The sequence below is a fragment of the Nyctibius grandis genome, chromosome 2 (assembly GCF_013368605.1).
Source record: "Nyctibius grandis isolate bNycGra1 chromosome 2, bNycGra1.pri, whole genome shotgun sequence".
Classification (NCBI taxonomy): Eukaryota; Metazoa; Chordata; class Aves; order Nyctibiiformes; family Nyctibiidae; genus Nyctibius; species Nyctibius grandis.
Genome location: NC_090659.1, coordinates 115,094,975 through 115,159,960, shown reverse-complemented (window position 1 = coordinate 115,159,960; position 64,986 = coordinate 115,094,975). Strand labels below are relative to the sequence as shown.

The following is a 64,986-nucleotide window of genomic DNA, read 5'->3' as shown; positions in this document are numbered from 1 at the left end:
GGGTAAAACCGACAGATTTCAAGTTTACAAAATTCCTATTTTTTTAAGCTACAGTTTATATCCAGTTCCGGTCACAGTCGTGAAAAGATTTCTGACTGCGTGGCCTTGCACAGTCCAAGGGCTGTAGCCTAATTATTATTATTTTTCCCCTAAAAGTGGCTGCATCTCCCACTGCCCCGAGCGGGCTGCTCCTGCAACCACCCGGGCACGTGGCAGCCGGGCTGGAGGCAAGAGGTTTGGGTCTGGTGGCACGACATGAGCGTGAAGTGGGGAATGAGGAAGTCTCAGACCGTGAGTGTTTGGACCTGCTGCTGTCGCTGCCCCCCAGACCACTCAGCTGGAGACACAACGCTTGCTGATTCACGCATTTTGTCTGAAAACTCCCTTCACAGGGCTGATGGGGGTAAGAAAATGTAATTCAACAGTGACATGGTTTTTGGGCAGAAGCAAAAGGTTCCCTTCCCCTGCTCCATCCGTGGAGTAAGGAAAGGGTCCCGGCTCTTGTCCTACAGAAGCCCTCGGGACACCTCGGAGGGAGGCATCTCCCACCATCTCCCCTACGCACAGACATATGCAAGGACCTCTCGGACACATCAGTGAAGTTTCTTCAACGGACCAACATGTCAAAACTCCTCCTGTGCTGGTTGTGTGCCTTGAGAGCGCCTGTGGTGTGTACCTTCTGACGCCAACAGTGTGACTTGCTCCCCACAATTAATATATTAATTGGCATTTTCCACCTCTAACTACTGTCGAGAACAAGAACAGAATTCAGATTTCTATTTCCCACAAGCCCTTATGATGCTCAGCACCCGTAGGAAAACCCAACCAACCCTGCCTACGTCTCCAGCAGCCACTTCATGGCGCGCATTTAGATTTATCCCATAGATAAGCAAAAAACCCAAAACCACTTGCTCCAGAGGCCGGCCGTGGTCTGCCCGGCTGCAAGGCACCTGAGGAGCTGCTGACCCAACGGCCCTGTAAGCCTGCCTGGCACAAGGGGACCTCAAATCGCCCATTACATGTCCCTCGAAGAAACCTGCACAGCTGAACAGCTCAAGCACAGGCAGTTTTGCCAAAGACAGCGTTTCCTTAGTGGATCCACTCGATTATTACTGTAACTCCAGAGATGGGATCTGACACGCTACTGGCAAATGCTACCTAAACATTGTAAGCAAGTACTGAGTGTCATTCTTTCGAACAAGATTTAGAATTTTCCTGTCCAGAAGTAACCTAATATGGCAATTAAGTGTTTCTGAACATGAAAAAGACCCTCTGAACTCAATAGCAAATAGTGATGTGGGAACCTAGCGTTGTTTTACGAGGTTAAGGCTGGGAGGTTGTCCCTGCATGACTGCTAGCGGTTGTGAGTTGGGAGGATAGGAAGCACTTGATGCAGGGAGGTGGTGATGGTAGGTTGGAAAATGACAATTTTTGCCCCTGGTTGAGCAGCAGAAGGATTAATGTCTGCAAGAGAGACCTCATGTGTGTTGGGGGAGCAGCAGCATGACTGTATGCCAGGAAATGTGCTCTAAGGGATAAATCCACACTGCTCAGGATGCTCCTAAAGCTTCCTCCTGTTACTGTGCTCTCTCCATCTCCCACACCTGTGATCTATGCAGTAGGTATGAAATGCTAAATTTATTTTCATTTGGAGATAAAAATTTTCATTTACAATTCCCAAATGTGGAAAAGCTGGTGCATGCATCTCTTCAGACAAACACAGTGCTGGGGGACATGAGGGAAAATAAATCTGAAGTTCATATAGTGAAAACTGACATTTTTGTCCAGCTCTTGGAATGACCACTAACGGCAAAACACCTCTTAGAGCTTTATATTCAGATCAGCTCTGGGAAAGTTCACTTACAATGAATCCACTCCCCTCCCTCTCTACTTTGTGCAACATCACCCCTTATTTATGGGAGAAGGATTCAAACCTCTACGGAAAGTAACTGAAAGAACGTCACTTGAAATCAAGAAGATTTGGAGTATTTCCTTCTGGCCAAAACTTTTTAGTCCGGGCACAAGCTATCCACTTGCTACCGCCAATAAATCTTTTCTGCAAGCAGAGGTTAAATAATCCAGGTCTTCTAAAAGGGGAGTCCAAACTCTGGAACATGAGCCTGAAATGCATGCCTATGTTCATGGAAAACACACATGCATGAGAAACATCGAGAACCTGTTCCGCAAGAGCAGCAGCTTACAGTTTAACTGCTTTGGGAAAGACTTCTCTATGCCTATAGTAAGTTCCCAAAACAACCCACTTCGGTAACAATCGGTGCAAATCACATGGATCTGCTACACATTATTCCTTCAATCTCTATGGAAACTGATTTTATGCTATTGAATTTGGGTGACTAAGTATCTTACAAAAATCTGACTCAAAAATGCAAGGGGGCACCTTGTAGGATTTTGTGAAGAGCCCAGGTGCTTAAATTCCCATTGAAATTGAGGCAACCAGCTGCTTTTTCCAAATCCCGTGGAAACATCTCTCAGCATCACTACAAACAAAAATACTTTTGAAGAATCTGGTGCTTTGACCTTCCGCATCCAAGTAACAGAGAAGCAAAATGTTTCCCTTTTTGTTCTGTTCTGATCTGTTCTAAATTTATAGAGACCTACATTTGTAATTGTTTACAATCACTGATTTCCCTGTCCTTAAAGTTTTTTTAACACATAGGAAGAACTGATAGTGGCACTTCTTTAACTCTCAAAGCTGAAAGTACATCCTTTTCATTTTAATGAAGTCTTTAGGACAAAGAATATATGTTTCAGTTCAGTCTTGATGAAAATAAATCCATCTACAGCTCACCCAAATTCTCACAGGATGCCACAACACTAGCTTTAGTAGCTATCTGCACAGGCTGTACCCCAGTTTAAAATGGTTTCTGTTCCTGTATGATGGCACTCTTGTGATGTTCGGCCACAGGCAGTGTTCTGGGAAATGCAAATACTTTCTCCAATTGGCACCTTTTTCACTTCTCTTCATTGCAAAAAAAAAAATGGAGCAATTTCAGCAAGAATGTGCTCTATCACAACAACACATTTTGAAGCGATTCTGCAATGATTAGCAGCTGTCCATTCTCAAAAGCTCTGTTCCCTACTTACAGCATTCCCTGTGCTAGCTGGTTAATTTGTACCTACCAAGCTTTCTCTTCAGCAGACAGGAGACTGTACACTTTGTTTTTATGTTGGTCGTGGCTGGGATTTTGTGGACTAACATTAATGCTGGTAAATATCAATTCCAATAAAGGAACACAGAGGGAGAGTATCTACCCTTCCAACGATTATGGTACTCTTAAGAATAATATTAATGAACAGATTCACATTCATGAGTGCTTTAAAAATGCAAAAAAATCCAAGAACACTTGCACATTAAAATTTGGCACAGTGTGAGCCTAAAGCGTGCGTAAAGTGTATGGTAGAATTGTCTGACTTTAAACACCTATTCTGAACAAACTTCTATTAAAAATCATAAATTTGAGTATAAAAACTAGGCTATAAATTGTTACACTGTAAATGCAATACTTTTTGAAAAAAAATGCCATGTGGAAAACATCTCCAGAAGTTTCAAGTTTGCATTTAATATTAAAAAAAAAAAAGAGAAATAGCAAACTAGTTGTACAATGACATTTCCTGCGGTGGAATGTCTTGCAGGCCATATGTGACTTGATATGGCACCTTAAAAAAAAAAAAGAAATCACTGGTTTACTACAAATTTCATGAAGCAATCCATTTATGGTTTCTATATTTCAAATCTGCTCATGTACTTTGCTCAGAAGGCATTTGAGCTGGGAAGTATACTTCATAAGGAAAGAAGTAAAGGCACTCATGTTTCCAAACATAAAACTCAACCTACTTTAAGAGCCTTTGCGTTTCTGAAGGGAAACTAAGCCATCACATTAGTTACCCAATCTAGCTTCACCTCCTTTCCAGAGCTCAACTGTGCTTCTTGAGAACTACTTGACTTTTCAAAGCAAAGGAATTTAAAGTAGAACTGTATAGTTCCCATCACTTGAAGAAAGCAAAAGTACTCCATGAAAACTTCTCTCAGCAGAACTGTTTTATGCACAAAAGCCATTAAGTATGGCTACTACAGTCACAAGAGGGAGGAAAAAGGATCGTAACAACTTAGAAAAGTAATCTAGGTTCATACATATGAGCATCTCAACACTTTTGAGAAATCTTTGCAGTTAGCTATACAAGATAAATAAATCTGGTGTTTTACCCAATGCTCTCTCTAGAAGAGAGACTGATGCTGTCTATTGGGTAGTTTTCTAAATAGCCAACATTACATTAAAAAAAAATACTGATTTCTTCCTCAAAAGGTTTTCACATGCAGAGTCTGCAGTCTGAAAGTGCAGAAAAGTGTACAATCATTTAGCTTTCCAATCTGGAACAGACAGATAAAGCGAAAAAAACAACATGCGAAGTCACAGCAAGGTATCAGGAAAAAGGAAGAAAAGAGAAAACTAACTTTAGTAGCGTACTGGTCCATGATTTTGTCAATGCAAAGTGTTAAAATATGACTGATAATTTTTTTTAAAAACTATTCTGCAATCACCAATGGAAAAAAAATCCTGTATTAACTTCTACAATCCAATGGAACATTAAAAATAAACCTATCCGTTTAGTTTTGAATGTATGCAACAGAAATAAAGGTCACCCTCCTCAAAGAAATATGAAAAGTCCAAACCAACAGACAAAAGTTGAAGCAGTGACAACTTGCATCCTACCGGGTAAGTTTAAGCATCTCTTTAGGCACTTCACTGGTTCATTAAATGCAATACAAAATAAAGCTATAAATATCAACATTTTGTGCTCTTAAAAATTAGTCAAAAGCAACAGAAAACAGCACAAAAGTGTGACATTTTTGGCAGCTTATTTCTTCCCTTCCCCAGTATTACCGGTTGTCCAAGAATGCTTTGTTTTGGGGATGCTTTGGCATCTCAGTATCAGGTTGTCTTAAGCCATAAAAGCTAGAAGAAAACTGCTAGGCCTTAGACAATAAAGAAATTTGGTTTTAAAATTTCTTTATGGCTATATAAGAAGGACACTTCAGCAGTGGCATGACAGGGAAAAAAGCTTGCTTTCTTTTTAAATATTGCACTTTTCTTTTGTTCACTCACACTAATGCATAGAAACTTTTTAAACTTTGAATATTAAAATTTCATGCTATGAAAAAGTTATGGGAAATAGATTTCTATACATCCAATACGAAAGAACAGATATGCTCGCCTTCCTTTACTTTCCTTAATTAAAACATTGAGAAAGAAGAGAGTGCAAAAAAACCCACAACCCTATTTTTGGTCAGCCTGTGTATTAACTTCGTAGGTGCCAACTAAACAAATCGCAACGTGTGATGAGCATGGATCTTGTAAGGACAACTGAGGGTGACTGTCAGTAAAACACGATGATGCATGATTGAAACACAGTAAGTGTGGCTGAAATGGCAAATCGTGAGGCCTCTTCTCTTGGGAAGGGGCACGACAGAGCAGATGAATCTCGCACTTCAGTAGCATGCTGTAGGATTTATCATGATTAATTTCACATTAAAGTGTGCTCAATGTTTGCATCCACATCTCGCATCACCTTCAACTGCTGTAGTAAGACAGTGACTGGCAAGCAGTCTCCAGGAGACACAGAAGAATCCAGTGGGTGATTCAATGCAACGCTGCCCGCGCGTCTCTGTCACAAGTCACGACATGGTGGTACGTTCTCAGGACAGGCAGAACCGATCTTCTGCTGGACTCCACTAATCTGAAAAATGATTGCTTGGAAAAAGAAGTCTCTAAGCACTTCACTCCGGTGCTTAAAGAACAAAGCGCTAGGATTGGATATAATAAAAACAGTTTCAGGATCCTGACCACTGCGCAGAAATCCAGCCGGAAACAATGCAGAGTAGTGCTCCTCAGTGTTACTTTTGTTATCATTAGTAATGTTAAGCATCAAGAAAATAAAACACGTCATTGCACATTACAGCCGTCAAGAAGCACGGCTAAACTTTGACACTAGAGAATTGAATAACCTGATGCTACATCACAAACAGCTTCTGGTGTGTATCTATTTCGAAAGGTCTTTACGTACTCAGTAGAAGCTCTACTCCTGCCCAGCGAATGCTTCAGGTTAAGTGACGAGTTATGGCACGAAGGGCGTACAGAAGTTCAGCTTGCATACGAGCTTCCATTAGAAGTAGATTGACATGAACCTGTTAAAAATTAAATCAGCCATTTAGTTCACCTCTGAATGCAGCATCGTTTATTCATTTAGGCTAAAATTTCTAACCTTTCGTAATGTATCGCTGCAAGAAACTATGTCCTTTCTGCCTGTATCCTGCTCCAGGACTCCAGCTCCTCTTGAGACAGCTGTGTATGCCAACACTAGACGACATCCTAGGACTGCAAGGAACTAGCCTCAACTGCTGCTCTAAGCAAACTTCCATCTGAGAAGTCCAATAAAACCATTTTTGTATCCTAATGGTATTAGTTCTTCATGAATTATATTTTGTTTTCTTTACTACCACCTGTGACCACTATATAGGAGCACAGAAAAAGGAATAATTCACATGCCAGATGGGCTACCAGGCAGCCAGGCACTGAAGCATTTAACTTGGATATCTGAAGACAGTTGACGTTTTTATTGATTAAAAACACCATGAAGATTTTTTTTTTTACATATATGAGTTAAGGTCTTTTTTGATCCCCAAATCCCAAGTATTGGCATAGCTGACCACTTGTGCATTCCCAAGTTTATCCACTTTTCTTTTAGAGTTGTCAGTTCAATTTTATGGAGAAGTCACTCAAAATAATAATAATAAAAAAAGAATCAGTATTGCCAGTACACTAAGAAGTATTTTTGTAAAATTGATATCTAACACTCAATGAATTAATCTCATTTGTTTTTCTCTGGTTAAAAACAGTTCATTTGACAGATACTGCCATTTTTAGGTGTCGCTATATTTTAATTTTTAAACAGCATGGGGGTCCCTGTGAAACCAGTTTGTCTTTGAAATACATACCTTCTCCGAGTGCTTGAACTGACGCCAGTAACTATCGTACATGCGCTTGGTAGTTCTCTCTGGGTAGCAGGTCACTGTCTTTATGTAAACCTTCAGGCTGCGTTCAAGTAACTGATTAACTTCTCCATAATCATAGTCATCATACCTAAATAACACAGGCAATCACTCTGTTGGATATAAGTTTTTAAAAGCATCGTCTTTTGCAGCATTACGTTCTTAAGTTTGGGAAGTGAAGGATTTATTATACATGCTAGAAAACCACCTGCTAACAGAGGATCTGAAAGGCTTAGCACTAGGATGTTGTCTTTTCTGAACAAAGGATGCAGGCTGGCTTCAGAGAAGACATTTCTGTAATAATTTCCATCCTGATTCATAGTAATTTTCTCCGCTGGAAGCAAAAGTTATACTGATATGCCGGCAAAACCACTCTAACTTCCAGACTGAGGTATCATCTCCACTTTAACACCCAGAGTCTAAAATCATGCTTTTCACATGGCTCATTTTTCATTCTGTTTACACAGTTTAAAATGCACTCCTGAGCCAGGGATTTTCGACCATACCTGATTCCATACATACAGTGGACATAGTTAAATAAAGCTCTTCTTAGCGTAGTTGTATCAACATCTTCATGTGTTGCCATAGTGTTATACGTGAGGTTATATACCATCCGAAACTTCTCATCGAGGAGATGCCCAATATCAGAATAAAGCCTGTTTACAAGGGAAAAGCCATGATTTTCCCAGGTATAGTCCTGCAGGAAGAGAAGGAAATATACAAATGCACAAATGAAGTGAAATCCCTCTCTGATCCCCTCTATAGCTCATTAGTTTTTGTTGTCTGCTAGTTATAACTTTATTCTCTTCAAAAAAATGTGCATTTTGAATCCTTCATCCGTACCACCTGGTCCATTCCCCCAGGCTTCCTGGCAATGAATATCATGTCGTAACACCCCACCTCCAGCTGCATTTCATTAGCCTACAGGAGAAAAAAGCCCCAAACTTCTCTTAAAAGTGTTGAGGCAATTTTCCACTGTCTGCTGTGCCACTCCGACCAGTGTCATTCTATGTGGGATGGGCCTGCAAGTTTAAAGACTTGTTCCTCTTGGAGGCTTTGATGCTTAGCTCTGAGCAGAGATGGAGTACTTACTTCCACCCAGGATGTACACTCATTGGGTGAAGTGCTGAACTGTCCTTGAACAAACTAATAAAATCGAGGCTGCTTTGGTCTTAGCCAAGCACCTGGATTGCAAGGATAAAAGCTTGCCTGCTCATATCAGGAATGGGAAATCTTCACAGAGTGGTTGCACGCATCAGCAGCGGAGAACAACCCTGCTTCACAGCAGCATGCAACCACTCTTCATGCTGTGGTTATACAGAACATGTTAGTTTGCCCACACCCTTGGCAACGGTTCAATCATTCAATCACTGATGTCATCTTTACAATCGAGGGCATCATCTCCATGTCCTTCCTGTGTCTGGCTGTTTTCAAAAGGTACTGCTGGGCAAGGGTCCTCACCCAGGCACTTCAGAGCACATCTACTGGACTGGCCCCCTGATTAGGATAGTGGGGAAGAGTATACAAGACAATATTCAGCTGCCTAACAGAGGCATTCAGTGACATCTGAAATGCAACACAACATCACATTTGGCCTCCAGCTGCCAGTCTAAAAGACTGCAAAGCTTGTGAGAAATGCGCCGTACCTACCAGTGCTGTAAAGGTGTCCAGGACACCTGGGGCATTACAAAAGCCTCTGAAAACCAGAAGCCTCAGGAGGGGGAAAGCACTGTTTACTAACAGCAGTTAATCCATACTAACAATGAAAAAGGGGAAAGAAATTTAAAGACATTCTGCTGTGTATGGGATACCTTTTTGTATGACTACATTTAAACTCACAGAGATAAAGGCAGTCTTGTTTTACCAGAATAAGGATTGGATTTATTGCAGGGTCTTGGGATGCTACTGCAATTTAAATAGCATTAGTAGCAGAGCATTTGGGAGGCTGTGGGTATACACATCTAACTGCTTATGAGTAAGACATACTAATAAAGTTAAATTATCAAGGTGACTCCTTTGAATGTGCGCCAGAAGCTGTCCTGTTTATTTAAGAGCAGAGATGGTTTAGTTCCAATTTCAACTTCTGCAGAGCTTTTTGCCATTGGAGCCTGCTGCTCCTGAAGTAGTTAAGCAGAATGTTTGATTTACAGGCACTGACTCTGTCTCACTCTTTTTGGCAGGATCTGCCTACTTTAGGCTCATATAAAGACCGCAGAGTAAATTATTCAGATCAGCAAAGACTGCTATATAGCTAAATACATTTCCTGAGAGTGATCATGGATTCTTTATTTTAGTGTCTTAGATACATCTCTGACCATGAAGTTTTCCTGCACCCACTGTTTTTTTTAATTGAAGTTCTCTGATTTGGTTTCAGATTTCTTCTATTGCTTACAATTTATTACTAGACTGCTGATTCATCTACTCTATAAGCTGGAACAGAACCACCTAGAATATCCCTCCTGTTATATATATCATGAAGAAGTTCATGAGCCTGGTCATGGAAAAAGATGCCAATATGTAAGACAATGTATAGGTAAAATGTACATGCTGATTTTTCAACAGCACTAAAAAAATATATTCAAATATAGCCAGAAACTTCAGTAATCATATTTAAGAACTCCTTTTGTTTTCCAGCATTCAAAGTCCAGGCATTTGGTGCATATATGAGAACGATACTCACCAAATTGCTCTCATAGACATAAATACATCTATGTATTGATAACCACTGGACAGAGAATACTTGATAAAACGACAGAAATAAAGAGTTCTTCCAGTGGATTTTTTCTACAACAGCTGGAGGGACGGAAAAGAAATTCTTTATTTTCTACCTTTCACTTTTATCCCAGAATATAGGATATGCTTTACAGTTGTCAAACATTAATTCTGGTAATAACTGGAATAAGACTGAAAGCTAAGTATTCTCTTGTCTGAGATTTACAAATAGTAAAAGACACATCTCAGGTAGATTTATGGAAGCTTCTGAGTTATTTAATGGACCAGGACAAGAAAAGTAGCACACAAAAAAAAATGCCCCACTACAACCACTTTACGCTATTTGCTCTGTAATGAGATGTGAATGTACTTTAAAGAGATGGTACCTGAGCTCTGAATGTTGGCAGATGGTCTTCTCCTCGCCTTGCAAAGTCTTTGTACCCAAACCCAGGATCTTCAATATAACGGGAGACATCTGTAGAAACTATCTCATCATCAAATGCTGTGAACAGAACAGCAAAATGCTTTGCTTTAGGCAAGCACATGAGTTAGCGCTGACTTCCAATTACCACTCTGCTACAGGACCAGAGAACAATTTTAGAAGTTGTGCAAAGGAATAGCACGGGACGAAGGAAAGAAACATTTCAACCCCGATCTGCTCATATGAGATCCATCCCTTTCATTGAGCCAACTAAATGTCAGCCTACATCAGACATCTAACGTACTCCTACAAGATGGGAAGAGATGAGATAAACTTCTGTCTGGAGGTGTGCTTTTCTCTCTGTTGACTTCTGAGGGAGGCTAGGTATCAGGAAGATGAATCAATCAGGAAGATGAGTCCTGTTAGTCAAGTCGTTGTGCTGGGATAGGAAACAGAAAAACGTACCCTTGACAACAGGATTGCTACGCTGAGCAGGTACAGTGTCAGGAATTACACCAGCTCTGTTCTATAACCTGGAGTATGAGCACCCAGAAAGCAATGCAACACACCACTTGTAAATATCAGTTGAAGATTATATGAAAGCAAAGAGCTCTACAGTACATCAGGCTGAAATTCTGCCAAAAGCTCTAGTAACTAAGCATCTTCAAAGAGCTCCAAAATGTGTCACTAAGCAAGCACAGGTTCTCTATCAGGAATCAATCTTTCCCTCCCGAATAAACAGGTGGCTTGATTGTGTAACTACCTCTGCAGAAGTTGACTACTGCATAGCTGACTGCATTTGACCCTGATGTTAAAATCCTGGCTCGCTTCCACGTGCATTGACAGAACAGTTGCCATATGTCCACTGTTAGCACCTTGAAAAGTCAGTTAATCTAAGAATTGCAGAAGTGCTTTATCTCCTCTTTGCCTCATTAAACAATCAAAACATAACTGCGTAGGAAGAAGCTCACACAGCATCTGCTACAGCAAATCCTCAGCGAAGAATAAAAAAACTGAACACATATACCCCTCTCCCCTGACAAGGACTGAATTTCATGAAAGGGTGAAGGCTCAACACATTCAGACTCCTCAGCTCCAACCAGCAAAAGCCAAAAAGGAAGGAAAGTCAACAAAACTATCAGCAACCCCACCAAAAAACCCCTTCTGTCCCAAAAAACACCTCTTCCTTAGACGCCTGAAGTTGCAGAGCCTCAGTGAAGTCCTGATTTGATAATGAAACTGCAATGGGTGTCAGTTTATCTGCACTGTTGACACTGTCTGGCCAAAGAAAAACAGAGCAAGAACAGACAATGCCCATTTCTTAAAATCCAGCCATGACATCGCTGGATGTATCTTCTTTTGGAGATTTTGCATGTTCCTAGAGAGCCACAAAACAATCTCTCTGCTGATCCACAATACATTCTTCCTCCCTTTTGCGCTCAGTGCACAAAAACTTAGATACCTTCAGAAACTTAGAAACATGTTTAGTCTGAAGCTACCGAGCTCGAAATTCACAAAGAAAAGTGTCAGTAAAATGTGAAGCATTTTATGGGTCACTTCTTAAAAAGACACAAGCTATCATCTCCAATTAGCCTCTACTATGAGGAAATGGTTGGAGATTCTGATTGTCTTAGTAGTATTCTTTCTTCTAACACTTTATTTGGAAAAAAAAAACCCCCATCTTCCTGTCTATAGGAAACAGATTTCATTGTATGGTTTGTTAGAGATTAAGGCCTCCAGAGCATACGAAGAATATTGGAAAAGAAGGTTTGAGCTCAGAATTTTGAACATTATTTAAGATTAAAAAAAAAAAACAAACGCTGAGAATCTCTATCACAACACAGGCAGTGGAACAGCACAGCAGTATGATCACTCGGAGCAGCAAGTTAGAAATGTCCTTTCCAGGTGGGTAGTAAAGAAATTGAGTCTCATCCCAATCTATTTCCTGAACTAAATGTCATATCTGAAGGCTACTTATGAGTGTCACTGAAATTCTAAGCACTGTAGAACCTAAACCTGTGAAACATTACTCAATATTTACATGAATGAATTAATTTAAAGGGCATATAAAGAAAGAGAAATTTACACCCAAATTTAAAGAAGCCTATAGGCTTTTTTTTTTTAATATACAAAAGCTAAATTTCAAGTAGCAAAAAAGATTGAGTTATTTACCAATCAAGACATCTTAAGCAGATGAAGCAAGTGACAGGACCACCCCTTGCTACGCTCCTACTAGACCAAGAGCCAGAATAAAGAAACGGAGAGCAAAAGTTTTAGTTCTTACAAAGTACAAACAAAACGGAACTGGAAAAGCACAAATACCTCCACTAATTACTAGCAGACTCTCCTTCTTCTCCTTTTCAAAGCGGGTTGCCATTTCTTCCTGAGAGGCTTCTTCGTCCTCTTTATCTTCTTGTAGCCTCTTCATCCTTTCCATTAAGGCCTCCAGCTCACTTAAAGACTCTGCAATCTGCAAAAACACCATGACATTCTGCAAAATTAGAAGATAGACAACGTGCGTCATCTTCAGATTTCATGCTTGACAACAAACGTTCTCAAAAACAGACGACAGCAGCAGCAAACACAAAAACTCAAGCCAGGATGCATTTTGTCACACACAGCGTAGACAAACAGCTTCCAGACAGTCAGAAGGGAGCTGGGAAGTGTTACTCTAACCTATCGCAGTCATCTGCTGCAGCGGGATTAACAGCGGAAGAGGTGGTGTCTGAATATGGAAACCACAGTCGCTTATAATAAATATTCCACCATGTAGATGGCTCAGGAAAAGCCATCTGTGCGCCCTACGCTGCCGACATAACCATTATGTTGACCCTTTTTCTTGCTTTTGTGAGCAAAACAGGCCTCTCTACTAGAAAAACATCAAAGTTTGGGGTTCTGTGATCTGTACTTATTCAGATTTTTTGTAAGATAAATTGTTTAGTTTTTCTTTTCCATCTTTTCCTTTTGATTCAGTTCTTCTGCCCATAGCTATAATTGTTTGCTAGTATGTTACTCACTGCTTAACAAGCAGCACAGAGTCAGTAGCAGCCCTTTGCCCACTACAAATGGGTAATAAGACACCCCAGTGATTTGAGCTAGTATGTCTTACAGCCCAGAAATTTAAGATACAGCAATTGAACTGGCTGATCACATGTTCACACTGTACTGCTCATTTTAAAAAATATATCTAGTGACTCCGCTCATAATCCCAATCTTCCATCAAAGGTGATGAGGCTAATTCATCAATTGGCACTAAATCAAAGACATGTCTTCAAAGTATTATAGAGTCACTTTCAAAAAAAAATTCCACATTTAAGTTAATTAACTAGTAATCAAAGTTCTCTGTTGGTTGATTCAAGACTGGAACACCAGCGTGAAGAATTAAGTAATTTTATTTCAGACGTTTCCTCCCACCTTCATGGAAGTGTTTCAGAATTCACCTGTTCTGTGATTGTAGGCCTTGAAGTCAAAATTATTACTATTATTATGACTTCTGTTTTTTTCCCCATTTTGTTTTTCATTCCACATGTTAGGAACATGGATGACACAATGCTCCAGTCAGTGGCACACTACCTGAAGAAACTGGGACTTTAAGCTTTCAGCTGAAAGCAAAGTTTCAGTCTTGCCCAATGGGTTGTGAGATTAACTATCAAAATCACATTGCTCTGACTACCACCTGCAGTTACAATGTGGCTTTCAATACATTACACTGCAAACTGCTAGGGCTAACCTAAGAGTTACCAGACTCAAAGCATTCCAGTAAGGTAGACAAAAACTTTCAAACTACCCTGAAATTTAACAGGGTAGTTTGGAATGGAAGAACGTTTTCTACTGCAAAACAGAGGCAAGCAAAAGAATCTTGTCGCGACACTAACCCCAAAGTTGCTACTTGTGAGGGATGCATTTTCTATGTTGTTGTCATTGGCAAGATCACAGACACAGAAGTTGTTGACTGCTATAAGTCTGACTCCATTAGATGTATCCGGGTCTCGCTCTGGATTAATGCCACTACCAAATACAAAACTTGCCAAGGCGTGATAATGTGCCAACAGGACAACAGCATGCACCAGTTCAGGAAGAGACCAATTATTTTCCCCAGTCTTGACAAGTTTCTGAAATGAGAATAAAAGAAGTGTAAATATAAAATTTGTTTTGGCCCACAGCTTTTCTATGAAACACTATGTATTTTAAAAAGGGATCAATTCCTTTATTCCAATACTACCGTATTCCTTTTCCACACAAACTCTCATTGAATAAAAAAAAAGAGACATGTAATATATTACCTCTTTTCTTTTGGGGTTATTTTAGCCAATGCTATTCCTAAAAAGTAAATCTTGTCGGCTTTGTCACACAGAATAATTTATTGGCTTATTCAATGCTCTAGTAATTCCCCGAATTTTTAAACTCAAGGCAACGAGGCCTAACCAGAGACTTGCGTAGTTCTCAGCAGTTCTTACTGCCGGACATTTACTGCTATTACAGGGCACGAATTAACAGGTACCTGAATGTGCTCTTTCGTGAGGAGCCAGGGCCGGTGTGCAAGGAGTTTGTTTATTTCGTTCAGATTTTTCAGTCTTTGGGGAATGTATTCTAAACCATTCAACCACTCTGCAATCCCGCCAGTCTTCAAAAACTCATCAACGTGCATATTTATTAGGTAGGAACACTGATGTCTGGCCGCAGCCTGGAATAATTAAACGCAGAGGGAAAAGGGCAGCACATTAGCATGTAATCTGATTTTGCTGCAGGTGGAAGACAGGTTAGTAACATGAAACAAAAGTGAAATTTCATTCCAAAGGGCCATGTTTTATATTGCAATGCATTTCGATACAGTATGGAGGACTGTCCAATAAGAATGTTTGATTACTTTACTCTGAATCGCGGAATCTAATTTAGGTTGGAAGATCTCTCTAGAGGAGATCTGGTCCAACTACCCGCGCACAGTAGGGATGACTTAGTTCAGGTTGCTCAGAGCCTTGCCCAGACAAGATCTCCATCCTTGGAGATCACACAACCTCTCTTGGCCTCTGTTGCAATGTCTCAATGTCCTCATGGTAAAAATTGCTTTCCTAGTGTCCACCTGGAATTTGTTGCGACTTCAGGCCACTGCATCTCATCCTACTGCTGTGCACTGATGGTTAAATACCCAGAAATAAGGTTATACGCAGTTTTAACCGCTCTCTGTAAAACCTCACTCTCGTGGGCACATGAGAAATGTATCGCTGTGGGAAACAGGGAGGCATGTATGTTGCCAATTCTCCCTTCTCACTGAACACCTTCTGACTAGGCATGCTTTATTCTGACGGAAATCAGCTACAAAAATTCGCCCTCTGCCAAAATATCACGCTAGTCTCTCCTTTCAAAAGTCTTCCTTTTTTTTTTTTTTTAAATACAAAAGTCAAGGTTGCAGGAGAAAATACATAGTCTGTTATTACTTACCATTATAGCAATGTAGTGCCTATAGGGCAATGGAAGCGGCCCATCCATGCGCAACATATAGAACTGGCTGCGGAGGAAAGACTCCAGGTACTGAGTATGGATACTCATGACCTGTGTGATGTTGTCCAGGCGACCAGACGTAGAGTATTCTTCCACAAGAAGATTAGTACGTTCATCCAAACCATTTGCTTGCATAACCTGAAAAATAAGATGGAGAAACTTAACAGAGAAAGAGATTTTCTCCAGCTTTAGCCCTGGAGAGAAACACACTGCAGTATGAAAGGTTTGCTTGTGTACAAACGTAAAGGCAATGCTGGAGATCTGGATGTATATTTGTAAATATACATGTTTGCATGTGTGCGAATACACACGTACAGATGCTACTTGTACATTGAGAACTGAAGCGCACTTTACGCTGTACCTCTGTTATTTTAACAAGTTTCTACGAAAACCAAAAACATTTTTCTGTACATCTTCACAAAACAGCTAAACTTGCAAATGCTTAAAGTCAAACCTGTACAGAGAGCTGGAAGTAAGCAAGAGCTAAATGGAAAGTACAGTCTTTATGGAAGTGAGCCTGTACAGACACACACCACCCGAGCATTCAGCCCTAAAACCAATTTCAAAATTAATGGAGAGGAACTGGGTTATGTAACCAAATTATAGAAACAGCCTGGCAATCTACCCCTTCTGTGCTTGTATAATTGAAGAGGAGATCAAATGGTAATTTGTCCGTAACATTCAAGTATTATTTAGAATAGGAATTTAATGCTTTCTTTAAACAAAAGCTGTTCTTTAATTATTCCAACCAATCCAAACCTTGGGCACAAGATGAAATGAAACAGCAAAAGAGTAAGTAGCTCTTGCACTGCAAGCCCTGACACAGTGTTAGTGCTATTACTCAGTGTTTATCACCAAGAACAGCCATTCTCAACATGTTCGCCACTGAAGTTACAAGCAGAAGACTATACTACCCAGTATTTATTCTGAAACTGCACAGTATTAAACCAGCCAGCTTACTATTGCAAACACCATGAAATGAGAAAACATTTTAGCTGCTTTCCTGCACATGAAGACAGAAAAGTGCCTAAAACCAAGAAGACACAACACTTTTGCTGAAATATTCTATTTAAAATCGATTTTCCTTCTTTATGATGGGCTGATGAATGGAGCGTGTCTCAAATATTTTTCCATCAAGTCTTAATAGAGGAATTACATACAAAAACCCACTAACAACATACTGCATTTTCACTTCTCACCACTGTACTTCCCTGTTTTAATTTGTGGGCCCAGAAAGAAAGGGAAGAAGCAGCTACCCAGAGTTAGGCAGCTCCATCATTTTCACATGTGTAGCTCTTCACTATGACAGCTTTTCTGTGTTTTGTACCCAAAATGATGCCTCCTCAGTTTTCCTTAAGAATGTTTTTACCATCAGAAGTTTATTCACACATTAGAGATCATTTTATCTCACTTATTACTGTACACCCCTCGCTTCACTCCAAGGAGTCCCCCTTATTCTTCAGCAAGTGTATCTATCTCCCAGGTATTTAAGAGATCATTGTCTCATTTAGTAGTTTCTTGGGGAAATGACACTTTTCACGTCTCTGGTAAGGTTTCTAATCTTCTCCAGCTTGTCAGGAGTTTTCCTTGTAACAGTACAAATTATGGAGAAGGAATTCTGCTGACAAAATTGAAATATAATCCTGTAGGACTGCACTGTTGCTATGTTAGGCATAACAATATGCAGCATTATTGCTTCTGAGATTTATCTCCACCTATATTACTATCCTCTTCATACTGTATATGTACTTCCTCCTGATTTATTACCGTCCATGGATTCACAAACATGTTTTTTTATTCTGCTTGTAAAGCCTTACGGCACTTTAACAGGAACCTTTACAATTAAGTTGTTATTGCTCTGTCCATATTCCTTCCATTACAACAATAAAGCAGGCTTTGACACGAGCAGTGTTATTATCAAGATTTGTGAGACATTCAGTGTGTTACTAATCTCTAACAACATCCTTCCTATCCACTGTATTATTTCATGCCAAGGAATGGGGGAAAAGCTAGCCATTTGCTTAACAAACAATATTTAACATTTGTTTGTGATACTGAACAGCTGTTTTATCCATACAGGTGGAGGTTCTCTCCTGCTGCTGGGTAACCCCTGGTTACTCCCTTCTGAGAGCAACTCAGTGATTCCTCCCACACCCTTGGCCAGCGCCTTCACCAAGTGTATCAGCTGTGAAATAAATTCATTAACAATTCACTCAAAATATATTATTATTTTAACTACATTTATTTTTCTACTTTTTATACAATTATTGCCTTTATGAGAAAAATTAAGTCATTACGAAGTTTGGCATCTCAATTTCCTCTCGTATTTCATACAAAAGGGAAGTTCTCTTCATGAGTCTGGCTGTCTGGAACTCTTTCTGCTCCCCTCTTCCCAAGTCTAAATGACTCCTTTTGACCTCTCTTCCTTTTTGCTTCATTATGTTTTCTTGTTGCCAGCCTTTACGCTCTGTTTGTTTTTAGATTCAAATCTTGCCAGTGTATAAATGGGAGAGAGACTCGGAGACAGCAGCTATCTCATCTTTTGAAATGCCTTTTTGGCCCTTCTAGCATGTGAATTATCTGCCTTTAGCAACTAAATAAAACAAAACAAAACAAAAGGTCCTGGTTTTATAGTCAGCCATCCCTAATAATTAATTGATCAATAAATAATAGTCTGTGAAGACTGAGATCACAGGAGAACACCACCCTAGCAAAGTTTCTACTTACTGCAGCAAGCTGCAAATCGAGGCGTAAGTTGAATATTAAATCATGGGCAGAAATCTTAAGTTTGATGTCAAACCATACCTTTCAACCATAAATTCTCTCAAGAGCCACAGTTATGGTTTAAGGAGTTAGTAATATTTTCAGGTTCTCTCAAACTGAAGGTCAGACGTTGCCCTGAGAGCTATATAATCACACTTCTGCAACACTAGAGAGGCCTCCCCTTGGCCTGGCATTACGGGTATTAAGAGACCTTCCCCCATGAGAAGGGTGGAGCCGGCACTCATGGCAGGGCAGTTCACACCCACTGGACCTGCTCTGGAGAAATCATCGCTTTTACTCGCAAAGGGGCTCATCCGGGTACCACTGGGCAAGCAGGATTGTAAAACCGTCCTTCGGTATTTCCATTTTAAAAGCTACCACCCGCCCAGCCCAGCTAACCACAGCTTACTTCATTCTCTGGTATAAAGGCACTTGGTCCTCTTGTCAGCGGCGGGGAGACTTGTACTCTTTTTTCCTGCAAAACAGTCACATAATTCGGTCAGTGTTGGGAATAACACATTAACTCGCTTTATCTCGCAAGATAACCTCCGAGGCCTGGATTTGGTTCCCTTCCCCAGGCCAGCTGGGTGTTTTACAGCCCACTGAGGAGCTGAAGCCATCATTCTATGTTGGTTAGATCAGCTTTGCATCCCTCATACTTTGCGCGAATGAACGGCACCAATTTTGGCAAGGGATAAAACAGAAAAAATCCAAAAATCTAATCCCGATTGGTTTATAGACCACCTTGAAGATACACAGACAACAGCAATAAAACTTTTGGCTCAATGCTAAAATTAGCCATTGACTGGATTGAATGGAAGTTCAGAAAGCGGAGGGGAAAAAAAGCCATACAGGAAATTATAAGCAAGACACTGTTTTCTTCAATATCGGCATCTAATGAGACCCTTGGTGTTGAGAAGAGTGTAAGCACTTTGTGTGCCAAATATTGGCATGACAAGCACAGTCCATTCAAACCAGCAAGACCCAATTAAAGACCTGTTCTAGAAACGGGATGAAACATCTACCTCGCTCAGCTGTCGAGCCCGGAGGAGAACATCACGTGCAGTACAAGCCTTGGTGTCCAAACCCCAGCTAGAAGTCATGAAACGCCCTTTGAGGATGGTATATTTTGTACAGAACAGGCTGACAGTATAACAAGATCCAGAGGACTTTTTTGATTTATTAGGGATAAGGAATTGAACGAAGATAAACTGTGGGGGCTTTCACAGCTGGTAGCCAGAGGGGTGAAGGGGACCTGGGGAGGTTGCCTGCTCCTCTAGTTCACCAGGGGCAGGACCAGCACTGTCCATGTCCTTCCTGACCAACGTTGGTCCAATTTCCTCTTAAAGACCCTCCTGGAGATTGCTCTGTCTCTCCAGGTCATTTAGTTCCTCAGATCTTCAGAAAGTTTTCCTAATGTCTAACCTGAATTTCCCTTGCAGTAATTTAAAGCTGTTGCTTCTTGTCTTTCTTCTTTTTCTCTTTATGGTTATATTCCACCTGTCTGGAAACTATGGCTGCACACCTTCTCAAGTCCCTAATTGCACCGCAGCATTGGTGACTCTTAATAAGTTATCCATCAACAGCCGTATCGGATTTGCATACTAAATATTTCGTGCCCCTAACATAAAAGTCCGAGGTTTTCCATAACAAATGACCCTTTAATACCTCTACCAGGGGGGCTTAAGCTTAACTGCCATGTGCACGAACAGCAGCACCGGTCCCAGAAGGAGCGTGCCACCCATCTCCACACAGGAAAATGAAGCCACTGGAGCTGCGTAACTATTGTCCTGCTCCTTAAAAACATCCTGTCCTTTCTAAATTAGATTATGAAAAAACATGCAAAACCAGCAGTGATTATTCAGGAAAGATGTTGCAAAGCAAACTCTCGCAGGACAATTAAGTTTGTGACTTTGGAATAATTAGCTGCTAAAAGATGCAGAAATAAGCTGGATCTACTATGTGAAGCCCAGCAGCCAGGAGACAACTTACTGCAACCGCTGCCTGCTGTCACAGCCCCAAAATCCCATAAAATACTTCTTATGAATTAAATGTACTCAGTCTAAAGTAAGAAGAAAGGGTATAGAGAGACTGGGTATCTGCACATGCAACCCCTTCCTCACACAGCTACACGAGGCACAGGAAGACATCTTCTAGCTTTAGATACACAATCTTGCTAGCAGCCAGTCACTTCTGCCAACATTTAAAAAATAAATGCTTTCCAAAATTACTATTAAGGTTGCATTTTACTTGTTTTATGAAGGTTATCTGGATATTAGAGTTTCAAACCTCCATTTCATACTGAATAATCCGGAGCTTGTGTGAGCGAGACAACTTGGATAGCTGCAAACTGTCAGCTCTGGTTGGAGCATGGGTCTACACCAAAGCTGAACCACTGCCTGCTCCACTTTGCTCTCTGACCTATACCCTGCTTCTTCAGGCTCTGCAAAGCTGGTCCTTGAGGCCAGACCCGGGCAAAAAAATGCATGCGCTGCTTCTAGCGGGATCTGGGCTCCGTTGCCCTGCTCTCCCATTCAATGTGACTGCTATTACTCCTTTGACCCTGCAGATAAACTACTGCTGAGAAGGAAAGGAGGAAACGGTACTTGGTCAGACGAACGTAGGCAAGTATCTCCAATTAATTCCTGTGAACGATGACAGAAAACCAAGGAGATAGTTAGACATGAAAAATGTGGTGTGTTACATATACTACAAAAAGGACAAAACCCCGCTCCTTTTGGGTGGTGGCAGTTCTAAAAAACATAAGCCTGGAAAAAAAAAAGACAACCAAAACAAGAACAAAAAAACAAAACCCCAAACATAATTCAAGCTGGTGAGTCTAATCACGACATGCTTTTACAGAGCTGGGTTTTTTCTATATTAGAAGCGTATACTCTTCCCTTCCATCAACACAAAAGATTATTCTGCCTTCACGCCAAAGCTTTTATTTTATTAGAACTGGTTAAAACAAGCTTGTCAGAAAAAAAGGAGCAAACATCATCTGGTTGCACAAGTTCTCAGCATGCTATTAATAGAAACATGGAAGTTTACAAGCATTAAGAAAGATAACGTTGGCTTTGTTGAGCTATAAATAAGAACCACTGCTTCTGGGCACACTTTATCTAGAGCAGTGATTTAAGGTCTACCCAAGAACCCACATACGAAAAACTATGTATGGAAATTAGAAAGCAACATTGCAAACATATGGTCCTTTACAGTGAAAGCTCACAGAACCATAGAATGGTTTGGATTGGAAGGGACCTTAAAGATCACAGAATCACAGAATCACAGAATCTAGTTCCAACCCCTCTGCCACAGGCAGGGAAACCTTCCACTAGACCAGGTTGCCCAAAGCCCCATCCAACCTGGCCTTGAACACTGCCAGGGAGAGGACACCCACAGCTTCTCTGGGCAACAGGTTCCAGTGTCTCACCACCCTCACAGGCAAGAATTTCTTCCTAATATCTAAATATACCCTCTTTCAGTTTAAAACTGTTACCCCTCGTCCTATCACTACACGCCCTTATAAAAAGTCCCTCTCCCTCTTTCCTGTAGGCCCCCTTCAGGTACTGGAAGGCTGCTAGAAGGTCTCTCCAGAGCCTTCTCTTCTCCAGGCTGAACAAGCCCAACTCTCTCAGCCTGTCTTCATAGGAGAGGTGCTCCAGCCCTCTGATCATCTTCGTGGCCCTCCTCTGGACTGTTCTTGCAAAGCTTCTGTTTCCCAAGAAAGCTGGTTTGATTTCCTGTCCAACTAGTCTTTGCAGGTTACACCAGCTATCGCTAAGTCAGACGGGGTCCCAAATATCTGATTTGAAATTGGATTCTTACGCTAAGTGGCTGAAACAAGAACCAGGTTGTTCAGCAACTAAAATCCCGTACGCACATATACCAGTCATTTTCTGCTTCACGTTCCTCCAGAAACTCATTGCCGGAGTATGAGTAAGTTATCCTAAAAGGTGTGCAACCAATTCCATCTACATTAAGACTAGTGCCTTTTTTGGGGGTGCTTCTTGGGAAGAAAAAAGACGATGAAGAGCTTCAAAGATAAGCAGACAAAAATGAGCCCGGGCAGGTTACCAGGAGAGGGGCCACTGCAAGCCAGAGCCTAGAAGCAGGTTTTGCAGTAGCACGCTGTGGTGTCAGACAGCAGAAGGAGACCTCTGAAGACCACGGGAGTGCTGCTGCAGGAATTCATGAAAGATCATGTCTGAGCAAGCTCTATCTGTGACTTGCTTTCTCTCCTTAAGCTGCACTTGGAATGGTGGCGTGAGCTAAATATCAGGAATTTTAACAGTCATGAAGTGGAACCATTTCCCATTTGCACGCTTCTAATTTGCAAGAATCACCTTCATCCTTGGGCGAGCTCTGCCCAAACCCTCCAGAGCCAAATGCCGCGACTTGCCGTCTCACGGGTTTATTTTTAGTTGTGGCAGTGACCATGCACCTTCCCTCCAGAGCCAAGAGGCTGCGGGCACTGGGACATGGCACCTGCATCTTAAATAGCTGCCGGGCTGCCGTGGCAAAGGAAGGGATGCCAGAGCATGAGCCTGGCTGGCGCTGGGACAGCACAGTGGCTTTCCTCCCAAAGCCTAAAGCAAAAGAAATATCCCTTCTTCCTCTTCGCTATCACATGAGTCACCGCGTCCTCAGACTTTAAAGAAATGGCTATTTTTAGCAAGCTGTCAAAGAAGGCTGTTTTATTTGAGAACGGAGCCGCTACCTGGCAGGGCTGATCGAACAGCTGGTTTGGGAAGTAATTCTGAATACCCACAAACGCAGAAAGCACAGGCGAGAAGCCAGTGGTTGCACTGATGCGGGTGTACGGGGGCTTCTCATGCACGTGGAGCATAAAAGCAAATTCATCCTGAACTCGACATCAAGGTGGTCATGCTGCAACTGGGGGGAAAGAAAAAAGCTCACCGGGAAGAAACATTTTGCACCTCAAGAGGGAATTTCACAAGCCATGACAACGCTGCCACTCGTGTCCCTGTGACCTCCCACAGCAGTGCAAGCAGCCGGGAAACACCCGCGAAGGGGCTCTGAGCCTCAACTCCGACAAAAATGGCCACCACTATAAAGACATCAGGATAATAAACAGCACTAGATCAAATATGAATCGTAAGGGCATCCCAAAATTAGCTTCTCCTGGGGAACGAACTTTTCTCCCTAAAGAAGCAGGATTTGTTTTCGGGGGGGAAGGTGATGAGTACATATTTCTTATTTATTATACCTTTCTTATATATACAATCTACAAGCAATTTTGCAACCATCTAGCATTTCTAAGGAACTTTGTTATTTAAATTCAGTGGTCTATCTCTTTATAATACACATTACCATCTGCGTCAATAATCTGAATCAGGTCCATCATTGGGACACCTGGGTGGCAGCGGAGAACTGGGTTTAGGACTCCCTATCTGGTACAGGCACTGTTGTCTGCTGCTGCTGGTCAAACCCTACCTACAAACTGGTTTCTCCTACCGCCACTATTGCTCACTGAACACATTTCCACTTTCGGTTCTTGGATCCTGGAGCAGGGTCTACCTCTGCTTGCTCTGATCACAGTCAAATGCTCTGTGTTTCAGTGATGCCTAACACAATTTTACAGTCATACTGGACCATCTGCTCATTCTATTCTTGCTGAAGACAGAAGAAAGCTTGAAAAAATAATCAAAATAAAAGGTATCTGAGCAGCTACGATTGTGTCTTAGCTTCTACTATTATTCAAACCCTTCTTGAGGATGTGGGAGGGATTTTGTTTATTTCTACATATATCAAGTTGCATTTTAATTTATTCACCTAACTTTGTCAGAGGAAGAGCAGTTTAGACACGTGGCTGAAGTTTAGGACACATACAAATCATTTTAGGTGGAAACTTTAATACTTTTCATAACTTTATAGAGGAATAATATTTAAAGCTACACATAGTCTTGCTGGCTAAAAGGAAAACCAAACAGACACAGTTTACTTGCCTTCACATTTCAGTACTCCTGTGAGGTTCTGATTGACAAGAACAGAAAAGTATATTCATCAAAGCTGTGAAATTTTGAAATTTATTGACAAACATTTATTGATGAATCATTTTTTAAAGAAAAAAAATCTGTTTATGGCATCTAATGTAATAAAATTGGGAGCTTTATAGCTTCAGAATATATCTGAAATTAATCTCAAATTAAGTTTGTGTTGCAACTTCAAAAAATTTGGATACACATTAGAAGGATAAACTTTGGTGTCCTGTTTTTCAAACACTTTCCATAGAGAAAGAAAAGCTGAAAGACAGAACAGAAAATGTGAAGAGGAATAATTTGAACGACGCACAACACTTTATTTGCTGACAGTGCAGAACTCCTCTTTACAACTGACCCGTTCCTATAATTAAACCCAGAACATACCTCCAGAAGCAATAAAAGAGATGTTCAGAACAAACAATGTCAAAATGTTAAGAGTTCACAAAGTAAAAGTCCTAGCCTACAGTTATTTGTTAAGGGAATTTCAAGTGATTTTGCAATGGCTTCTTCCTCTTAACAGACTGCACAACTCCGAAACTGCAAACTAAGCGATAAAGATGAACATGAGCAGAGGAAGTCAAACAGTAGGAAATCTTTTTTTTATGGACCAGCATTGCAACATACTTAAACCAGTCACTTTTAACATTAAGAATCTGGCATCTTTGTGCCTAACAGCTGATGAAGTGGTGCAAGGAGCTGGGAAGAGAGCCAGTGTAGTACAATTGATGGGGAGCTTTTGCTTTGGTAACAGGTTACAGCCCTTTTGGATTTCACACAATCAAAGGAAGCCTATCCCAAGTTCCCATCCCTCCACCAGCTATTAAGAACACAATCCACACTAATTAGAAACCAAAGGGCAGCAATTTCTACCCAACCCAAGACAGATGGCCAGGCAGGCAGCAGAAGTCCAAGTGTGGTTCCTCAGTCTTTGAAAGATATCCGGTACCCTCAACCCAAGGGAGAAAAACTCAAAAGTGAACACGCAGTCACTGACAGAAAAGCCTAACTCCTTTTTTTCATAAAGCAAGCCCTACATCTACATCCTCTTTTAGTCCTACTTGTGTCGCATCACTCTCTCTCTCCTGGAGATAATTTCAAAGTTATTTACAGCTATTAACTAAAACCAACCTTCAACTGCAACTGGAAGCAGACAGGCAAGGACTGCAAGACAAATGTCAGAGTAACGGGTATGCTGCAAAACATTTCTTTATTTAAGAAGTCGAACTGTGTTTTGCATTTTTGTCAGAATAGACCTGAATATATCAACTAAAAGACACACCTGTAACTTAATCTTGATGTAACTGAAGTACAGAGTGAGTCTAATTTGAGAAAGTAAGGTGAGGGTGCTTACTGGAAAAACTGAAAGGTTGTCACGAGAAGATTTGCTCGACTGAAGATGCCAGCAGTCAAACCTAAACATCGATTATTAACACATGAAAAGGATGAGAGACAAACAGCCACTTCTACTTCCTTCCTGCTAGAGATTCACTTCCATCTAAGCCAAACCTCAAAATCTGAGCTCTTAACCATGCCCCAATCCTTATCAGATACCAAGGCTGAAACTCAACTGACCAAACACAGACACCCGCGTCAGAGTTAGCCAGCTGGACCTTGGTTACAACCGAAAAAGAGAAGTGATGTCTAATTCAGGATGAGATCAATTGTGCCATGAAAGGCTTGGTTTTCCTCCATAGACTAAGAGGAATCCATTTTAAACCAGGTCAAACATAATGGTCTGAAGCTAGGCGAGACACATACAACCAGCAGACAACAAATGGTCTTCTGGTCTACTTCAGCCTTCAAAAAAAAAAAAAGAAGGGAAAAAAAAAAAGAGAGGAACAAAGATTCCCTCTTATCAGTCCACGGAGAACCTTGCTTCCTTCCCTCCCCGCACACCCAATGGTAACACTGGAGTTTGTATGCTCCCCAAGAAATGCCCTCAGGACAGAAGATCTTGTGATCGTCAAGATGACTCAAAATCCTACAAGCACAGCAGAAGAACATTTTCTATGTTTCAACAGCATCAGATATCAAGGGCAAAAGTTACAGTGCAAAACTTCAGCAGTTTAAGCTGGGACTTGTTTTATCTGTACCTTGGCCCACTTCCACCTGCAGATTTAGTCCAAGTCTGACATACTGAGACAGACCAATATTATCTCGTTTGGGGAACATAGCCTTTAGCCACTAAATTGGCAAAACTGCATCGAGTTAATCTGCCTCATCATCAGCCAGGACAGCAATGCTGCTTGCTAACGAAGAGCCTCTGAAGCAGCACGGCATATCCTTTAATCCGCCACCTCCCATGCAGAGGGCTGCCTCGTCCTGCCCGTGCACAGCCCGTCTAACCAAGCCTGGTTTTGCTCTGCCAGCGTGGGCCCACGTGCCTGGGAGGCTGCGTGCTCAGTGTGGGTAAGGGCAGCAGCCGTGGTCATTCCTGTGGTCTCTGTCCTCCTACGGAGAGACCATATCGACTTCCCCATTCGATCCACGCAGCAAACCACTGCCAACAGGTAGAACAAACGTTTGATAGAAAGAACAGATAAAACAGCAGCTGCTTTGACAGGCCTGAATTAATACCTAAATTAACTACTGACAGCACAGCCTCTTTACAATACAGTAACTGAATGGTTAAATACTGCAATTCATAAACGCACACACATTTGATTTATGGGGCATACTGCCAATCGGAGAGGCATAACTTGTGAATTTAAAAAAAAAAAGAGAAAGACCCCTAGGGTTATGTAAATCCATCATGTATCTCTGGCAGAACCGCCTCCCAAGAATGCTCTACCAAATTTTTAATAGAAGTATTGTCTGAAAATACATGCCTTGTAAGCAAGCAAAATTGAATGGTATTCATCCATACTGTAAATGCATAATGGCATCCTTCTACTGTGAAGAAAGTGGTTTAGTTTTTTTTTTTAAAAGTATTTCAAAGATGCTAAATGTTCAAAATATTAGATTAATAAAGAGCAGTACACAGCAAAATACTCCACCAATATATTTCAAAGAAGATCTTTAACAGACTCCATTGCAATTCATGCAGGAACATCCTCAAGCGCTACAGTGTTCCAGCAGAGATCATGCTCACCAAGGGTTTATAGGAATGAAGATGCGCTTAACTGCAGGTTACTATAAAAGCAGACTGGCAGGATTGTTTAACCAGGGACTGGCATCGAGGCTGCATTCTCTCACCTCTCCTCTTTGGCACTGCTGCCACATTCATTACGACAAAGAGCACAGAGAGACACAATTCAGGTGCAGTGTGCCTTAAAACATTATAATTTAGATTTTTACCAAGGGTGAGACTCTTACGGCTATGCCTGCGCTGCAGCCACTAGCGCAACTGCAGCTCTGCTAGAAATATTTAAAGCTAGCTTTAAAGAAGTCCTCGTCTAACAGTAGTTTTAAAGAAGTCCTGGGTTGACAGTTCCTAAGTCAGGTGGGCGCATGGAGCTCAGCTGCACAACCTGCTTGAGAAACCAGACAAACATTAATTCAGCCACTGCTGAGTTTTCAGTTGAAATGATGAAGCCAGACGATTCAGACTGAATAGTAACATAAAGAGATCTGCTCACATCGAGTATAGAGTCCTACCTTTGCACTTTAATGGGAAAAATAACAATATCCACCTCTGATTAGCATCTCAATCCCCCTGCAGTTGCAGGGGAGGAAGCTGGGCTCTGACCTCTGCACCAGCTCGCTAAAATTGTTTCCTTCCCAGTTTCAACGACTGTCATGATAGGCTATCAGAAGCAACAAGGCTGCACTGGTGTCCTGGCCGCAGAAGGTATTTTGCTGGCTGAGGTGTTACTCAAGCAATGTTCATGACTGTTGTCAAGCACTACATGTTTACTAACTAGCAAACACTGAAAAATCTTTACTAGCAAAGTGTGGAAAGCCACCAGAGTTCAACTCCTGAATGCGAAGGATGAGGATCCTTCCAATGTGAAAAGCTGTTTGACCTGTAGCTGTGAGATCTCAGACCATACAGTCCTGCTTCCCTGGCACTTCCACTACTTTTCACCAAATATCTCACCATGCAATGTCACTGCCTGATTACAGTTCTCGCTTCTTGTCGCTGTTCTCTTAAAATGCAGGAGGTGATGGGCTCTGCCTGCTCCCCTCATCAGCCAGCTGGTGAAAACCATCGAAGCAGGATGTTTTAAGTGGAAAGTTTGAATTTTATCAGAAGAGAAGCACACCTGCTGCACAGGAGCATTTCGTTACCTGAAGCGTATCACGGGTACTTCTTCGCTGCACCTCAAGGAAAAGGTAAAATCGCAAGCCCCACACGCCAGAAATAAACTCACATGTCCCTGCCCACGCTCCCTCTTGATAAGTCGTTGTCCTTGTACTGTTTTCAGCTTGATAAAAACTACTCCTGAGCAAATAAATAGTGTCCCAGAAGATGCTGCTACAGAAACATGCTCCCAAGCACCTTTCACTTACCAGGTACTATATAAAACCAAATTCTATTCTGAGACATAGGAAAGTCAAGCAGATGGCAGAAGCATGGGTTTTCAAACTGCTTTTCCCACACATTTTACGTACAAAATGATCATAGCAGTTATTTTAAATCTGTGTGCAGGAGCTATCTTAAGACTCATGGAAGTAACTTGCCAAAATTCAGAAAAACAAATCCTCTCACCCAGACAAAAGAGGGAGATGTGCTCAGCTCAGTCCTGGAGCCCCCACAGCTAGCTTTCTGCCATCTTTTTCACACAGGATTGTGAAATACAGTAGGTCGAGTCTTGGAAAGCAACTCTGAACTGCTGAGCTTGCTGTCACGAGCATGTCAAGATATTTTAATGGACTGCCTCCTGGCTGTCACAGTCCATGCATAGCGTGCTTCTACCACCTTCAATAAAAGGATTAGGAACCAACCAGCAGGTGACAAGCTCAAGCAGAGGTACTTAAACTTTTCCACAACGTGCAACTAAGCTGTGGAAATCCTTGCTGTGAGATGCTGTGGACACCTGAAGTCGGCGTGTGTTTAAAAGTGAATTGTTCGAGCTCATGGAAGAGAAATGCAAGAACGGTTCTTAAATATGGAGAAACAACCTCCAGCTCAGGAAGTTTTCAAGTTGCAAATACTTGGAGACCAGGAGACAGTGCCGAGGGAGTGTCATGATGAACTTGCTCCGTTTTGTGTCCTCTTCCATAGACACCTTCCCTTGGCCGCTGTCAGAGACAGGACACTGAGTTTTGATCTGACCCACTACAGCTGCTCTAATGCTGTTATATATCTGCGGCAGATCAGTTCAATACCTCTACTTATTCTATAAATGCTATCAAAAAAATGAAACCTATTTTCTAATAGAGATAGGAACTGGCATCACCCAAACAAGGAGACATTTTAGCTAAACTGGACGGTTGTACAAACAAGCACTGTGCTAACCCAGTCCAAAAGACACAGCCCACATTATGGAGCTCCTTAGTGCCTGGTGAGCACATTCCCACACAGTCTGTTCAACAGAGGTGGTATCATATCATTTACTTCATAATCTGGAGTACATTACACTTCAATTATTTACTAAGACTGTTTTTAGGAAGCAAATGTTATTTTCTCCTGTTTTCTGAATGCGCCTCATTAGAAGTTACATCAATTTAGATCTGAAAAACTTGAAGGAAAAAAGCCCTGAAGAGTTGAAACATGAAGGCAACATAAATATGTACCCTCCCTACTCATCTGATGGGCAGATGATGTTTGTTTAGGTTGATGGTATCTACCTGGAAGAATATAAGCAGACGTTGGCTATGCTACCTCACCATGAAGAACTTGAGCTAAGCTGTTCACACTAACCTTCAAGCCAACATAAAAATATTAAAACATTAGGCTGATATAGGGTTTCTAGTTTATAGCAAACAGAACTTGTGGTCAAGGTTCCTTAAAATTTAGAAGTTAATCCATTGAAAAGCTTTAAAAAAAAATGAGAAGCCCCCTTGGCACAGATTCCTCAGACGAATGCTCATGTACAATTGATGACCACTGAGCATCTTTGTTACAGTTCAAATAACGTAAGGAATGCTGATGCTGTTCTCACAGCTCTGCCTGGAAAGGGATAGTCCCTCTGGATGTCCAAAAGCAGTAACGTCCTCCTGCTTTAAGAGAAGCACCATTTTTTGCCATCTTTCTTTGGTCAATGACTCAAACAGAAGGAACGTGCCAGACAAAAAATAAAATCTCCCTGACTAACACGCTTTACCTCTAGCCTAAAGGTGCAATTTCCAAGAGCGAGCGCCTTGCTGTCTAAGCCAGGAGTTTAAGCCTTTTTTGATTAGTTGACTCATAACCATTTTTCAAAAGGAGGTGGTACCTACACCATGCCTCTGAGTTTACTGAAAGAAGTTTTCTTATACAGTCTCCTTGAAAGAAGTCCAGAGAAATCTCATAGGTGCTAGGGCCACACATGGAAAACCACGGATGAGCCCTTTTGATTCTTCACCTGATAGGAAATCCTAAGACAGTCACCAATTAGAGCAAATTACTTCTCCAAGGAGTCTTGTTTGCAAAGGCTGGAGACTGTTTTACAATGAGCAAGGAGCTGACAGGCTGTTTTACGTTTGATTAGTCTGGGAGAGGTTTGGGCAAGAGACCGACTGAGGAAAGGCTTCATCTCGGAAGCACATTTGAAAGCCACTGACTTGCTGGAACAACCATAACAATACTTGCAGTCAGGCAGTTTCTTCCTCTTTCTTCTTTTTTTTTTTTAAAGAACATTTTGCATCTTAAGCTACGTCTTACCAAAGTGAGTCATTACCGAGATACAATCTCCAAAACACACTGACTTAATGTGGCTGAGCTGGTGGCAGCAAAGACCTAAAATACAAACGTATTTTCCTGACAGAGCCTAGAAGAGATGCCTATTTTCAAAAATGAAGACTCATAACAGAAGATTTATTGCATGTAAATACAGAGACGTGTCCAGAGACAGATCAGCTATTCCTGCTCCCTTCAGCCATCCAGGCCAGAAGATTGGCAGAACTTCAGCTTTACCTCCAACCTCAGAGCTGACAGGCGCTACTGCCTCCTCAGATTACTGCCCATGCTTTTACTAAGAGGACTTTTGGCTACATTTTAGTGACTTAAGGACTCTACAAAAACATCACCAGCAAGTACTACAGAAATAATAAACCCACTTATTTTATACCCTGACTGAATAAAGACTTCTGTAGCTATGGAAGAGTGATTAACATGCATTGCCTAATGAGATCCTCCATTGCGTTCCAGTCTACTGGTCCTTTTTCTGAATGAATTCACCAAACCCAGACTGAGACCTTTGCATCAGAGTGAGCCCAGCTCCTAAGAGACACATTCACAGCCTTTATTTGCACCCAGCTTAGCTCTGTACAGACAGAAATTAGACCATGCAATGGGTATTCCAACTTTTCTGGGAAACAAGAACCGAGGCTATAGACCTAGCTTCTCAAACAAGACACATTACTTACATTGGATGGCTGGATGCTGCCCTGTACGTATTCATGAGGCACAGCTTAACCCAAAGGAGTGTCCCATACAAGACAGCAACTGCACTGGATAGTCAAACTGCTTTTGCTAGTACTGCAAGTTTCTGTTGGATAAATAGGTCAAGTAACTACAGCTTTATCTAATACCTTCTGCATAAGTGACCTAAAGAGCAGGGGCATGGACGAAGACCTTCTCTCCACCTCCGTTCCCATTTTGTTTTTCTAAGCCATGTGTGAAAGATGGCTCCAACATACCCTCCCTTGGTGCAGACTGCTCTCTTTCCACTTGTCCTCTGCTCAGGTGTAACAAGCACCAAGCTCCCTCTCCCCTGAAGAACTACAACACCGGCTGCAGGCTCATTCAGCCTTTAATTACGTTACAGTTGACCTCTTCAACCAACACACCTTTTCTTCTAACTACTTGTGAAGCACCAGCATTGAAGTGAGACAACAAGTTTTAAACTGCTGGAATAAAAGTCACTTATCTCAAAGCAGGTTCCACCTCCACAATCCCTGATGCTACTGCCTCATGCAATCTTTCCCCAGTAATGCAAAACTTAAACTACTATTGTAATTCAACAGTTTGTTTGGGTTTTCTGTTCTGGAAGGAACAGAAGATGAAAAAAATTTCTGAAGTCTCCTTGAAGCATTAATACAGCATAAACCATTTGGAATTCTTCTGGTTCAACATCACCATTGCACCTGTTTAAATATGGAGACTACAAAATGTAAAAATATTAAATATGGTGGAGAAACAGAAGAAAACAAACTACAAGGAAGAAGACAAAAGGCTGTATCTGATTCTAGTTCAGATGCTTATCTTCAGAGCATCTTCAGAGCTTATCTTCTGTATTTCAGAGGGAGAAGCTAACCAGTCAAAATGAACTCTTGACTAACGAACATCATGCACCTGAAGTATTGGTTTAATGCGTTTCCTACCACTAGGGACTGGAAGTTTCCACCGCAGGATGCTAACGATGAGTCCTGACTCTGAGTTTTCTAGCAGTAGTGCTCCTGAGCAAAAACTGCTGCAACCGAGTTAAAGAGGACTTAAAGCATGGGTGCTAGAACAGCTGCCACGGCACCCAATGGGTGTTCAATCAACCACTGCCAGGGTAATGGTTGGTCTCAATGATCCCAGAGGTCTCTTCCAACCTGATTGATTCTGTGATTCTGTGATTTGGACGGAACAGAACAAGCCAGCTTGTAATGGGGAGAGAAATGTGGTACTTTAAATTTTCATTTACAGTGTGTTGTTATCAACTTATTACTACACAAGAACAGTGAAAACTTGTGATCAGCATTCTTCTACCTCATATACTCTTCATAGTATGTATAACGTATGTGTGCAGCCACTCTAAAGTCCATCTCACAGTTAGTAACACGGGTGCTTCCACATAAACAGCTGCCTTAATTTTCTAGCTCTAAGCTAGTTATTGCAGCAAGGCAATGAGTGCTCAGTGGAATAATCAAATCCTGATGGTGATTTCCAGGGAGGGTCAAGGTTCACTCTGCCCGCTGAACAGCCAGTGGCTATTTGCACGCAGGCAGCACAGTTGATTTCAAGACACAAAACATATTGTAGTAAAGCAACATTTCAAGTGTTCTTCCACGCTGGATGAGATCCAACCGGTGTCAGGCAGAATATTTAGACAGTGTGTAGGCGCTCCGTTTCATTAGAGGTCTAATCAAATTTCTAAATGCTAGAACAAATTACTATTTCCACACCTCTAATCAGCAACGAGGGTGCTTTACTGAGAAGAATGTCAATCAACTCGGAGGGAATATTTTTTATTTTTTTAGTTAATAGGGATAATTACATTAAAATAGATTTAGAACCATATGGCCAAAACCCCTCCAGGTACATTTAGCCAATAATGTAACTATATTCCCTTCACCGCATGCTAAAGCAGGAGATATTAAACATATTTACAAGCACGTGCTATTAAATTAGGTTCAACGCTGTTAAGATACTGGCTTATTAAATAATTTTTAACTGCACAATTCATACAGAGGAGAGAACATGTGCTGGCTTTCAATTGTCTTGTTGGTATCAGCCAGAGCACACCCAATGCAGTAATAAACAGCCCAGAGACAGATAAAAGATGATTTTTAGTAAGCAGCTCTGTACTGCTTTAAGAATGGCTTACACCAAGACAGCTAGTACTTCTTCACTATCATCAACATAACTCTGCTTTACTTAGGTTATGTGGAATTGCTCAGAAGCACAAATTCTTGATTCCCAAGTAACCTCTAGGTCACACTTAGTGTTCATTTCTGTTTGAAAATGTTAAGTGAGGAGTCATCCTTGCAACCATTCCTCCCTTCTAAGGAATAATTTAATTGATCCTTTAAAGTATCAATTGATTCTAAAAGAATTTACAATTCTCTCCTGTTTCATGTCAAAACTAAGTTCAAATTTAATACACTTCAAAACAGATACACAATTATGCATTTTGATTCCAAAGTGCAGCAATTGAGACATACTGGTTGTATTTACGAGTTTATTGCTCATTCTGAATAGATGAAAACCTGAGTTTAAAGTCACCTTTTACTTTTCTTCCAAATGTCTTCTGTGCTTGAAGAGATAATAGAGATCTACGGTTCCACATAATTCTGAAGAATAGGAATTCTCCTGGCTTTCATATATGTTAACCTAACATTTGTGTACATTGGAAGACTTAAACCACAACCCACAGGGTGGTCCACACACTGACCACACAATATGGAGCAAGTCCATGAGGAACTTACTTCTTGTGTGATGCAGGCTTATCACTTCAGTTCCAGCCTACTCACAACACCTGAAGACAGGAATACTGCATATTCGTCTCCATTATTTTTTTTCCCACCTGATCCCCTGAGCAAGGGGACTGCAGGTAGCCTCACACCATTACCAAGTTTACTAGGTTGGGTGCTGAGCTCAGAAACCCTTAGAAATCCATTGTCAGTGTAACAAAACAAGATGCTTACCTTGAGAGAAGTATGAGAGAGTCATTAACAAGAAAAAAAAATAGGTGTTTAATTCTGAGGTTGTATCTATTTATTTATCTTAGTCTAATTCAGGTAACCAGGGACATTCAGGAAAGATTTAAGATGTCTTTCCAGATTAAAAGCATAGACTTTTGTCTCTTACCCTGAGCACCATGACTTACACCCTGTTCAGCACCTCCCCGACTTAAGTCCCCGATTGTCATAAGCACTATGCCCTAGAAGAAAAAAGCCTGAGCTTCCAAATATCTTGCTTTCAATTTAAATAAGATGTGAGAATGAAGATATTTGAATAAATCCATGGTTGATACAGTCTATAGCAAGAAAAAAATAGTTTCTCAGCATCATAAACACCCAATATTAACTATCATCTACACTGGTATTTTACCCCAAGTGATAGTTATCCAATGTCTGATATGCAAGAAGCATCCTATAATAAAAATCTGAAACTAGTTGTTAAGAGAGACATTTAAAATTAATACCCTTTGATCATGGCCTCTCCTATTATCAGTAACACTAGTTTGCCCAGGGTGGTATACCAAGAACCCCAGAAAATCTCTTGAACTATCCCTAACACATTCAATGGACTGACTGATAGGTAAACAGTCAGAAAAAAATTGTTTGTGGACAATATCCCTACCTCCCTGTAATGGAATTTCACAGGATATTTGAGTCATCTGCTTTACGCTCCCTATAGCTTCTACTTAAAGCGCACAGACTACCAGGCTGGGTTGCAGAGGCAGCAATGGGAAGCACCTCTGCATACAAACAGGAACACCTGCAAAGAACAGAGAAATTAAACAGCATAAATTATTTCCATACAGGTTTTTCCAAAGCTGATGATGTGCAATTTCTCATTAACTGAGGTCTCCCTCCTGTGAATTTGATTTTCTTTTCTACTGAAAACGCCCCTTTTCCCCCCAGTCTATCCTGACCCACTTAGACGAAAGCCAATACTCAGCCTGGCCAAGCAAACTAAGCTTGCGATCCCTTCTTATTCTCCAGCCCTGGAAATGGAAATTTGATAATAAAATCTCCAGACCAAGTCCCCCAGCTATGCAAAGCCAGGGGAGAATTATACCACTATCCTCTCTCGCTCAAACCTCCCTACCCAGGAAAAAAGTTTCCAATAAAGAACCAAACAAGCATTAAGGGAGAGAGGAAAAACCAAGGATGCTTAATGAACCATATTATTTTTTTTCAGCTTTCAAAACACCACCATTTAAGAGATGTGAAATTTGAAGCACTAATTAAGTAATATGCATAAATTTAAAGAAAATGCTCACAGAGTCTCCATCTCCAAACCACAGCCTGCGATTTGGCTAATGCAACGCACCACTCCTACCAGCAGCAGTAAGTCCTAACAGAGGACAACCTCCACACTTGGCTAACCCACTCTCAACATTAAACCTCAAAGTTTCTTTTGAAGAAAATCCTCCTCCCCACTTTCTTTCCTTTCCTGCCTCCACTCCCTCCTTGAAAGTCAGGGAAGACTGTGTTTTTGCTTATGTTTTTTTAAATAAAAGTGACTATGCTAAATGAGCGTGGTTCCTACGAGGCCACCTCTTACAGCTTTTCATTGCAAAACAGCGTCCTTCACCAGAGGATCATTTCACTCATGCCACTCTCATTACATATCTAATGAAAATTTAATAGTTCTGCCTTCTCATTTTCAGCACATAAGACTAGAGAGGTACGAGAAAAAATTTTTACACTAGACTTTAAGGCAAAAGTGGACGAACCCAGGAACCCTCAAGACCAGCATACACGTGCAAAGAGCAACAGCACTCTTCGATTCCAGGCAACGAAGACAATAATTACACGGGGGGTGGGAGAAACATTATTTAAAAGGGTCAGGCTCTGAAGAGATACAAATTACTGCAAGACTTGTGAGGATAGGGAAGGAGAGAAACCACAGTCTTCTCTGGATTTTCACTGCATTTCTTTCACAGGAAAGAATCCTGTTCTTTAAGTTGGTTGTGTTTTTTTTACCAAATCTTTTCAGAAAAAGTAAGAACAAATAATGAGGATGAGGGGCCTGTTGCTGACAATCTTAATTGCCCTAAAAGGTTGGGTTTGTTGCTCTTGGTTTATAGCTTTACGTTTTGGACCCTCAAAGACCCATCTTCTTCGCCTAGGTGTGCATGCGGGATTAGTGGAGGAGTGACCCGAGCTGGTTTCACCACGGCAGTGCTCCGGGGGCTGGAAGACACAAACACCGAAGGCAGACACCACGTTTTACACAACAGAAAGCTGCTAAAATTAGAGCCGATAAAAACAGAGCTAGGTTTTCATGCTGGAGTTTGCAAATCACTTTGAGAACTCCTTTAGAAAGAGGCACATCAGAGATTTAAAGCCGTCTAAGCAACCGTAAATTAAGACAACTACAGCACGACGAGACTGTTATTGAGAGTGGTCAAACTACGGAAGACATAATTTGATTTTACAAAATAAGATTCTCTGTGACAGTCGAGTTTGTTGATCAGATTTCCAAAGCCAACTACACTATGCAGCTCGAGGACAAAGACACTGCATTGTGGAAAACCCTGGGTGTTTTCCAAGCAAAGGCACATCAACTTTCATTTGCTTGTGTGCAGAATAGATTGAACCAGGTTGACTTTCCTCAAAATAGTCGAGACATCCTTGAAAGGCCTCTTGATTTCTACAGAACAGGTAAGAGCATCTCCATACACCTCCATGACTCATGGTGACACATATTTTAGCTTACACAGGCTTATGAGACCTGACATGAGACTATTTTTGGTTCACTTCTGGGCTACTTTCTTACTCTCACCCACACAGAACAATAAAGTGAATGAAAGTGTCTCTTTTTTTTTTTTTTTTTTTGGATATGACCTCAGCTCCCTGCGTCTAGGCTAGTGCTATTGTGAGCACTGCATCATTTAATGACATTCACCCATTTTTCTGTCTTAAAAGTAGGTGCTTTTCTTGACAGCACCAGACCTAGAACAAATTCTTCCAGAACCTCACACCTCTGAACACTTTCATTTTCCAGCCTAAATGTATTTACGCCCGTTTTACATCCATCTGCTCTTGAGCTCATTTCTCCTTACTGGCTCTTACCATCGGATGTATTTATAGACATGGATCATATCCCCTCTCAGCCTTTGTTTCTGCCATATTAAAAAAGCAAACCCTCTTCATGTCCTTCTGCAAAATCAGTACTCCGTTCCTCTCAGCACCCAACCTGCTCACCTCCGTGCCTGTTTAATTAGGGTCCCTCCACCCCAGTGACACTGCCCTGCAGGGTGACAGTAAGCTGCTGGTCCTCCTGCACACCGACATCCTTCTCCCTGCTCCTTCCAAGGAGCTGCTCTTATTAAAAGTTATGAGTAACATATAGCCAAGCCTATAAGTCTTACATTTCATACCACTGGATTTCACCCCAACCCTAACTATGCCAGAGCTCAAGGTCTCCCAGCTTTCTATGAAATGTTCTGCTCCTTCCCTGGACCAACATTCACCACTTCTGCCGTGTGTACGTGTCCTGGTTTGGCAGAAGTGACAGTACGTCTTTTAGAAGCAGTCACGCTCACATCGCAATTCGGGACAGTGTTAAACCAGATTAGTTTCAAAAGTGATCCTTTGAAAACCCCCTGGTAGTCTCCTCTCAGCACAGTGACTTCTTCCAGCATGGCCCGCCACCATTCCCACTCCCCCCAGTTCCCAATCACTCTATAATTAACATGAACAGAAAAATAAGACAAAATGTGTCAGATCAAAAGTCCCTATTGACCAGTAACCTGTCACTGCCAGGGGGCAATAGCAGACATGTAACAGCCAGGAACACATAAAAAAACCATACCGGAAAGCGTTGCTATTTCCTATTTACAGGTCTTGTTTAATTTTTCTGTTATGAATTTGCCCAAATACTTTTCAAACCCACTTTTTGGTAGATAGAACATTTCGTGTCAGTAAAACCCAAAGTTTAATTTGAGCTGAGTTGCTAGTGCAGCAAGGAGTTCAACCTTGGACATTACTTTAGATGTTTAATGAATGAAATCTGGTTTTAGTCCATCTAAAGCTTTCAGAAGAGGACACTCTAGCAGATGTCTTATCAACAGTAGACTACTACATTAGTCTAGCGTGACCTACTTTTGGTGGTATCAGGTCATACATTTTTTTTTCATCCATCTGTATGCTTTTCCATCAAAGTTTGCTTTAGTAACTCGTACAGTATTGAGAATTGTGCTAAAGGAGGAGACTGGCACAGTGGGATGAGGAGCACTGAAAACTACGTCCATCATATTGATGGCTATTTCCCTCTCACGGGATCATCTCGATTGGGTAGGTCTATGAAAACCAGGAACAGATCCTGGATTTCATATACCTTTATCCAGGACACCAGCACAGAGACTGGCTCAAGCCAGGAGGGTCAGCTAAGCCAGGTTCACTTTCACCTTGCCAACTGCAATGGATGCTTAGAAACTGCACTCCCCATCACCCATTTTGCCATTGCCCTGGTATCTTCCTCACAGAAATCCAACACAAAATAAATATTTAATCCTTGAACCACGTTTATACTCATTTTCTTTTCTATCCTACCGACTTGTACGCACACGTAAAAGAATCTTTTACTTCACATGCTTCGCAATTTGCAACTAAGCTTGAACAGTTGGCAAGTTCTCCCTGTTCCTACATCTCCTGACATATCAGGACTTTTCTATCCCCTGAAGACTTTCTGAGTATTCGTAAAAGCCTTCCTCAAGCAGTTATTTGTCCAAAGAAATACTGAGCCATTCCTATATATTCTCTTCTTGCTTGCTTGGGCTATTGATTTTGTTTAGGCAGGAGACCCTTGGGTTTCCATCAGGCTCCAGACCCCCTCCAGATTTACACCCTGGAGCTCCCCTGCCCAGGGACTCCCCCACGTGCTGGATTTTCAAACGTGAGAGCTGGAGGCTGTCCTGTTACTGCAATGGCAGGAACTCTCGTCCACCTCTAGGAAAGACTTGGCTACAGCACTCCTAGGCCATTTTAAGCACTTTTCCACACTGATATGCCACAGCTTTGTCACAAAGCCCGCCCATCAATCCCACAAACCGGAGCTACTCAGCTTGTTTTTGCTCATTCTTCCATTTATTTTAAGCTGAGTCAAAGCATTTGGCCTCGGTTGTCTGTTCAACAAACTCACTCATCAAATCCAAACCAGCATCACCTATTACGGGTTGTCATTTTTTTTCCCTAAATCAAATAATGATATAGCTGTCATATCTATGACTGTCTAAGCCCTCCTGATGCGCAGCAATTGTTCTGCAAGTAGATCTGGTTATTTGAAGTGTCCCGTAACAATAAACCCAAACAAAAATTGTATCTTTTTAATATGAAAAACCTTCCTCATAGGCAAATTTAACCTGTGGATCCTTAGCAAGTTTCTAGCACTACCCTAATAGAACTTTCCGTAATAAAACTTAACTTTGATTAATTTGAAATTAGCTGAAACCTAAAGCGCTGCATCTAGCTCTTCCTGTTTCCCTGTTGAAAGAGAAACTTACCTTCACCCATGAAAATCCAAAACCTGCTAGACTATTTCGAATTTCATTACAGGCCACCGAGTAGAAAGCTTGCTTTGCCCCTTATAATTTCGACAACTGCACTACCTAAACTGCAAGGATTCAAGTGGCTTCAGATAAAGATTTAAGACTGAGGAGGGCAGAAGAGATTCAACATGTTTTAAGGCCAATAATTTTTCCAGTATATTATCACATGAGCATTAAAAAAAAAAGAACACCACCATCAAAAGAACAGATGAGGCAGCACTTATCTGAAGATTATTACAGTGAGACTCAGGTCAAATTTGCATCTCACTTCCACTAAGCCTTTTTTTTTTTTTCCTGTTTTCTACTTTCATGCTTGCCAACAAAGTGCAAAAGGTTACAATTTACACTGATTTTTATTACACCAACTTTAAAATAATTACAGATGTAGTCAGAGGCTTTGCACTTCTATGTTTATTCTCCAGCCTAAAACACAGATGCAACGATGTCCTAGTACAACCACTGCAAGCACAACACACCTATATTTCAAGAGGGTTTCATGGGCCGTCGCTCAGTTTCTTGTTTCTTTCCTCAATTTTGCAACAAGAGTAGTCGAAATGACCACAGACAAAGCAGGACGGTGCTGAGCTGCCTTCCTCAACACACTCAACCTGTGTTTTACCATCATCTTCCTGAAATTATTTTAAAAGATAATAAAAATAAAATAAAAAATAAATCTAATCCAACAAGTTTCCTGTTACCAGCAAACTAACATTTAGTCCTGTCCCCTCCCCTCCCCACACTGATATTAAAGAGGTATACAAAAAAAGTCCTACCCAGCAGGATGAGACTAGGGCTTCAAAAAGATTCAATAATTTAAATTTAATTTTAGATCTACAAGTGCTGCCAAGCACCACTTTATTTGTCAACAAAACATTTTGATTATTTGGCAGAACAAAGCAAGCTGCCTCCCTGCTTTCTCCACAGACATATTTGGCATTGGTTAATTTGTATGTCTTTAGACATATGTGAAGTCTGAAGCTGTTTCGGGCTTTAACCCTGCAGAATTTCTCTTTTTAAGTACTTGTTTTTCTCAAAGCAGTAACAGCAGCAAGCTAAAGCCCAGAAGGGATTCGATCCTGCAACGAAATGGTTAAAAATCAGACTCTGCTGATGCGCGCTTCTCTGATCCATTACATTTCTCGCAAGCTGAGCTAAGAGCTGAGCACCAAGTATCAACTGTAACATGATCCAAGAGTTTATGGAAAAAATAACTGCACATACCAAGCATGCACATTTAATAAGATTTTGTTTCCATTAAAATATTCGAGAAACATGATTTTTAAGATCTGCTTCTCTCCCTCTGACCGATTTTTAACATTTCTCCTCCCCCCCTCCCTTAAATACACACCTCCTTTCCAAAAACCAAACCCTTAAAAAAAAAAAAAAGGAGAAAGAAAAAAGCAGTCCTACTGCAGGGAAGAGAGGCTTGAAAAACAACTTTGATTGGCACTTGGCCTGACCCACAGAGGAAGAAAAACAGTTTTTGGACAAAGAGCGCAAATATTTGAGCTCACTGACTTACAGGCTGTCTTAGCATTTGCGAGAACCAACCTGGTGCAAAAATGTATCGGGAGAGATTGAATTAAAATAAACCCCAAACCAGCACCGCGGCTCATCTCGGGCGCCCGGGCTCGGCGCGTTTGCACAGCTCAGCAATTTTAATTCATTTGCACTGGACAAACAAAAAGCACCTCCACTAATGCTCCCCGGCGAGCAGATGTCGGGAGGGAGGTGGGGAAGCGATCGCACCCCTCCCGAAGCACAGAGGGTCCGTGCAAGGGGGCTGCTGAGAACTGTAGGGATGGGGTGTAGCAGATTGGGGGGGGGGCAGGGGATTTAGGGGTCTTTATTTTTTCTAAAGCTGCGATTTCGGATGCCCCCGCACAAAGGCTTGACGGGGATCGCGGTGATAAATTTTGCCGGTGAAATAAGTGGGTAAAACTTCCAAACGCGGCTGGGCCCCAGGTCAACCCCCCCATGCCACTGGGGAGGCCGGCTACCCCCCAAACCCTCGGGGCGGGAGGGGGGGGCAGCCTAGGGCAGGGGCAAATGACAACCGCCCCCGGGGTAGGGAGGAGGTGGGGGTGCGGGACCTGGCACCCCTCCTCACCTCCCGGCACACCTGGGGCCGCGGCCCCCCCGCCCCCCAAACCCTCCGCTGCCCCCCACCCCACGGGCACTCACCTCCTGGCCGGCCTCATCCACACCCCCACACCGTCGCAGGTGCCCCACAGCCCCCACCCCACCGCCCTCCTCTCCATCCCCCGTCTCAGCCCCCCGCCCCACTGCTGCCCTACAGCCCATTTCTCCTCACGGCACTGCCCCCCGCCAGGTCTCTGCCTCACCGCCCCGCTCCCTCAACCCCCCCCCCCCCAACTCTCTACCCCACCGCCTCCCGCACCCCCTCAGCTCCCCCCGCCTCACGGCCGCCCCCCCCCCCCCCCGCCGGTACCTGTCTCGGCACCTTCCGGCAATTGCCGCACACCCGGTACTGGCCGGCGGCGGAGGAGGCGGTCGCGCTGCCCACGGTGCCGGAGCTGAGGCGGTTCATGCTGGCGGGGAGCGCGGCGGTGGCCGGGCGGGGAAGGGGGGGAGGCGGCAGGGAGGCTCCGCGCTGCTCAGCAGCCCGCGCCGCCGGCCGCCCCCATCCTCCAGCCGCGGCCCCAGCACCCCGCTCCGGGCCGGTGCCCCCCGCGCACACCCCTGCGCGCTCCGCCAATCAGCGCGGGCCGCCCCGCCCACCGCCGCCGCCTTCCGCCAATCCCGGAGGCCGCCCGCCGCCGACCAATGGGCAGAGCTTTCGCCGGCTCCCATCTCCAGGCAGCCTCCGAGCGGGGGCGGGGAAAGGGGCGTGGTCACCGCCCGCGGAGAGGCGGAGCCGTTCGCGTCTCTGGGCAGCGTTGGGGAGAGAGGCGGGGCCGGCGCGTCGGCGCGTGCCTTCCCCTGGCCAATAGGGTGGCTCAACGGGCGCTATGCAAACGAGGCGCGAGAGGCCCCGCCCCCGGCGCGGGGGGCCGCGGCCCGGCGCGGGCTGAGAGGGAGCGGCGCGCAGGGGCGGGGGGCGGCCGGGCTGCGGGGCCGCGGCTCCCTTCAGGCGCCTCGGGCGGTCCCCCCGGCTCTGCTCGGGGGCGCCCCGCTCCAGGGTGGTCCCCGAGGGGCCCAAGTTTGGGGCCTGGGGCAGGGCGAGGGGTCACCGGTGTGATGAGGTGCGCGCCTCGGCCTCCTGCCCCGCCTGGCTGCCGGCCCCGGGGCCAGGCCGAGGCCCAGGCCCAGGCCCAGGCCCAGGCCCAGACCCCCCTCCCGGGGTATCCTCTCGCCACAGCCGCGGATCCGTTAATGGTGGTGAGGGTGCTCGCTGCTGCCGGCCGAAGGCACCCAGGGCGGGGGGCTGCCTGTGTGAAGGATGAACTGCTTTCTGCCAAAGCGCCCGCTCCCAGGCGGCAGCTTGCGCACGGAGGGACAGGACTGCTGTGCTGCCAGGCAGAATAGGATTAGGTATTTGCTTTAGAGGAAGTTGGGAACGTTTGGAGCGCGCATGCGAGCGTGTGCGTGTGTTTGCCTTGGGTCGCCGGGATTGTTAGAAATGATGAGTCAGGTTTTCTAGGCTCCATGCTAATGCATGGAGATGGAGTGTGTAATTAGGACAGAGAGAAATCTGTAATCTGCAGCCTAGGATAGCTGGGGTGTAAACCTCCTTTATATCATGGCATCACTGCAGTTTTCCTTGTTTGTATGCTCTTTACCTTTAGATTTTAAATATGCATGTATGGGCTTTAATGTGAGTAGTCCCACCAACATCAATAAAAGTTTCTGTATTAAATCATGAGCATTGTTTAATTCCTATCGTGAAAGATGATGGCATATAAGGACTTGTTTTTGTTATGGAAACAATATTGTAACTCTAAAATTTCTAAGAAGATTTGGGTTGTTAAATACATTGTTTTCAACGTTTCTGCTGTCAAAACAATTGTAAATTAGTTCCTTGAGAACTGTGATCTGCTTTATATACTTTTATCCATGGGAATGCTTTCTATTTTTGCAAAATGAAGCGTTGTGTGATTTAGTTAATTGACTCTCTAAAAAGGGCATAATACAATTAATAATTTACCCCTGTTAAAGGCAACTAATTGAACCTAGATCTGACTGTCTTTGAGAACTACTGAATAGTTTCCCAGATCAGACTTTGCCACCGTAAGTAAAACCGCTTCCACGGCAACATCTTCCTCCATCGTTCCGCCTTCCATCTGTTCCCAAAGGGATCTTTTCCTGAGACAGAGCTGAGTTCAGCAGACGGGCGCACTGTGGACTCTGCTATCGCCACTCAAGTCAATGTAGAATGCCTCCACACGTTACAGTCGCAGGCAAGCATGCAAAATGCTTGGAGAGAAATAAATGGAGGAGTTAGTTTGGTTTTTTTTCCAAGCAATATAGTAGAAATGGCATCCCAACGTGAGAAAACAGTTTGCCGGAGTGCAGGTACTTGCTGTGCCATGTCTGTGTCCCACATACTACAGCATGGTGCTATTAAAACTGAAGTGACAAAGGAAAGCCAAACAGCTTAGTTCCATTGTCTGATCTGAATGTAATGCTAAAATGTAAGTGAGCAACACGAATGATGTAAATGGCTTTGTATTTATTGCTGAACTCCATGATAATGTTATCTGAAGTGGGAATTTTTAAAGCATGCAGAAGAGGATCAGAGTTATTATAACCACAAGCAATGGAGAGTTGACTCTTCAGCTCGGGTAAGATCACTGAGTCATTTGCTGTTGAAGTGCCTGGTTCAAAACTCAAACCCATTGGCAAGGATAATAGCAGGCAAGTTTGAAACACAGGTAAGAGAATGATTTCGACTGAGTTAATATTTAACATTGCAACATCGGCAAATAATCAGATTTCAATAATAGCATCCATTCATTTATTTTATTTCCACAATGGCAAGTACACATGACTGGACATCCTTAGAAATGTGGTTGGGTCCCATTTCTCTCCACTGAAATTATTTCCACCTTGAGTGACAACTTCAGACTTTAGCAAAACCCATTAAAAACAGGAAGATTTTCCATTAGCCGAGTGTGAAAGGTAGGCTGACTTGTACGGCAGTTTAAAATTCGAGAAATTTGATATCTAGTCTCTGTTCTGCCACAACTTCTTATGAAAGGGGGCGGGACATGTATGCCCAGATGCTTGAAGTATTTGGTTGACTAACCCTCACTTAAACAATAAGCCCTTAAGTACCTCTGTGGCTCCAGGTTTTGCCTTTCAGTACTTTAGTATCTGAGAAATGTCAAGAGAAGTGTAAACTTTGAAAGTGTTTCATTGTTTTTGGAAACAATACAGCAAATGGAAGTTGCCTAAAATCCTTTCCTGCACCAAACAAAAATTCTCTTGGATAACTTTTCTGAAGTTCATTTTTTTCTCTGCATTTTCTTTTTACAAAGAGTATTAGTGCCTAATAGAGATCAGAAGTGTGACGGATAGGGTACTTACGCAGTGTTTATCCAGTATCAGTATTAGGTAATCAGTGTATAGACTAGAGACAATATCAGAATTTTCAAAACACCTGATCTCTGTCTAGATGCAGTATTTGGAAATGAGCTGTTGGGATCCCTGTGGCACCGATCCTGTAAAACGCCACCTATGTGCCCAGCTTACGCCATCTGCACAGTCCTGCTGCCTGCAAAGACTCGGGCATATATGCCTGATTTTAAGCTCTTGGCTTGTTTCATTTTGAGTTAAACATGTGCATAAGTTCTGCAGAGTAAAAGCCTCTCTTTGTACAAGCTGGCTTCTTGGTGAACAGAATCACAGAATCACAGAATGGTTGGGGTTGGAAGGGACCTCTGGAGATCATCTAGTCCAACCCCCTGCCAAAGCAGGTTCACCCAGAGCACATTGCACAGGGTCACATCCAGGCGGGTTTTGAATATCTCCAGAGAAGGAGACTCCACAACCTCCCTGGGCAGCCTGTGCCAGTGCTCTGGCACCCTCAAAGTAAAGAAGTTTTTCCACATATTCAGATGGAACTTCCCATGTTTCAGTCTGTGCCTGTTGCCCCTTGTCCTGTCACTGGGTACCACTGAGAAGAGTCTGGCCCCATCCTCTTGACACCCACCCCTAAGGTATTTGTAAGCATTGATAAGATCCCCCCTCAGTCTCCTCTTCTCCAGGCTGAACAGACCCAGCTCCCTCAGCGTCTCCTGATAAGAGAGATGCTTCAGTCCTCTGATCATCTTTGTATCCCTCCGCTGGACTCTCTCCAGTAGTTCCTTATCTTTCTTGATCTGGGGGGCCCAGAACTGGACACAGTAAACATACCCACATTCTTGAAAGTTCTACTTGTAAACTTACTTCTTGAAAGAATTATTGAAAAAATATTCAGGGCTCCCTTCACTATTGCCTGACAGCTTTTATGATCCAACCCTACCTCACCTGCCATCTGCTGCTGTGGGTTTCCTTCAGTTTTTGCCCAGCTACTGAGCCGTAAAGGAAAGCAGAATCCTGAAATTAAGAGGTAATTGAGTTACAAGCAGCCTGGCATCTTGACCTGCCTGAAAATTTTAAGATGGCGGTCAATTCTATAAACCCAACCAGTCCTCTTTGCTGAGGTCACCTAAAGAGGATGCGAATTATTGCCATGTATGGGAAAAGTGGAGATTTTTTTTCTGGATGATATGGAGCACACTGACTTGAGACCATCACATTGTTTTGGAGAGATTACTGACCTGCTGAGATAGAGTTGCACAAGTGGTTACTGGTTTAAACATAATTTTATCATCAATGATCATAACTTTTGCAAAGTTTAAAAAACAAACACTATGATGAAACAACAAGGCAGGAACAAACTTCCAAAGGAAGTAGGGTTTTCTCTGCCTCCTCAAATCATCAGGTGCATTTTTGGCAGACATGTTGCAGCCAGGCGTGGGCTGCTGCCCTCACCATAGTATTGGATGAGATGTGATGGCCTTTGCTAGAACATCAAAGTTCTAATGCCTTATGCAGCCTTCAAGCTAGCATGGTTCAAACAGATCAGCTAAGAGATGTAGCACATCCAAACATGAAGCTGCTTCCATGCCCCAGAATGAGCACTTACACCACAGTTTACCACTGTGATACCAGTTTTGAACTCGTTCTGGGTCTGCAATATTTCTGCTTGGGATTTCCTGAAGAGAAGGTTGAGAGCTGAACACAGTGCATCTCCACTGCCTTCCAGAAAGCATCACACCCAACAATGATCCTCTGTACAACCGATCTGTGAGAGAGCACAGAGCAATAACAAGATGCTCTGTAGATCAACTGTGGAGTATTGACCATGCTGTGTGTGCCAGAAAAGCCAGCCTAGCTGCAATGTGCTGTGCAGGCACCACAGGAGTGCTCAGTCCATCCACATGATGCTTCCCCAAGACGTGCACCTACTGTACAAGTGTGCAGTGCTTTTGTTGTTCATACATTAATGCAACAGCTTGCTGCTTCCTGAAAAGGTTAGATTGACAAGATCAGTGCTGTAAAACCAAACTCGTTATGCAGTGAATATGTTTGTGATTCATAGTCCTCCAGCAGCTTGGAGAGAGACAAAGGGAGGGGGTAGCTGCCACGCAATAGCTCTGACGGGATTGCTGCAAGACTAGAAATCCGGCATGAAATTAAAAGATCCTCAAGTTTTCCCAAGGAGCAGGAAAAGAGGGCATGCCTCAGCACCCAGCTCTGGAGCCTTACCCACTCTCCCTGTCCGACTGCCACAATTAAAGTGCTATGTGCGTGGTTCAGCAAGGTGATTGACACATGTCACATGCCTTACATTTCATGAGTCCATGAATCATTCAGTAAAGCCATGCCGAACATGAATACATAGGAAAATAGATGTGGTTTCTCAAGGCCAACAATCCAGCCCATTGCCGTTATGTCAAACGAGCGATAGTCTTGCCTTCATCATCATGATCTTTGTTGCACTGTTTTACTATCACTTGCACAGGATTTATATTATGTTGTCAGGGGAAGGAAGGGCAGTAGATAAAGTTTGTGCCCTGGGTGATATTACGCACACGTTGACACTACGAAATGACTTCCCATCCTTATGATTACAAATCCTAATTTGCAAGATGAGTGTTCAGATAATTACGTGAGACAGCAAGATGTGATAGTTTGTGGAATTCTTCCTCGAGGGCGGGGGTACACGCCTTTTCATTTGCAGCGTTTAAACCCTGACTAGATAAAGCACTCGAAATTATGTTTATCCTAAGAAACAATTACGGCCTGGCCCAGGAGAGGTGAGCTCCCTGACCTAACAGGCCTTTTTAATATCTAATTTCTTTTACAGTTAAATAACTCTAAAAGGCATTAAATCACTACCCAACCAAGAAACCTCTTCTCCTCTCTCTATGTTCTTCTGTGGTTTGCATGATAATTCGCTAAATGTATTTCAATATGTTGTTTACTTCAGTTCAGCCTTCTGAGACCACACTGGCCAATGCTGCAAGCCTGTAAAGAGGGAGCATCTGGAAAAAAACAGGTTATGCTTTGGGTTAACTTTGGAACTATTTTGGCCTGTACAGTTTTTGGGATTGATACAGTGGGGAAATGCATTAATTGAAAAAATATTTGAAAGGCAGGACAAAGGTAGCCTGGTCTTACTCCCTGCAAAAGGAGAATTACAAGTAATCCCTTGCAATGTATTCATGCTAGTATTGAAGATAGTCCTACCGAGCAGATTTAATGGCAGCACGAGGACTGTCTTTGGTGATAGAAATGCCCCTCCCTTCCAGGACTGGAGGTGGAGTTCATGGGGTGAACACGGATGCCTGGGGTCATACAGGTGGAGCAGGGACAAGTCTGGGTCTCAGCACCGGCTGCACAACCACGACGTGAGGCACCAGCCGCAGCACGGGGAAGGATGTGCCCAGAGTTTCATCCCTCTCCTAAACATAGGTGCCTGCATCAAAACATCAGTTATGACATCTCTGTGAGATGTAGGTGCCCACCAGTGCTGTGGGCCTGGGTCCAGGTGGCAAGATTTGCTTGAGAACACAAGGAAGAGCTGCTGGGAAGCGGGAGCTCCTGCCTCAGCTCCCAGCTACATTGCACATCACTGGAAAGTACAAACTAACCATGGCACTGTAGGTCAGGCTGGTTAAAAACGCCTTGAGCCCACCTTTTGCAGCCAGGATGCCCTGAGGCCAAGTGTTCAAAAGCCAAGGAGCCAAAAGAGGGCAAGCAGGAGGCAGCTGGCTCAGGTACCTGCTGGTTGGGGAGGTCGACTGAAAACCGGAGCTTTGCTGCCTGTTTCCTTCCACTGCTTTGGCTCAGTTCTGTGCCCGGCCAGTGCGAAGCACACAAATGTCTTTGTCTGGCTGAAAAACCCTAAAATTTCTCAAGCAGCAGAACTTGTCTGTTCGTATTTTGCAAATGAAACACATGGTATGGCATAATGCCACATTATGGATGGAACTGATCAGTGAAATTAGCTTCCTGTATTCCCTGGCAATGTTATGATTTTCATTATTTTCAAATAAAAAATACAAATACAAAAAAACAAATACAAAACTCAGCAGCTTTTGGGATATGCCACATAATTTAGGTCCATTTCCTATTGAAGCCCCCAAGATATGGACATAAGTAAGTTGGAAGATCAGGGTGAATTATGGCAGAGTTTTATTCTTTGTTTCTAGACAAAGAAGAGCTGAAGTGCTGAAGGATTTGCATCTGTTATGGGCTTGGTTTACTTTGATTTTAAAAAGTTTTTACCCCGTTTCATTATTTTTCTGACGGTTACACCCTGAAAAAACAGAGTGTCAGTGCAAGCAGGATTTTCTCGGAAGGTACCACACTTAGAAGCAATTAGGCATGTGAGTGAAGGCAGTTAGCACATGGGATCTTCCCCAGCAAAACTGGCTAAGTGCTGAAGGCTTGTTTTCAGGCGTGTTTCTTCTTTCATCAATCGCCATCTGGATGCTGGGGACATCCTTGGACAGGAGAGGTCCTACATTTTGAGATTCAGCCTTAAAGAAAGACCCGTCCAGGGGAGCTGGCTGGCTGAATCAGCAGCACAGTGTGCCTGTGCAGAGGCACAAAACCCGCTAACCTCGGCACTTCTGCCTCCCTTCCTCCTGCACAGGCGGTGCCCGCTGTGATAGACCAAAACACAGCAAGCGGGATGGGCCCAGCCATCTGGCGCTGCAGACCAAGAGGAAAGGAGCAGCAGCCTCCCTGGACCAGCATCAGCCAACTCCTTTCTGCTCCCATCTCCTCTAGCCTGCCTGTCTGCCACCAGATACAAATACCTTAGGGGTGAGTGTCAAGGGGATGGGGCCAGACTCTTCTCAGTGGTGCCCAGTGACAGGACAAGGGGCAACGGGCACAAACTGAAACATGGGAAGTTCCATCTCAATATGAGGAAAAACTTCTTTACTTTGAGGGTGCCAGAGCACTGGCACAGGCTGCCCAGGGAGGTTGTGGAGTCTCCTTCTCTGGAGATATTCAAAACTCGCCTGGACGCGACCCTGTACAACGTGCTCTAGGGAAACCTGCTTTGTCAGGGGCTTGGACTCGATGATCTCCAGAGGTCCCTTCCAACCCCAACCACTCTGTGATTCTGTGAAATGCATGATTCCTGCATGTAGATTTTCCTTTGAAGACTCTCTGGCCTATTTCAGCCCAGCTTTGCAGTAGGCACGAGCTCTGTTTATAACATTGAGAGAGGGGAAAGGGAGGGTCAGTCTGGAAGGGAAAAAAAAAGGGTGTAAGCCATGCACCTTGCTGTGCTGGTGAAGCCCTGGCAGTCACAGCTTCAGTGCTGGAGCCCCCGAGCTGGAAATGGCAGAACTCGACTCCTGTTTGGGCAAATAAATGAATAATAACAGGGGTCATTGCATCTTGCTCTGCTAACTGCCAGATCCGTCTGGTATAACTGAACCTCAGGCACACAGACCTGACTATTTACTATCGCCACTGAAGCATTTATATTGACAAAGATTCAGGAGAATGCTGGACAGCAGAAGCAGAGAAACGACTCTTTTATAGGCAGAGCGATGCCTTTGCACAGCACAGGAGCGTGATCTGAGATGGAAAACATAAAAGGATTGTATTTCCACAGCAAGGTCATGTCTTAAGAATTTTATATGTCCTCATTTCTATTAAAATGTCCTTTTACAAGGAGAAATAACTTCTTTTAGTCATGTTGTATTGCTCTTGAAACTTAACCTTCCTCTAGCTGGGCTCTATAAATCACTGGAAATCATGGATTTTCTTATAAACAGGCTACAGATCAGCTTATGTTGTATTATTTGGCCCCCTCATTTCAGAAACAGTATGGGTCAAATTCTTCTCTGGCATAACTCCCGTTGTAGTACTCCTATTATGAGAACGCTGGGCCAAATTCCCATTCCCTCTTTTGTCGATAAGTATTCAGAGCCACTCTGCTGTACTCACTGGAGTCAGATATCATTAACACTAAAGTACTGCTGAGCAGAATGTAGCCCTCTCTGTAAATATCACTGTGGCCAAGAGAAGTAAGGAGAATAATGCTGAATGTGGCCTTAAGCATATTACTTCTTCAGCTGAAAGATCATTCACTCTTGGCTTAACTTACTTCAAGCATGACAGTCTGGGAGAAAAGTATATCCGTGAGTGAAATGAGACTCAATAAGAGTCAACAAGACCCAATGTATTGTGGTGTTAATAAATGTGTATTTGTGCTGAAGCATGCTAAACCTCAAAGGCTGCATATAAATATCAATGTCTATTGAATTTCAGGAAGAGATGGCTGGTGGTAACCACGCTCAATGTCGTTCTGCAGTGCGTAATCTGTGTTTACACAGGGGCTGTTTATAGGCACGTTCCTGTTGGTAGGCAGAGAATTTGTCTCTTCCTAGTCAGTTTATGAGAAGTTAATTTCTCCCCTTACTTCCCTGGCAGGATCGTTAGATTCCCGTTGAGTAAAGTAGCAGTGATGTGCTACCATGTAAGTAACACGTGAGCCGAAAGTACTGGAAAAAGAGTTCCAGGAAGTCCACGGTGGGATGAGGGTAGTGCTTGGTTAAAGGCAAAGCGGGTCCTGGTGCCTTGAGCTCCTGCAGCTGGTGGGCAAAGCATCCTCTGTGCAGACTGGGGATCCTCCGAACCTCCGCAGCGAGTTCTCCCTGCAATAAAACATGGCATGCATGAATTTAATCAGAAAACGTGTCGTAAGCGGTGGGGACAAGTCATACTGCAACAGAAGGATGTGGTTTATAAGCAGTGTCAGTAATATGACTAAGCTAGGGGAGGCAGAAGAAAGTGACTGGTAACTGTTTGTCAGTGCGGTGAACAACTTGCGACCATGCCAGGTAATTTCATCGGTTGTGTTCTGAGCCGCCACGTGCAGCTGTTGTTAAAGCATCACCAACTTGTTTGGCTAGGGGTGGGAGAGAGGGGCACAAGTGAATAAATCACGTGTTCAGGTTTGCACAGCTGTAGCTATCTGCCCCAAAGCAGAGAAGCTGACACTTAATCTCAAAAATCCTGGACAAAATAGTTGGTGTCTAGCAGGAAAAAAAATCAAGGCATGTCCTTTCTGCAGCATGTTTTCCTTTTGCCCACCAGGATGATGGATGTAAGAGATTATTCAGAAACAAGAAGGGGTGCTGGTCATCTGCTGTGGAGGCACCTGTCCTGGGCGGGCATCGTGGCAGCGATGAAACTCCTCAGTGCCAAAAATACTGTCATCTTCCCAAGCTGCCTGGTACCCAAGCTCTAGTCTCCACTGCCTCTGTGTGCTGAGGCTTACTCTTAAAACAAGGCGCTGGGGGCTGGGACAGCTGACTGCTGTCTTCCCGAGCTGACACAGACTTCTGGTGTCTTCTTTTGTGCGTGAGTTATTCCCTAGAGACACGGTGGTCACCAGCATCCAGCTTCATCATGAAAAGCAGCCAGGATTTGCAATTCTGTGAAACTGGATTTGCCTTTCCCACACCTGGAATTGCTTTGGAGGTTTTAAGCTTTATGTAGTTATGAAGGACAGCATGAGGCCCTGGAGAATGAGACCCCATCTGGTTCCTGATACTCCCTTTCAAGGCTTCCTGGAGTACGTGGAGATCCACCCATGCAAGATGCTGAATGGTGAAAATAAAAGTCCAGAAAGAGCAGTTATCTGTGGAGTTATCAACGAGCAGTGTCTACACTTGATAAGCTGCAGAGAAAGTAAAACAGGAAAATACTCAAATTGCAGACAAAGCTGATATGGCTGCTGAGCTTTTGGTAATGGCATCAATCAGAAGAGCTCAACAGATCATGCACAGAGTATTTCAAGTTATCTGAGCGTCCAACGGAAATAAATTTTATTCTTCTCACCAAGAAAGGCAGTGTGATAGTTTTAGCATGATCTCATTTTCTTCTGCTATCAACACTTTCCTGCAGATCATGCTAAAGTGATTAGCCAAGGCAGGGTTTCCTAGGAGAGCTACAAGACCTAGTGGGACATTAGCCATCTAATTAGCTGCCACTGGTTAGTGCAGCGGAAAAGCTGAGCGGCAGATTTTCCCTCCCCCTCAGTACCGTGGTTGCATCCATCCCTGAAAGCTAGCGTGCCATCAAAAGAGGAGAATACTTCTTATTTTGGGTAAACCAAGGCATGGCCATAGTCTGTGCTGGAGCATGGTGCCCAGACCTCCACGCTTGTGTTTCCTGCAGCTTGTACTGACACACAGGACAGTCATGTGCTGGAGCTGGTCCATAAGCAGAGCCAGTTAGTTTCCCCAACGCTGGGCTGAATGTCTATCCCCCTTCCAGCCCCTGAGCAGAGCCGGTGAGCAGCACCATGGACCTCCAGCCCATTGCAGTCTTCCCTGGGAGGACAAAGAGCTGCCTGAGAGGAACCCGTAGGAAGGTGCGCAGGTCCTGGGCCTCTGAGTTTCTTAAATGTCTTGCCTTATTGCTGCAAAATTTCAGGGGGGCTTGGAGTTAAGGTAATTATTCTGATGCCAGGCTTCCCACGGGCACTGCACCCGGACACTGGCTTATGGGTTCTTTACTGATCTGCAAAGTTCAGATTTGGACCTGAACGCACCCACGGTGTGGCAATGGCGTGACGGGGGTTTCCAGCCCAGGCTCCCATGCGCTGCAGCTGAAATGTGGTAGCTGAAGCCAAAAACGGGCCTACTCGGTGCAACAGCATTATGGGCACCTGGCGGGCTTGCCATTTTCCCACTAAATCTCTTGCGGAACTATTAACACACTTTGCTCTTCATATTTTAAGAGGATGGTAGAAATGCATGCTGCAGGCTCCTTACACCACTGAAGGCATTGGCAAATGTGTGAGGTTTGCTGAAGAGCTATTAAAAGCTGCTGGCTGAAGTTAGACGGATGTTCACGGTATAATGAAAACCAAAGGCAGCGTGCATCTAGCAGAATATCCTGAGCAGCACCAAGAGACTTGCATAAGCTCTTGCATAAATAAGCATTGGAGGTGAGAAATCCCTGAATACTTGTGTTTAATGCTTTCCTTTGCACTTCTGTTATGCCTCTTGCCAATGAAGATCCATGGAAGACTTTCAGTCTAGAGCGGCTGGCGACTTTTCTCTTAGATTAACAAGCAAAAAAGTAGAAAACAAGTAGACCCTGCAGAGGTGAGGACAGGCTCTGTGCCATCACAGGCAGTATTCAAATGACACTGCAATCAAAACCGTGCTTCACAGCCAGTGAGGTCGCAGCAGTGAATTTGAATGAAACTGCAGGAAGAGCTGGACATTTTAAACAAACACTGCGCCGTTTCTAGGTCTCCCGTGGCTTATCCTGTATGGCCCCTGCTCCAAAGTTTCCCCATGGCCAGAGGCTGCAGCACCGTGGAGCAAGAGCCCTGACGGTAATTGCAGAGGTCAGACAAGTGCAAGGGTTTTGGCTTCTGGCTGGAGAAAATGGGGCTCTCAAGCTGCAGATGAGAAACAACGATACTGAAACTTCATCTGAGACAATCACTACCAGGAAGATGAAACCAGCAGTTAAGGGTGTCGGCGTGAAATGAAGCAGCCAGTCAAAGAGGCACGTTGGCTTCGGGCACCTATGAACAAAAGGCCGTTTCATGAAGACGATGCCCTGGGAACAGCGCTGGTGGGGGGAGGAGGGCAGAAATCAAAGAGCGGGCAAAAAAATAAGGTGGCTGGATATCAGTGGACAGGGTGACTCCAAAGGCTGCCAGATCTCCCAGCTGAGATGAATGGTTTCTTTCTATTTACGTAGATCCGTATGCAGAAAAACATTATAAGTATGATCTAAGCGGAGTCACAGACATTTTGGCGCCTGGGCTGGTTCCCTCCTCCCACTCCAACAAGTAGGTCTTGACCTGGGTGGTGAAACGCATCCCGCAAGCCCTGCACGTTGCACCCCACACCATGCCGAGCCCCGTGTGCGGCACGGACTGCCCTTCGCCTGCTGTTTCACACCGGGGCTGCTCCTGAGGGGCTGCCTGCAACGGGGTGACCCCATCACTCGGAGGGAGGGTATGTGGGCAGTGCATCCCCCCTGCTCTACCAGTGCTACGGACCTCGACCATATCCACACCCTTTACCACGCATCTCTGCGTGCGTTTTGCTTTGAATTCCACAAAGCCAGCAGAGCCTCAGCTGCCGTCCAAGTCGAGCATGTGCTGAAGTGCTCTGCAAGCAGCCAGCTGAGTCATAAGCCGATCCAGCAATTCCTATTCAAAGGCTGCTGTCTCTTCCCTTGTGGAAAATGCATTTATTGTTTTGGTTTTCTGCTTCTTTGTGCTAAGGTTCAAGCAGCGCTTTACTTGTTATTGCACGTAATGGTTTGGACACGGCACACCAGCACAGCGAGATCTGATGCCAAGATACAGGCAGCGCCGGGACCGCACAGGTACCCTCGATGGAGCTCAGCTTGGCACCGCGTCGGCTGCCACGGGGTGGCTGCTCTGTGCGTCCCCCCAGTATCAGATAAACTGGGAAATTCATAAACTACCAAGGAGGGATGGATCTGAGCATAAAGCTACCAAAGCGAGCAATTTCACTAATTTACCTCAAGGATGAATTTATAAATTATTTGTACGTTGACAACAAGTTTTTCCCCGCTGGAGTCTCAGGGTGTCCTATGCAGATGGGTGAGATGGGAGGAGGGTCTCATCTCCTCTCTCTCCCTTCACAAACCTGTCGGCATGCTGGACCTTGCTGAAGGCTCACATGGTGACCCTGGGGCAAGTCATTTTGCCTCCCACCTTGGGAGGGGCAATGGAATAAACACGCTTCTATATTTTATTCATGCAAGTGAATACAATGGGAGGCGTCTGGCTGCTGAGTGGAGCCCTGCCCCTGGGCTTCCCACCTCTCTCCAGGGCACCACACTGTGCCCGGCTCCCTGGGGTGGTGATCTCCCCTCCCCAGCACCTTCCCGAAAGGCCCATGGGTGAGGTGGCTTTTGGGTGCTGTCACCCAGCTAGCGTGGTGTACATACACCCTCACCCCAGCTGCTTGGCAATCGCTCCCTGTCACCAGACCTGGGCCATCGGCATCACCTGCTGGCACCCAGCATGCCGGGAGAAGGATTAAATAAAGATACGCATTGTTGTTGGCAGGATAATGACTCATTATCCCCATTTTAGAGGCGGGCTAGCAGGTCATCGCACGCCATAACAAGACAGCCATGGAATCAACAACAAAAAAAATAGAAAGTCCAGGTTTGCTCCTTGCCAGCCCCTTTTCTTTCTCCCCGGAGGGCTGCCCTGCGCAGCGCAGAGGGAGCAGGTGGGTTTTGGCTCTGCAACGCTGTTTGGAGGAGGGGAGGAGTGCTGGGCCGCCGGCATTGTGTATGGCAGAGTGCAGAGGAGCGTGGGGCTGGCCCGATAAACAGGGTAAAAACCCCCGCCAACAACCCCACAGCCTTTGAATGGCAGCATCTTCCTTTGTAAACAGAATGTGCAGACACGTGATGCAACCCCTGGTAAATTAACTGGGTTTCCATACTGTTAAAACACGGTAATTAGATGTTTGCTTGTCTAGTGCCTTTGCAACAGGAGTGTTTTGACTCGGTACTAATATTACTATTGTGGGTATGTCATTTGTGCTCTTTCTGCGTTACTGCCATGCTGCTAACACCAAGTGTTAAAAATAATGATCAGCACACCCAAAATAACACCACCTCACCTCTGTGTTATTTCCATTCTCAAGTATGCACTTCTTGTGCTTGCTTTTTCAAGCTTGCCTAAAAATGTACTTTCCTTTGAAATTAAAAATTAATTCAACACATCATCCCAGGAAAGGAGAGTTCATGAAAGCCACCGAACTTGCAGACTTGCAGTAGATCCCCGAGAACTGGTAACACTGGCAGCGCCAAGAGGCACAAATCAGGCTGACAACTCTGGTTTAGTATATGTTATACAAACTCATCTGCCCAGCTCACAAGCCATGGCGATAAATGTTGAAAAGGTTGGAGAGGAAACGGAGGCACGGGAAGATGCACTGACTTGGCGCGGGTCACGGCGCAGGTCATGGGCACAGCTGAGAACTGAACTTTTGAATCCGTCTTTCTACAGTGGCACATTCCAGAAACCATTTGATTTGACTGTGATCTTACTTAGGTTGTACCATGAGCTCTTCCCCACCAGCAGAAAAATCAATTGCCAACAGAGATGCTCTTTAGCTAAGGGCATGGCACAGGATATCCCGGTGATACAGCAAAATCATCATTTAAAGGGATAGTATCCAACAAATGAGATGGAGCTTTTGACTAATAGCACTTTTATAACAGCCACTGTTGTGAGAAGTCCTTCTTATTTATGTTTCTGCCTAGTTGTTGCAAATAAAGCAGGTCCTTGGATGTAGAATCATCATAGAATCATAGAACGGTTTGGGTTGGAAGGGACCTTAAAGATCATCTAGTTCCAACCCCCCTGCCACGGGCAGGGACACTTTCCACTATATCAGGTTTCTCAAAGCCTCATCCAACCTGGCCTTGAACACTGCCAGGGAGGGGGCATCCACAGCTTCTCTGGGCAACCTGTTCCACCTTATTTAAAAAATCCGCAAAGGAATAGGATGTTCAAATGGCTGCTTTTACTCAATATGTGCAACAGGCAGCACTTTGCTACGAGCTATTCTGGTAGGCATCTGGTCACTTCTGCTGTAGTTGCTGAAGCATAGAGAGTGGTGAGGGACACAAATGGGCTCACAAAGTATTTAGAGGGTGCTGCAGTTCCCCTCCTTACCCCCTACGTTTGTCCATCATGTAAGAATGAGGTAGGAAAAAAGAAAAGATGCTTAGGCAATTTCAAAACAGATTTTATATTAAGAAAAAGGCTTTCTTTCAAAAGAAAACTGCATTTTCCTTCATGGTTCATATCCTCCTTTTGCTACCTGTTTCAAAATGCCACTGCATCAAGAGCCCCTGTTTGGCCCACAAAGCTAATCTCCATTCCTAGTCCATCAGTATTCTTGAGCCAAATGCCTTGGCCTGTTTTAGCATTTGCACTGCACCAGATAAGGGACCAAGGAATGAACAAACATTTTCCTCCCAGGAGTTCAGTGCATGTTTGCGCAATTTCATGAACAACTCTTGGGCATTATTGAGCTCACCTAAGTTATGTGCAGAGCAGAGGTGTTTAAGTTAGCACCACAGATATGCCGGACACCCTTTGCAGTGAGCTGGGAGGGAAGGGCCTTTCCAAATGGTAAATCAGCCCATTTGACAACTGAAGCATCACTGGAAATTCCTATAATTGTGGGTGATACAGGATGAATCTAAGCCTCACAGTATGTCGGTATTTCAGAGTTTACTTGTGTCTGATCCTGACCTTTGGGTTCCCCTGTTAGCCTAGGTGAGAGTAACCCTGCTAATACTGTAATGTGTCCCATGCATATAGCCATGCCCTCCCTAGTACTGCAGTCAGCATGGTCTGAGGACACCCCGTGGTTCCTGGGTTGTTCCATGGCCATGTCCTGATGCCCAAATTTGTACGCCATGAGAGAAATGGTTGAGTCTCCCCAGGGCTCTGGGCAGATCATCCCCTAAGGCTTTAGCTCAATAAACATAGACTTGAGGCCACCATTGGTAGCCACTGTCCAGCCATGAGTCCAGGGCTAGAAGATAACCCAAGTCTTGGTGTTGGTGAGAATCTTGTCTTGGTATAGGCAGGAGAAATCAGGAGACCGTGCAATGGGGACTGTTTCAGTAGCCACTTACTGCCTTGAGCCTTAGTGGCCCTGCTTCAGTAAGGAGGTTACGTAGGCTGGTGAAGTGGAGGTGGTTGGCATGGGTTGTAATAGACATAAATAGCACAGTAACATAGGACGAGTAGCAAAGAGTCCCAAACCCCTGTCTATCGAAAGGAGGCTGCGCAGCTGAAATCCTCCATCCATGTAATGAGTGAAAGACCATCAGCCGACCCTCTGCGTCCAGCCTGACTGCCCCAGCCCTGCAGGAGGGGATGAAGATTCAGGGTGCTGAAGAGGCTTAAAGGATGCCCCAGACAGCTTGCCTGGAAAAAACACTGCTGTCTCAAGTCTGTCCTTCAGTTTCCAGCTCTGAGTAGTAGTTCCCATCCCTTTCGTGATCCCGGAACAGCCCTTTGTCTACTGCAGTAGTTATTTATACAGACAAATGAAGTTAGGAAAGAGCTTGATATCTTTTAAATTGCATCTGATGAAATCTGCCCGCAAGGGACACGTTGGTGAGAAAGCCCCAGGGAACCCTTTGGCTCTCAGTGCTGGGCTGATCCATCACAGCCACTCCATCAGCGCTAGCTCAGGGCCCTCATAACTTTGTGTGGAAAAGTTCCTGCTCTCTCAGCACTTGTGAACCCTTTCTCCAGCTTGTCCCACGTTCACCACGAAGCTGGTGCTTCGGCCACTGCAACATGCAGTGACTAACTGATGGGCCAGGGCCAAGGCAGGAAGGCTCAGAATTTGCTTCTCTTCTTTTTGTTGCTTTTTTTCTTACATGCACAAAGTATCTAGCATTCTTCTGAAGTCAATAAAAGACACTCAGGTGACCTCCACTGGCCTTGGTTCAAGGAATGTGGAATTAATTTTTGAGTCAGTTCCAGTAGCATACAGTGAATTATGTACTTCCTACAAGCTGACCATCCTCAACACAAATACGCATGTGCTGACCTGAGGGGAGAGAGAAGGTAAAAAAAAAAAACCAGCCAAGTGAATATAGCAGAAGTAAGAGCAATATGGAAAAATAAGGGGTTTTGTCTTAGAAATGACCTAACATGGAGAGGTGAAACAATTTTCCTTGCAGGCAGCCTACAGACAACCTGAAGATGACCAGGTTGTGCTTTTGCCATATGTAATAGCCCGTTAAACTCTGTTCATATTCTATTAATACCAAAGAAGCTCAAATGAAAACGGAGCCACATTTTCTTATGTGCTTTTCAAACGCTGAGCTTTCCCTGCACTCTCTCCTTGCAGCGTGTTTCCAGGGTGGTGTGCTGTAACCTAAGGTGCCTATGCCACTAGGTGGATGTTCCTGCTCTCCCTTGGTGCCAGGATGGGCACATGGCTACACCCACAATTACCTGAGCCAGCAGGAGACAAATCTCTCTCCTAGATCTCTACCTTGCTGCATCTCAGCTAATTTGAGTGAAATTCATGTGTATTATTGTACCTAATCCCCTAGTTCACAGAATCACAGAATCAACCAGGTTGGAAGAGACCTCAGGGATCATCGAGTCCAACCGCTGCCCCTACACCACCCTGTCAACTAGACCATGGCACTAAGTGCCATGTCCAGTCTTTTCTTAAACACATCCAGAGATGGTGACTCCACCACCTCCCTGGGCAGCCCATTCCAATGTCTAATAACCCTTTCTGAAAAGAAATTCTTCCTGATGTCCAACCTGAACCTCCCCTGGCAAAGCTTGAGGCTGTGTCCTCTTGTCCTATCGCTAGTTGCCCGGGAGAAGAGGCCAACTCCCACTTCACTACAACCTCCCTTCAGGTAGTTGTAGACTGCAATAAGGTCACCTCGGAGCCTCCTCTTCTCCACGCTAAACAACCCCAGCTCCCTCAGCCGTTCCTCGTAGGTCAGACCCTCCAGACCCTTCACCAGCTTGGTCGCCCTCCTCTGGACTCGCTCCAACACCTCAACATCTCTCTTGAAGTGCAGGGCCCAGAACTGGACACAGTATTCAAGGTGCAGCCTCACCAGTGCCGAGTAGAGAGGGACGATCACTTCCCTAGACCGGCTGGCTACACTATTCCTAATAGAGGCCAGGATGCCATTGGCCGCCTTGGCCACCTGGGCACACTTCTGGCTCATGTTTAGCCGGCTGTCGATCAGCACCCCCAGGTCTCTTTCCACCGAGCCGCTTTCTAACCACTCTTCCCCCAGCCTGTAGAGCTGCATGGGGTTGTTGTGGCCGAAGTGTAAGACCCAAAGTAACCCGAAGTGTTAGTTGCTCCAACCTGCAAAAATTCCTGTGAAAATTGAGGCATGGCTGATACCTGACTTTCCAAAGTGACAGGTACCAGCAAGTTTCATCACTGCTTGGTGGATTTGGGAATACAGGATGTTTGCGAAATTATGGGTGCAGATTCTATGTATAGGTAGAGGGTAGGATTCATGGCACCTAGCTTTGGTCACCTAAAAGTGGGGCACTGGGTTTCGGTGCCTTGTCTTCTCCGGTCACCTGCAGAGGCAGGAGCCCTCAGCAGATGGTTTGTCTCTTCTGTTTAAGATGCTCAGGACGACGTGAGTCACCATTTCTCTCTGTTGACTTGGGGGGTTCATGGCAGATTACTCCTCCTGCAGCATGGCCACTGTCCCTAGTCACAGAGGGACATTACATGACTCTGGGGACAGCTGCTTGGCTTTGGGCCAGGCCACACCAAGGGAGAGAGTAACAATGTGGAGCTGTGCCGGCCACGGCTCCCAGTGGCCTTGCAGACCTGGGAAGCTGGGCTGATTTTGTGCTGATGTGAAAACAAAATCTGCTCTGTTGTTGCTATCCAGGACTGTGAGCAACGGCGCAGGTTGTGCTCTGCCTGCCTTTGCTGAGCAGATGCAAGGTCTCCATTTTCTGCTCACCTTACAGGAGTGCTAAAGATAAACATCTGCAGTTTTCTGGGCTGAGAGTGCTAAAAGCAAACGCCACCCCTGCTCAGCTTTTCAGATGGCTGACGAAGCACTTTAAAAGTCCAAGTTTTATTTGGAAATGAAAAGATCTTTGTACCAAAGAGAATATAGCTTGTGCGCTGTTGAGACTGACAGTCACTAAAAGCAAGCACATCTGCTGATGCAACCTAATTGCTGTTTTGATTGCCCAGCCATGACGGGGCACAAAAATATTGTCTGCCTACAAAAAAAAAAGAATGAAACCTCTCTTGACCATTTTGTGCCCAAATACCTTGGCACCCAGCCCTGCCGAGCTAGAGTTGGGCAATCTGAATTCAAAAATTCCCCAGTGGAACCATCTCCTAACAATACAAAGCTGTGCCTGTCTGACTGGGTGGACTATTTTCATGACTCTGAACAAAAATCATGTCTAGAGCACTGCACGTTTCTGTGGGGGCTGTGCAGGCAGGCGGGCACGCTGGCCTGCACCCAGGAGCTTTCCAAATTAAGTAGGCAGAGGATGGGCTGCTGCTGAAGGCCATGGGCTCATGGGCTTTCTGCTTGCCCGTGGACAAGTACAGGATCCTTCCAAAATGCAGATAGGAACATTTCTGAAGTAACACAGCAGGTCTGAAGCTAATCTCCAATTAGGAGTGAGCACATCTTCTTACTGAAGATGTTCTGGACCCATCTTGTGAAGCTTCCAGCATTGCTCACTGTGGAAAACAGGAGAGCGACCTCCTCAGCTGCAGGTATATATCATAAGGATGTCTCTCTTTCACTTGATTCTGATCAAAACCAGGTGTTGTACGTGACCCTGTTGTTTAACAGTATGACTTTTTAACAAGTTATCCTGGGCTGCATCAAAAGCAGTGTGGCGAGCAGGTCGAGGGAGGGGATTCTGCCCCTCTACTCCGCCCTCGTGAGATCCCACCTGCAGTACTGCATCCAGCTCTGGGGCCCCCAACATAAGAAGGACATGGAGCTCTTGGAGCGAGTCCAGAGGAGGGCCACGGAGATAATCAGAGGGTTGGAGCACCTCTCCTATGAAGACAGGCTGAGAGAGTTGGGCTTCGTCAGCCTGGGGAAGAGAAGGCTCCGGGGAGACCTTCTAGCAGCCTTCCAGTACCTGAAGGGGGTCTACAGGAAAGCTGGAGAGGGACTTTTTACTAGGGCGTGTAGTGACAGGACGAGGGGGAATGGATTTAAACTGCAAGAGGGTAGATTTAGATTAGATATTAGGAAGAAATTCTTGACTGTGAGGGTAGTGAGACACTGGCACAGGTTGCCCAGAGAAGCTGTGGCTGCCCCCTCCCTGGCAGTGTTCAAGGCCAGGTTGGATGGGGCTTTGAGCAACCTGGTCTAGTGGAAGGTGTCCCTGCCTGTGGCAGGGGGAGTTGGAACTAGGTGATCTTTAAGGTCCCTTCCAACCCAAACCATTCCATGATTCTATGATATACCAGTATGACTGTTTCTAACTTCCCACCTCCCTGCCCCGAGCAACGTGGCCATTGCACAGCCCCAAGTTCTGTGCCAGGGACAGGTGAGTACCAACTGGCCAGACTGGGATGGAGTGGGCCATCGCAGCACAGCCCAGCACAGCCCAGCAGGATCCTGCTCCAGTGCAAGTTTTCTGGGGCAAATCCAGCCTCCCACAGTGCAGCTCTTTCGAATTTGCCTGGCTGTAAGAAGTGAGTACAAGGGAGCAGAGGTAGCAGTAAGCCACGCAGGGAAAGAGAAAAGATGATCTTTCCCTCCCATTAAAAGAGCTATTGGTGGATCTGTCCGTTTAATAGGCTTCAGCTGCTAAACCCCAGCTTGCAGCCTGTCTCTGTCCCTTCAGCCAGCTCCTCGTACCACTGCTCTTGTGTTTTTCTTCCCCCATGGTGGAGCCTTTCAAGTCTTTCTTTAAAGAGTGAACCAAGTGCTTTCGATCAGCTGCCAGCCCAGCCCTGTACCAGCGAGGGGCTCCCGGCTGCTCCCCGGCTGTGCTTGGCACTGCAGCGTATGAAATCCCCACGATCCACCCCTCCCTCCACACAAAAAAACCAGACTGGTTTAAAAAACACCAGAAATTTTAAATTATTCTTTTTTTTTTTTTTTTTTTTTTTAAATTCGTGTTTTCTTGAATTCCCTTTGGGAACCAGCGGGTTTCACATACTTGGTTAGCGAGATGCTGCTGTGCAGCAGAGCCAGCCTCTCGCAGGACTCTGCCCGCAGCATCCCTGGAACACACTGGGGCATTGCAGCCACCTGATGGCCAGGTGAGAAAAGAATGGAAAAGATGGGCTGCCCCTTTTCACAACCTGCTGGGCAGAGCCAGGCTCTGCAAAGCAGGCTGTGCCACTGCTGTGATCAAACCACCAAGGAACAAGCAGGGAGTCTAAAATCAATTCCGAATTGCAGATTTTCCCTGAATTACAGGAACGTGTAATCCTGTAGTCAAAAGAGCTGGCATGGCCT

General features: G+C 44.1%; 1 protein-coding gene across 2 annotated transcripts; it reads right to left on the bottom strand.

The window, feature by feature from the left end:
* Window positions 1-4,486: 4,486 nt before the first annotated feature.
* On the bottom strand, window positions 4,487-43,135 carry SESN3 (sestrin 3). 2 transcript variants are annotated; one of them, XM_068422899.1, is made up of 10 exons: window positions 42,941-43,135; window positions 18,874-18,939; window positions 15,642-15,839; window positions 14,704-14,886; window positions 14,078-14,314; window positions 12,525-12,672; window positions 10,168-10,283; window positions 7,576-7,766; window positions 7,016-7,160; window positions 4,487-6,205 (listed from the first exon to the last, which is right to left on the bottom strand). In XM_068422899.1, the coding sequence occupies exons 1-10, from the start codon at window positions 43,037-43,039 to the stop codon at window positions 6,119-6,121; spliced, it is 1,470 nt and encodes a 489-aa protein (XP_068279000.1). In that variant the 5' UTR covers window positions 43,040-43,135; the 3' UTR covers window positions 4,487-6,118. The 2 variants fall into 2 exon arrangements, with proteins under 2 accessions (XP_068279000.1, XP_068279008.1); XM_068422907.1 differs by lacking the exon at window positions 42,941-43,135 and adding an exon at window positions 19,490-19,523.
* Window positions 43,136-64,986: the final 21,851 nt, after the last annotated feature.

What these genes read in the sequence shown, in the direction of transcription:
- SESN3 (XM_068422899.1), bottom strand. Translation starts at nt 43,039, where the DNA reads ATGAACCGCCTCAGCTCCGGCACCGTGGGCAGCGCGACCGCCTCCTCC. An exon ending in GGCACTACATTGCTATAATG is followed by an intron (nt 14,887 to 15,641) that starts GTAAGTAATAAC and finishes TAATTATTCCAG; the next exon opens with GCTGCGGCCAGACATCAGTG. An exon ending in TGCCAACATTCAGAGCTCAG is followed by an intron (nt 7,767 to 10,167) that starts GTACCATCTCTT and finishes CTCTTCCTGCAG; the next exon opens with GACTATACCTGGGAAAATCA.